Source organism: Ochotona princeps, chromosome 26, assembly GCF_030435755.1.
Source record: "Ochotona princeps isolate mOchPri1 chromosome 26, mOchPri1.hap1, whole genome shotgun sequence".
NCBI classification, from domain to species: domain Eukaryota; kingdom Metazoa; phylum Chordata; class Mammalia; order Lagomorpha; family Ochotonidae; genus Ochotona; species Ochotona princeps.
In genome coordinates, this window is record NC_080857.1 from 6,179,247 (window position 1) to 6,229,981 (window position 50,735).

At 54.2% G+C, this 50,735-nt stretch overlaps 3 protein-coding genes across 3 annotated transcripts in view; 1 reads left to right on the forward strand and 2 right to left on the reverse strand.

The window, feature by feature from the left end:
- The first annotated feature begins 6,200 nt into the window (after nt 1-6,200).
- DDX24 (DEAD-box helicase 24) lies at nt 6,201-19,751 on the forward strand. Its single transcript, XM_058655260.1, has 9 exons — nt 6,201-6,281; nt 7,167-7,868; nt 11,267-11,743; nt 12,629-12,782; nt 13,042-13,557; nt 14,601-14,676; nt 16,455-16,643; nt 18,060-18,189; nt 19,222-19,751. The coding sequence occupies exons 2-9, from the start codon at nt 7,172-7,174 to the stop codon at nt 19,485-19,487; spliced, it is 2,505 nt and encodes an 834-aa protein (XP_058511243.1). The 5' UTR covers nt 6,201-6,281; nt 7,167-7,171; the 3' UTR covers nt 19,488-19,751.
- A 4,428-nt stretch (nt 19,752-24,179) lies between these two features.
- On the reverse strand, nt 24,180-41,057 carry OTUB2 (OTU deubiquitinase, ubiquitin aldehyde binding 2). The gene is made up of 6 exons (XM_004584315.2): nt 40,829-41,057; nt 29,742-29,837; nt 28,875-28,993; nt 26,048-26,132; nt 25,567-25,761; nt 24,180-24,557 (listed from the first exon to the last, which is right to left on the reverse strand). The coding sequence occupies exons 1-6, from the start codon at nt 40,829-40,831 to the stop codon at nt 24,351-24,353; spliced, it is 705 nt and encodes a 234-aa protein (XP_004584372.1). The 5' UTR covers nt 40,832-41,057; the 3' UTR covers nt 24,180-24,350.
- A 6,047-nt stretch (nt 41,058-47,104) lies between these two features.
- Nucleotides 47,105-50,735, reverse strand: part of CCDC197 (coiled-coil domain containing 197) — a 7,350-nt gene continuing 3,719 nt past the window's right edge. The window contains exons 3-6 of the mRNA XM_036496360.2: nt 50,680-50,735; nt 49,933-50,067; nt 48,667-48,783; nt 47,105-47,360 (exon numbers count right to left, since the gene is read on the reverse strand). The exon at nt 50,680-50,735 is cut by the window's right edge and continues 123 nt beyond it. Coding sequence (XP_036352253.2) covers nt 47,157-47,360; nt 48,667-48,783; nt 49,933-50,067; nt 50,680-50,735 — 512 coding nt within the window. The 3' untranslated portion in view covers nt 47,105-47,156. The remainder of the gene's footprint in view (nt 47,361-48,666; nt 48,784-49,932; nt 50,068-50,679) is intronic.

Genomic DNA, 50,735 nt, shown 5'->3' on the forward strand with positions numbered 1-50,735 from the left:
AGACCACTGGGCAGGCACACACTGCACATGCTGCTCACGGAGGTGGCTAACAACTTCATTTCCTGAAGACACATTGCATGGGCTTTACCAAAAAAGACATGTGCAAAGCGATTTCATCACTTATATACCTAACTTATGCTGTGCACTTGTAAACACCTACAATAAAGTCGATGTTTTGAGCAAGGGCTTACTTTGTCCACCCTGTACACAGCGGTCCTAAACTGCCTACGCACAGCAACAGTGACCAAATGAAAGCGTCTTTGAAATGTGAACATTCTGGCCTAGTCCCCCTTCCTTCTCCATTAACCCCGTGGACTAAAATGCTCCCTTTCTCAGAAACTCTCTTTCCTAAGGATCAGAACACAGAATGCACAGTTTAACTTTACTTTAGTCACACACTGGTGACCTCCTTAACATCTACAAAAGACCAGATGCTGTCTAGTCTTTTAGGACTCATCTGTCCTTAATGCATAGTAAAGTAAAACAAAATGCACACCCAGAGGGGAAAACAGCCCGTCTTGCCTCCCCGGAAGCTCACAGGCTTGGAGTTGTTCTCCCTCCTTCCTTCTCTCCCCCAGGCCAGTGCTGAAACAACAGGTGCCACTCAAGCAGCTTGACCTCCTCAGAAAACAGTTCGGATGAATTTTAACACAAATATTACATACACTTGTCATTTCCCTATTTCTAACATATTATCAGCCACGTCAGAACAGGGGGACCAGGTACCCAGCACTGTCACCCACAAAAGTGGCGAGAAATTCAAACACACACACACACTCACACGCGCGCACACACACCAATGGTACGATATGAAGATGCTTTCTGAACATGACCAGCCCGGCCCAAAACTTTCTCTTTTCCTTCAGGGCCTACCTGATTCCTGTAGAGCAGCAAGGTGTGTGTGGCTCCTGTTGTATGTGTGGGGGAGGGGTTTAACCACTCCATTTCAAAGAAGGTCACCTCTAGAAGGCATTCCTTTCCTATGATATTTTTCTAAGTAAATGGGCATTTCTAAGACATGCATTTCTTTTTCTAACACTGCCACATGTTGGCAACCTTCTCACATCTGGAAAGCCTGGCTGTAGCTCACCTCTTTTTAAAAGAGGATAAGGGGGAATTTGACAGCATTTTTTGTATTTTATCTGCAGGTCTTCTATATATGACCATCAAGTCTTCTCAAGTTGGATGCGCCTCCCAGTGGATGCTTCGTCTCCTCCCACATCGCGGTCTGGCGAACTGAGACCAATGGTCAGGGGCCGAAAACAGATGCACAGGTTCTACTGTGGGGGCTCCACTCACTCCCTGGGTCACTGAAGACGCTGGCAGTTAGGTTTGCTCTAACCGGAACCCAGCAGCCACCCCAGGCCCCAGCTCTGCATGGTCCCAAGGCCTATACAGATGACAGGGCTTGGTGGAGAATGTTCTGGGGCCCTTGTGATCCTAAGGGCCTCCTCCATGTTGGGGCAGCCACCATTCTGCTCGCACTGCCACACCCCATGCCACTGCCATCCCTGGCAACACAGCCAATGTCCATGGTCCTTCAGTGAGGGGACTTGGTGCACATTGTTGATAATTACACACGTGGACTGTGACTGATGGTCAACAGCCAAAGTGTATTAAGACCAAAAGATTGAGGGTCACGTGAGCATAAGGAGGCAGGGTCTGTAATAAGATGTGATTTACATGTACACCTGCAAGGGAGCTCAATCAGTGAACAGAGGGCTTTTCTAGCAGGCTACTAATAATTAAACAGCATATGCATGAATACCTCTCTTTGATCTATGATCAAAGCCTGATGATCAGGCAGTTCCTATGCCCATGTTTTCCAGTTTCAGTTGCCTCGGGAGAATTATGCCTAACCCATGCACATTCAGAAAGATGTGCAATTACATTCACAAAAATTGTTCAACATTACCTGTGCCTGATCCATCAGTCATGGCCCAGCATTACAGAGATGTAAATTGCTCAGACTGCCTTAAGCCAAATGGGTACAAACATAGCCAATAGCTGGCCAGGACAGTTGGCCTCTGCTGAAGTTCCAGGAGAGGGCACGCTGAATTTGCCACCCAGGAGGCAACCACAACGGGGGATCTAGAAAAGCCACAGCGCCACCTGTAGGCTCTGGAGCCAAACTGCCTCACATGTCAGGTGCACTGGCATAGTTGGGTGAGAACAGGGTCCTGGCACAGGGCTTTAGCTGCTGCAGAAACAGCACAGGTAAAGTCCTTGTGACCCTTCCACTTTTACATTAAAAAAATATTGGTGGTGGGGAAGCCAGTGTTGTGGTGCAATGGGTTAAGCCTCTATTTGTGACACTAGCATCTCATATCCAAGTACTGGCTGCTCCACTTAGTCCTCCCTGCTAAAGCACCTGTAGTAGTGGAAGATGGCCCAAGTGTTTGGGTCCCTGTCCTTGGCTCCTGGCTTCAGCCTGGCCCAGCCCAGCCCTGTGGCTATGTGTGGAGTGAAAGTAGCAGATGGAAGCTCTCTTTCTTGCTTTCAAATAAACATTTTTAAAGCAAAAAATTTATTCTATAATGTATTTATTCATTTGAATGGGACAGAGAGAGGAGTGGATGGGATAAATCACGATCTCCTATGTCCTGGTTCAACCCTCAAACGTCTGCGACAGCCAAGACCAGCCAGGACTAAGTCAGAAGCTAGGAGCTCCATCTGGGTCTCCCATGTGGAGGGCACTGGGTTGGGGGTGGGTGAGAGTCCGGGTACTGGATCCACCCATTACCTGCCGCCTCCCAGGGTGCTCATGAGCAGGCAGCTGGGAAGGGGAGGACATGGGAGGCGGGCAGCCCAAGCAGCATCTCAACTGCTTTGCCAAAGGCCCCCTCCTCTACACCTCACCTTGGCATTCTCACACAGGGAGTCAGCTTGGCACAATCCAGGTGATTCATACAATTGGTGTAAGAGGCAAGTTGGGGACGATGGTCATTGGCTCTTGGCCCTGGAGAGTTCATGGTGGAGGACGAAACAGCACCAGGGGGGCTCGTTGCCATTACCAGCCCCAGAAAGTAGGTAACTAACTACCCAGGGTTGGCTTGGGCCAGGAGGAGCCACTCCTTATTCCCGCTGGCAGGGCGAGCTCGGAGGCCAGTAATTTGGCAGCGTGTGGTAAGATCCCATTGCTTTTGACTTCCCTCCACCATACTCCGTAGGGGTTGAAGCGACATTGTAGTGCCACTGGCATCTTGTACTGCGATTCTATTTTACTTTTTAAGATTTCTCCCTGTCTCCAACTATGTAAGCTTTAGGTCCTTAAATAACCTGCATCTGCCTCCGGTTACAGCTTTATATATACTAACCTGGGGAACGGTGCATGATGCACTTATTGTTGAGTGAAAAGGCTGCTTGCCAATCATGCAGAGACCCTTGTGGTGTGCTGCTACAGGGTGGCGCTCTAACTTCCGTAGGTGTGAACTTGGAACAAGGATGTGAGCAACACAATGGATGCATTATGGTGTCTCAGTTCAGTATTTTTACCACATGATAAAAGGAAATGCCAAAATGACATAATGCCAAAGACATAATGATATTGTGGGGAAGGGACAAGAATTAGCTGGAAATAAGCATCACGTAATGTTCATACATTACTTATATAAATTTTGACATAAATTATGTGTAGCTAAATAGAATAATTATGTCAAAATTGAAATACTGGGAAGAGAAAAATGATCCTCAGGTCTGCCACCTTAACATAACTACTGGACACCGTATTTCATCGGCAACACATTTTCTCCAAATCCAGCATTTCTTGGATACATATTCTATATAAAATGCACAAAAATGCTGGATAGGAAGTGTGATGGCAGTTACAGGAACTGCTAAGGTCACTCTGGGCTCGTGGCTGGTCAGGCGTGGCAGCAAACATCTCATCACATCTCGCCCAGGGTCATGCTGTTCTCTCAGCACAGAAGCAGCAGCGGATCACTTGGCTGCGTGGCACAGCTAACATCAGCCAAGCGCGTCAGGCAAAGGGGGAGGGGAGGCAAAAAGCCACAGACAGCCTGCGAGCTTACAGGCCTAAGCTTATCATTCACAGGTTGTTCCAGGACATTCTATCCAGCAACATTGTCCTCAGAGGGCCCCAGCGCACCAGGGAGAAAGCAAGCCAGTACCGAGAGGCTGGACTGAGAGGGCAGGGTCCTCGTCTCCCCCTCCTGTGCATCTTGGGGAGCAGGGTATCTACTGCAAGCAGGAAGGGCTCACGGTCCCCGTTCTCCTTCCCAGGCACTCTCCTCACTCAACCTCTCATGGAGAGTTTGAGGACACTGTGACACTCACTTGCCACAAGTTAATAAGTTTTCCTTGGAGCAACTCCCACTTGAGGGCGATTAGCTGCTCAGACCCAGTGAACAGATGCGTGGAGGCGGCTGCCTTACCCATTTCTGGTTTCAATCCAGCCAACTTACCTGCATGTCCTGGCGAGGCAAATCCCTTTGTTTCAGGGAGTTCTTGATGCAAACTCCATGTCCTCTCACACTTTCTCTTTATGGAAATCGCACCTGCCCATTTCTTTATTCATATGTATATACTTAAAATTCATTTATTTTTATTGGAAAGGCAGATTTTTTTTTTACAGAGATACGGACAGCAAGAAAGATCTTCCAACCACTGGTTCACTCCCCAAATGGCCACAACAGCTGGAGCTGAGCTGATCTGAAGTTGGGAGCAGGAGTCTCTTCCCAGTCTCCTACAAGGGTACAGGTTCCCAAGTACTCAGGCCATCCTTTGCTGCTTTTCCAAGCTATAACAGGGAGGTGGATGGTAAGTGGAACAGCAGGGACACGAACCGGTGCCCATATGGAATGTTGGTGCTTGCAGGTAGAGGATTAGCCAATTGAGCCATCACACCAGCCCCTACTCATTGCTAAGCTCAAGCCTTCTAGTCACTGGCAATGGAAGATTATACAGGCACCTCTAGGCAGCTGGGACTCTCCCCTGATTTACTCAATTTTCTCAACTGAGAAAAAGAAAACCTATGTTGTAAAAATGAAATTGTTACATACCTTTATCTAGAAAATCACTATTTTGGGGTTGGTGTAGTGCAGTGGGTTATGCCACTGCCTATGACATCATCGTCCCATACTGGAGTGCCAGTCGAGTGTGCCCTGGCTGCTCTGTGTCCTGTCCAACTCCCTCTTAATGTGCCAGGGAAAGCAGCAGATGGCCTAACTGCTTAGGACCCTGAAACCCATGTGAGAGACCAACCGACATTGGGCCGGCTCGGCCCTGGCTGCTGCGGCCATTTGGGGAGTGAGCTAACATGGAAAATCTCTCTGCATTCCTGTCTCTATTGCTCCACGTTTCAACACATTTTTAAAAAATAGCTATTTTAAATGGAAAATATTAAGAGGAGCGGGGGAAAGTACCTAGCTCCCACTGCTCTAACTAGATCACACACGTATATCCTGCTGGCTGTGCCACTGGAGAACCCCACACAGATGACCGTCCCCCCACCTCCGTCTCCCCCCCCACCAGAGGCCTCCCCGACTCCCACCGACTAAAGCCAGCCCGGCACCTCCCCAGGGAGTAAGACTTAACCCAGACAGCCTTGCTCCTCACACCAGCACAGCCCACGGCTCGACCCTGGTCAACAGACCTCTTCGGGCACCAGTGGGAACAGAATGTGAAGTCTCCCCAGGAACAAGGCAAGCTCTGCACAGGCCGAGGCCAGGGCGGTCCCGTGACCCAAGCCTGCCGCTGTTCTTTGCTCACCCCAAGGTCAGCAGACCCCAAAAAAACGTCTAATTCAGAAGTCTTCCCTAGTGGTCCTGGGGTACCTGTGACACTGATTCCTCCACACCTAACCAAGGAGCCCATGTGGTTCAGTCATTAAATCGGGAGCCTGGAGTCGGGCAGATTCGTGCAACAGGCGAGGCGTCCACCCCTAAAAATGCTTCAGGCGGACACAGGGTCCTCCCTACGTACACAGCTACTGCACTGAAAACAGACCAGCATCTCTGGCAGGCGGCGATCCGTTCACTGCGCGCCCCGACAACCCAGCAGAACACAAGCACCGCCCCCGCTTCCGCGCTGGACTGCCAAGTTCCGCGAGGAGCCAATCGGACTGCGGAATTCACGCCCGGGGGCAGGACTTCCTTCCCGGGACCGGCGTGGAGGCTCCACCCCGGAACTGCGGCGTGCGCTGCAGCTGGGAGGCTGAGAGACGGCGGCGGCGGCGGCTGAGGCGGCTGAGGCGGCTGAGGGGGCTCGGCGGCTGAGAGACGGCGGTGGCTCAGGAGGCGCGGCGTCGCCGACTCCGCTCGGTGAGATCCGGGCCGGGGTCGGGCCCTGGGCCGAGGGGAGGCTGGGTCCCGTCCCGGATCCGACCCAGGCGCCTGTGTCCGGCTGCCCGCGCCCCGCGTCCCGGCTCGGGCGCCCCGGGGTCCTCGGAGGAGCGGAGAGTGCGGGTCGGCCCCGGCGCCTCCAGCACGGAGCCCTGCCGGCCGTGGGCGGTCGCCGCCGGCCTCCTCGCGCCCGCGGTCTGTGGCGGCGGCGGCGCCATGAGGAGTGATTTTTGGCCTGCGTCACTTTTTCTTGGTGGCGTAGCGCGTCGCCGGGGCCCGAACCCACCTTGTCCCGCGTTTGGTGGGGGGACCAGCTGAGCCCCACGGCTCACCGGAGGGCCGGAACCAGCCGATGGCGGGGCCGGGTCGGAACCGAGCTGTCTTGGGGGACTTTTCTCCAAGTGGAGAATGTTCGGGTGTCCCACCCGAACGAGGTGGGCCTACCTGGTCTTTGGGTCGCTGACGGAAGGGTAATGAAAACCCTTTGGCAAAGGCCGGGGGGGACCCTTAAGCCCCCCGACAAAAGAAAATCTCTAGGAAAATATTTGCGTCAAACTTCCAGTCTCCCCGAGTTCCCTCCCCTGCTCTGGTAGAGCACTGAGTGGGGGGCACACCGAGCGCCTCACCCCGAGGGTATCGGATCTGCAGTCCACACCGAGGCCAGCTCCGGTGCCCGCCCCCTCCTGGACCTTTCTGCCTGGTCGGTGGGCGCATTGCTTTCCCTGTTTGACCTCATCCAGGTGGGAATGCCATTCTTTGCACGGACTGGACAGACGGCATGGAGCATCTTTCTCCTCACGGTCTCACCCCTCTCCATCCATGAGCCTCATGGAGCATTTCTCTCCACCTTTTTTTCCTCCCCAGGAACCATGAAGTTGAAAAAGTCGAGCCCGAAGCCCTCTAGCTATATCAAGTTTCAGACAAAGGGGATCAAAGTGGTGGGGAAGTGGAAGCAGGTGAAGATTGACCCCAGCCTCTTTGCCGATGGCCAGATGGACGACTTGGTGTGCTTCGAGGAGCTCACAGATTACCGACTGGTCTCCCCGGCCAGGAACCCCAGCAGTCTCTTCTCAAAGGACGAGCCCAGGAAGAGAAAGGCGCGGGCCGTGTCCCAAGAGGAGGAAGGTGACTCGAGCTCCCCGAAGAAGAAGATCAAGCTGAAGAGGAGTAAGGGTATAGTCCCTGAAGGAGCCAGCGCCCAGCAAGAGCTCCAAGCCCAGGAGGCCGAGCCCGAGGAGGAGTGCCAAGCAGGCGGTGGCGGCCGACCTGAGCCCCAAGCAGAAAGCCTTTCCCACACTCTCCCGAAAAAGAAGACAAAGAAAGGGAGCCCCCAGCTGGCGCCTTCCCAGAGCACTGGCCCCAAGGGACCCAAAAAGGCCAAGACGTGGGTGGCCGAGGCGCACGACCACAAGGCAGACGTGTCAGCATGGAAGGACCTGTTTGTGCCCAAGCCAGTTCTGCGGGCACTCAGCTTTCTCGGCTTCTCTGCACCCACCCCCATCCAAGCGCTGACCCTGGCACCTGCCATCCGCGACAAGCTGGACGTCCTGGGGGCTGCAGAGACAGGTAAGGGCCTCTGGCCGACATAGGCTGCTGCCAGATTGAGCCTGTAGCTGCCGAAAGGCCAGGTGGCCCACTGAGGGTGGAATTGTTGAGTGAAGTGTTTGCGGTCAGGGGCAGGCGTTCTGGTGTGGGCTGTTCCTGAGCTATGGACAGCTCCACAGGAGTGAAGTAGGGCCAAGACGAGCGCTTGTGAGAGGTTGGTGCTCAGCTTGGTCGGTGTAAGGAAGAGATGCAAGTCCTGGAAAGGCTTCGTTGTGAGGAGTCTAGCTGGACTCTGGTGCGAGGTGACTGTTCGTCCCTGGTTTTCCAGCCTTCTGGACAACAGTCAAGGCGTCTACAGTTCTGACACTACTTACACAGGTTACAGGCTCCATCCCACAGGAGTGCCCCCATTTCAGCTGCTGATCCAGAGTCCCAGGCCCTGTGCCTCTGATGGTCTTACCTGCAGATCTGACCAATGTTGCCTCCTAAGGTTAGGCAGTTTGTTATAATGGGGTTAGTGCTGTGGTGTGACACGTAAAGCCACCAACTGCAATACAAGCATCCTATGTGGGGACCGGTTTGTGTCCTGGTGGCTCCGCTTCCAACCCAGCTCCCCATTATAGGCTGAGAAAACCAACAGAAGATCACCCAAATGTTTGGTCCCCTGCCACCCACATGGAAGACCTAGATGAAGCCCTTGGCTTTGGTCTGGCCCCTCCCTGGCTGTCCGGGGAATGAGCAGAGAGTGGAAGGTCTCTGTCTCAGTCTCTCTGTAACGCTTGACTTAAAAAGAAATAGATGAATTTTAAAAAGAAATAGTGATTGTTAATGATGGTTTACTGTTGATGACGTAACTTGGGAACAAAGGGAAGAGACGCACAGGGCAGATACTGGGTGAGGGGAGACATGGTGTGGGGTCTGGACATGTTCACAGCCTGGAAAGTGACCCTCTGGAGGCTCTTTGTGGTGCTCGCACATGTGGGCATGACCGATGGTGATTGAGTCCTTGGCCATCGTTGATGGGGCCAGAATTCCAGCTCTTCTTTCCTCCCTGCAGCTTAGCAGGGAGGCAGAAAATCAAAGTTCCAACCCTCCAGTGAAATGGGTAGTGCTTTAGCAACCAACCAACTAGTTAACATACCAAAAGATAGTTAATACTTGTGAAATTTTAAAGGTTTTTTAAAAATCTGGTATTGGGAACCCAGGACCAGGTTACCTTGTATAATAGATGATGATCTGATCACCCCATCACTCAGGAAGTTACAGAGGTTTCCAGAGCTCTGCCAGGAAGTAGAAGCAAACACCAAATATGTATTCACAGGTACAGGGTGAGCATCCCTGTTAAAAAGGTGAGATCTGGGGCCCGGTGGCGTGGCCTAGCGGCTAAAGTCCTCGCCTTGAACGCCCCGGGATCCCATATGGGCGCCGGTTCTAATCCCGGCAGCTCCACCCAGCTCCCTGCTTGTGGCCTGGGAAAGCAGTCGAGGACAGCCCAAGGCTTTGGGACCCTGCACCTGCGTGGGAGACCTGGAGGAGGTTCCTGGTTCCCGGCATCGGATCGGCGCGTACCGGCCCGTTGCGGCTCACTTGGGGAGTGAAACATCGGATGGAAGGTCTTCCTCTCTGTCTCTCCTCCTCTCTGTATATCTGACTTTGTAATAAAAATAAATCTTAAAAAAAAAAAAAAGGTGAGATCTGAAGTGAGTGCTGATCCTGTGTCAATTCAGTGATTGCTTTGGGTTTAGGAAAGTGCACCAAAATAAACCCTCTCTTTCTCCCTCTCTTGGGAGCTGACAGGCACGGAGAAGGCTTTGTCCCCGAGGTCACGCCCAGGTGCCTACAGGGGCAGGACTGTGGCTCGGAGGCTGCCTTTTGAGGTAATAATGATTTCTCCTCCAGAGGACACCTGTTGCCTTCTGCTGTGACGTTATTACTTTGAAAGTATTTTGTTTGTTTTTTAAGATTTTTTTGTAAAGCAGAGAAAGAGAAAGATCTTTCACCTACTAGTTCATTCCCCAAGTGGCTGCAACAGCCAGGGCTGGCCAAGACCAAAGCCAAGAACTGGAATCGTCTTCCAGGTCTGCCATGTAGCCAGGGACCCAAGCACTTGGGCCATGCTCTGGCATGTTCCCACATTGCCTGGGAGCTGGCTGGAGGTGGAGCAGCGCTGTATAAGCTCTAGGAGACGCCTTAACCTTCCATACCACAGCCCCAGCCCCTGGGACTGTGTTTAAATTCTCAACCCGGATGTCTTGTTATTCTGACTGCCCAGGTGAAGTGAGTTTGGGCTGTCATCTACAGCCTGCAGCCCCCGTCCTTGGCTACCTGAACCAAAGACCTTGTCAGGGGCCCAGCGCCATGGCCTAGCAGCTAAAGTCCTCGCCTTGAAAGCCCCGGGATCCCATATGGGGGCCGGTTTTAATCCCAGCAGCTCCACCTCCCATCCAGCTCCCTGCTTGTGGGCTGGGAAAGCAGTCGAGGACGGCCCAAGGCCTTGGGACCCTGCACCCACGTGGGAGACCCGGAAGAGGTTCCTGGTTCCTGGCTTTGGATTGACACAGTATCAGCCGTTGCGCTCACTTGGGAAGTGAATCATCAGACGAAGATCTTCCTCTCTGTCTCCTCTTCTCTGTATATCTGACTTTGTAATGAAAATAAAAAATAAATCTTTAAAAAAAATAATTATTTTGTTTTTGTTTGAAAGAGTTAGAGAAAGAGAGGGGTCTGAATGCTGGTTTGTTTCCCAAATAGTTGCAACGGCTAGAGCTGAGCCAATCCAAAATCAGGAGCTTTGCCATGTCTCCCACGTGGATGCAGGAGCCCAAAAACTCCCCTGCTTTTCCAGGCTATAAACAGGGAGCCGGGTTGGAAGTGGAGCAGCTAGGATATGAACCATTTCCCATATGGGTAGTCATACCATAGGTGAGGTTTAGCCCACTATGCCATGGTGCCAGCTCCATTTTGTGTGGGGTTTTGTTGTGAAGAAACAATACACAGCAGCTTTTTCCTAGTCTCCCACATGGGTGGCTGGGGCCCAGGTTCTTGACCCATCTTCTGCTGCTTTCCCCAGGCCATTCGCAGGAAGAGGGATCTGTAAAACAGCTGGGACACAGACTGGCTCCCTTATGGGATGCCAGTGTCACAGGGAGTGGGTACTACAGCCCCAACCCCTTGCGTGGAAGTTTACGTTTCATCAACTCGTGTTGCCAGATCTCAATGCCAGTCTCTTGGATTTTTCCTGGGGCTCCTTATTCTAGGTTCTTTCTGTTGCTCTAGGGTAACCTGTGCACAGTGCAGTGGTTCTGGGTTGGCAGAGGTGGTGCTTTGTCATGTAAGGGTCCCTTATTGTGTGCAAAAGAAACAATTTCAGATGAAAGTAATGCACATTTGTGGATTCACACTGCTTGTTTATTTTCCAGGAAGTGGGAAAACTCTTGCCTTTGCCATCCCCATGATTCACGCAGTGTTGCAGTGGCAGAAGGGAAATCCTACCCCCGTTGCAAATAATGGTGGGATGCCACCCAGCGAGACCGGAACCACCATGGAAGCCGAGGCTGGATCCCCAAGCGAGTTGGCAGCTGAGCCTGGGCTGGAGGGAGAAGCCCAGCCTGCTGGGGCTGAGGTGGGAGTCAGGCCCGGATCCAGCGTCTCGGCCCAGACCCCACTGCTCTGTGACGATGACGCTGGGGAAGGGCCTTCATCCTTGATCCAGGAGAAACTGGGCTCCACCCAGAATGAGGATGAGGAGGAGCAGCTTGATGAAGAGCAGAGCGGGAAGTTCCAGCAGGAATGGAAGGCACGTCCAGAGCGCCCCCTGCTTGGCCTGGTTCTGACTCCCACTCGAGAGCTGGCTGTGCAGGTCAAACAGCACATTGATGCCGTGGCCAAGTTCACAGGTGAGGTGTGCTCTGTTGCACAGGCACTGCCTAATTCCTAACTGCCGGAGGTGGTGCCTGTCCTCCCAGGGAGTGCTTGGTGTTGGCTGGTGTAGTGAGCCCTGCAGAAAGTCTCTCAATCTGAGGTATTTCCTCAGTTCCCCCAAGGGTGGTACTTGGCTGGTGCCATTTCAGACATGTGGGAAGTAAGTTAATTTATTGCATCCAGTGGACGTCCAGTGTACCTGTTGCTTCCACACTCTCCCTGCCTGCTGTTGTGTACAAAGGTCCGGTTGAGTACAGCTGGAAGTTGTAGCCGAGATCATCCGGTCCACACGGTCAGGCATGTTTACTAGTGACTCCTAAGGTCTGCAGCGTTAAGGCAGTAGAACTTAATTCTCCTGGGAATTCCTTTTAGGAAAACAGTGGGCATTTTAGTTTTGTAATAAATGCAATATTTCATGAAGTTCTTAGGATGTGCTAGGCACTTTACAGGTATGATCCTGTTGTTCCTGTTCACCCTGGTGCTGTGGGAAGCCTTCCACCACCAGAGCAGCTGAGGAGAGTCAGATGAACTGTGAGGAGGACGGAAAGGCCTTTCTGGGAGAGCATATAACGTCCTTCCCAGCCCTGCTGTCTGCCTCTGCTCAGTTTTCTCAGAGCCTGGGGGCTGAGCTGTGTGGGTGTAGCGGGGAGAGAGGAGAAAGAAATGTGGTTGGAGAAGTGGACAGGGCCCAGATGATGGAATATTTGATAAGCTGTCTAGCCATGGTACCAGTGGTCCAGCCAGGCCTGCCGTGTCAGCATCCCTGTGATTGTGGATATGCTAATCTAGGACTACCTGGATTAACCAAATAAGAAGCAAAATAGCCAGATTCAATGGGAATCCTGTTTTCTTTCCCGTAGGAATTAAAACTGCCATTTTGGTTGGTGGAATGTCCACGCAGAAGCAGCAGAGGATGCTGACCCGCCGGCCAGAGATTGTGGTCGCCACACCAGGCAGGCTGTGGGAGCTGATTAAAGAAAGGCACCCCCATTTAAGCAACCTTCGGCAGCTCAGGTGAGAAATGGTGCCTCTTCCCACCCCCGGTTCTGAAACAAGCCCGGGCTCCTCTTGTGGTGTGTGCAGTTTGTTCTGCTTTCACACAGTACCATGGGCAGTTTTGTTCAGTGCCTGGCCTTAAAGCCAAGTACGCTTGGGGCCCTAGCCATGGGGGTAGGATGCCTACAGGTGTGCTCTTGAGGGTGTGGCTGGGGTGGGGTAGGACGTGTTGCTATTCCTCTGACAGCCATTGCTGTGGGTCTGTGGGGGTCCACAGGTGCCTGGTCGTGGATGAGGCTGACCGAATGGTGGAAAAGGGCCATTTTGCTGAGCTCTCCCAGCTGCTGGAGATGCTGAATGACACGCAGTACAACCCACAGAGACAGACCCTGGTGTTTTCGGCTACATTGACCCTGGTGCATCAGCCACCCGCCCGACTCCTTCATAAGAAGCACACTAAGAAAATAGACAAGACTGCCAAGCTTGACCTCCTCGTGCAGAGGGTTGGCATGAGGGGTAAGCCAAAGGTCATCGACCTCACAAGGAACGAGGGCACGGTGGAGACCCTGACGGAGACAAAGATCCACTGTGAGACTGACGAGAAAGACTTGTACCTCTACTACTTCCTGATGCAGTACCCGGGCCGGAGCCTGGTGTTTGCCAATAGCATCTCCTGCATCAAGCGGCTCTCCGGGCTGCTCAAAGTCCTGGACATCATGCCGCTGACGCTGCACGCCTGCATGCACCAGAAGCAGAGGCTCCGGAACCTGGAGCAGTTCGCCCGTCTGGAAGAGTAAGTCAGGCCTGGCTCCAGAGGCCAAGCCTTTAGCCACGTGTCTGTAAGTGTGTGTGTTGGGAGGCACAAGTTGCCTTCTGTTGTAGGGACTTTACGGTAGATAGCAGGCACCCCTAAACCTCCATTTTCCAGTGTCGCCCTCATTTAGCAGATGTGTTTACTATAATGCCCTACAGAGGCTTCCGTAATATTGAGGAATAGTCACAGTGCCTAATCAGTACCACAAATTTTTGAACTCTTAATAGATTAAGCCTTATGCTGGCACTTTAGAAATACACATTTATTGAGTTCTGCTAACATTGAAATGTAGTTAGAAGGTGATGTCACATTAGTGACATAATTCAGGTACAGAAAGAAAAAGACAGGCACAGTGTATAAGTGCTTCTCACTCTCCTGGAGCCGTATGTAAAGGAACATCACTTGTGTTTATCCTATGCTTATTACGAACTGACGAATATTCTAGGCATTGTTAGCATAAGTGAATAATGCAGAGTCCTTGCTGTTGCAGAGCTTAGCTTCTAGTGGAAGAAAATAATATATTCCAAAGTCTATAACGTATCAGGTGTCATGGAGTGCCATGGAGTAAGCTGAGTAGCAGCCGGGGAAATGAGACTGGGCACATGTGGTTCAGGAGGTTTGCCTGTCAAGGTGGATTGGATCAGAGAGCTGAAGAAGGTCATGGAGGGAGTCATGTGGGAAGATGCTTTAAGACCTGAAGGCTGGGAGGGAAGAGCACGAGAACTCAGGCAGGGCCTCTGTGACCGACCAGAGGGGAGCGCGCGGGAGGGAGCAGTGGAGATCGCTGATCCACAGTGTTTCACCTCACTTAGTCCAGCACAGGGAGGAGTCTTCCGTCACTTCAGAGCATCTCATTTCATGTACATATCTTGGGGAGCTCATCTCTGAGCCTCGGTCTCTACAGACAGAAAGAAGATAATAGGGTTATCTTGTTATCATAGCACTTATAGTGCTCAGCAGCTGGTAAGAGTGATTCATGATAGCTGTTGGAGTTCCTAATGAGATTTCTCTCTTTACTACAGCTGTGTTCTGTTGGCAACAGATGTGGCTGCTCGGGGTCTGGATATTCCTAAGGTCCAGCATGTCATCCATTACCAGGTAGGGAGTTTGCTGGTGTCTTCCTGTGCTGTGTGGGAAATTCTTAAAGCAAGGAAGAGGAGGAATTATTGGTCCCAAATCCCCTGCAGTTAGTATAGTAACTATTTCTTAGGATTCTTACCAGGATAAAATAACATAATCCACACAAAGATTTTAGGAAGCCAGCCAGCACGTTGTGACCATTTATTAAATGTTGTTGTTCATAGTAACAGTAATTTTCATAATATATATACCTAATAAATAGCAGGGTAGAGTTGAGGCTGGGAGGATTATTCCAGAACAAGGCAGCTGAGCTTGAATCACTTATCTGCTGTTTCCTAGATGGTTACTTGGGGCATGTTTGATTTCATTGTCATGGTTTCTTCTTTCCCTCCCTCCTTCCTTCTTTTCTGTTCTTTTATTTGAAAGGCAGACTTCACAGAGAAGTCTTCCATCTGCCAATTCACGCCACAAATGGCTATAATAACCAGGGCTGGGCCCTGCCACAGCCAGGAGTCAGGAGCTACTCCTGGTTCTCCCATAGGGCTGCAGGGACCCAAGCACTTAGACCATCCACTGCTTTCCCAGCCCATTAGCAGGGAGCTGGATGGGAAGTAATAGTATGACCCAATCAGATTATAGTGAGAACTGCACTAGCTGGTGCTGAGGAAGCACCTAGTCCAGTGTTATGTACTCTGTAAATACGGTCCCATTGCCAGGTTTGCAGATCTCTGCTGTTCTTTTTAAAGAAGGGGCTGAGTCACCCTGTGGCAGATGGGAAGGTCCCAAGCAGTACTAAACCTAATCGAGGGGAGAGGATGACCACAGCCATTCTTTAAAGGGGAAGATACTAGAAATTGTTCGTAGTACGGTGGGAGAGAGAGAGGTAACTGCTAGTTTGGGGTGTTGGAAACTGCTTTGTTGGAGATGCCTAGTATTTAGGATGCAGAGGATTTGGATAGGAGATAGAAAAGGGAAGAGGAAAGAATATAGAACGGGCAGTGTCGGGGGCAGGTGACTCGGCGAGAAGAGGGATGTGGGGCAGGAAGGAGAAGGTGGGGGCAGGTCACTGAAAGCCTGGGCATCTGATTGAGAAGGTGGGCCTTCATCCTGTAAGGGAAGGACTGCAAATGGATCGCATTTCAACAACCATGTGAGCAGCTTGTGGTGGCTCCTTGGAATGCTGCACATCTCATTCCTGTCAGAAGGAAGCCAGTGGAGCCGGGCTCGCACGGTTTCTTCAGCAGGACTGTGGCTTTTGTTTCCTGACTTGACTACTTGGTTGGGTACCTGGGGGGAGATGTAACTGTTTCGATTTCCTAGTTTATATGATGTCCTGTTTTTAGTTCCCTAGTCTATAAAATGTGCTTTATCTAAGCATCCATTTCATCTTTGTATTGTGAAGAATAAATGAGAAAATATGTGCAGAATACTTACAGGTGTGTGGCCCAGGACAGTCATTCCATGATGCTTGCTATGGCCACCACTGTCACACCTTGAGTTACTGAGAGCCAGTGGTGTCTATTTAGCTAGACCGGGAAGATGACACTCACTGGCAGCTTTGAGATAAGGCAGGAGGAGTGCAAGGGACTAGTGACCAGGTGAGTGACCACCGCCGTCTAGCTGTGTGGACACAAGGACCTGAGTGGGCGGAGTATGGGATGAGGAACGGGGACTGGTCCTTCAGGATTCCAGGGAGGTTTCTACCTGCCCAGCTAGGAAGGAAGAAGGCCACTTTGGATGTAGCCCTGGGGTAAGAGCGGTGGCGATGTGTTGACCTCTCAGTTCACCCCCGGCAGGTCCCTCGCACCTCGGAGATTTATGTCCACCGAAGTGGTCGAACGGCGCGTGCCGCTAGTGAAGGCCTCAGCCTGATGCTGATAGGGCCTGAGGATGTGACCAACTTTAAGAAGATCTACAAAACTCTCAAGAAAGAGGAAGACATCCCCCTGTTCCCCGTGCAGACCAAGTACATGGATGTGGTCAAGGTGAAAAAAAAAGTTAACACCCATTGCTCATGTGGGGCTTGTGCTGTGAGGCCCAGCAGTGTAACCTGGCACAAGCGAGGGGAAATGAGGAGGTCTGCCCGCGGCTGCACGGGGAGTTACGAAAAGGGGTTGCAAGTACTGCGTGTGGAGAAATGATAAAGGGGGAATGAGTAAAGGTGAGGCGTTTTGTCCCCTGCTGTTTCTTCACCCCCTCCCCATTGGATAGTGCTGTGAGCACAGCTGCCTGGGCCACTGCTCAGAGCTGTGGGCTGAGGGCTCCTGGGTCTCTGAGGTGGGCGCCAAAGGGTTGGCACATCCCTGAAACATGCAGCACCAATTCTGGATTGATTTTCCTTAGCAGCCATTTTCCAAGTGCACAGTGCTTATTGTGAGCCACGATGTGTCAGAGACAGAAGCAGGGACAGGGTGCGTTCTCCCCAGTTCACAGTTTGGGAGCAGGCCACGCTGTGCTAAGTTCAGGCGCAAATGGAGCACTGTGGGACTGGAAGGCCTGCAGTTCCATTGGGAGGAGGTGAACCTTATTCAGTACCTCAGGGGCTGGAGTTACAGGAAGTGAGGGAGGGAAAGCTTGGGATACTTCAAACTGTTGGCTCCTTTGGCTTGAAAAAAACGTGCTAGCTCTGTGGCAAGTGTGGTAGAGGTGCAGGTGCAAAAGGGGCCGGCCTGCCTCGCAGTGGTTCCTTTTCCCACGTCGCAAGGTCTTTCCTGTTTCTTTGAGGCATCCTGTTGCTATATCTAAATGTCCACATCCCATAGCATGGGTGTGGGATGTTTAATCTCGCTTAGAAGTGATAGCCAGCTGTGGCATCTGGGAGAGAGATCACTGTGGACATCTGATACTCAAACCAGGGCAGCTATAGGAAAATTCACTTTTTCTTTCTTTCTTTTTTTTTTTTAAATAAGATTTTATTTTTATTGGAAAGGCAGATTTTCCAGAGAGAAGGAGAGAGAGATCTCCCATCCACTAATTTACTCCCCACATGGCTACAGTGGTTGGAGCTAAGCTGATCCGAAGCCAGGAACTTCTTCCAGATCCCCACGTGGGTGCAGGGTCCCAAGGCTTTGGGCTATCCTCTACTACTTTCCCAGGCCACAAGCTAGGGGCTGATGGGAAGTGGAGCAGCTGGCACATGAACCAGTGCCCATATGGGGTTCCAGTGCTTGGAGGTATAATATTAGCCTGTTGACCTGTAGCACCGGGCCCAAACTCTGGTTCTTGCGACCACATGTGTGCTCACACCCGTTTTGACTGCTGCCGGACTTTCATTTTCTAATGAAAGCCAGATGCTGCCCCATGGTTGCTGAGCTGTGTTTGGTGACCGTTTATTAAGTGCGGCTTTAGTGAGCCTGCCTTAAAGAGGCCTAAACACTCCGTGAGACTGTTTCTTTCCCCAGGAGCGGATTCGTCTAGCTAGACAGATTGAGAAAGCTGAATACCGGAACTTCCAGGCTTGTCTGCACAACTCGTGGATTGAACAGGCAGCGGCTGCCCTGGAGATTGAGCTGGAAGAAGACATGTATAAGGGTAAGCCTTGGGCTGGTGGGGACTGAGGGAGGCTCAGTGTCCATATCTGTCAAGCACAGATAATCACCTCCCTGCTCATGGGCCTGCTGTGAAGATGCGTTCAGAAGCCCAAAGTGCTTATAGCTGCACCTGGCTCACATCAAGGTATTTGTAACCATGGTTACTACAGTACCTGCTTTCCATATTGTCCTCTCATTCAGTCTTCTGCAGCTCTCACGTTTGGGAACTAGGGATTCATGGACAGAAGGTCTGTAGGAAAAGAGCTTTGCTGCCAGCATTTCCTGAGCTCCTACAGTGGGCAAGGGTCAGCAGCTACGGAATCAGCAGTGGATGTGCATGGCCCCTGTGTGGGAAAGGTCCTGAGTGTAAGGGCTAGAACCAGCAACAAACAGCACAGGGAGGTCCAGGCCATCTCCCACCCCACCAAGTGTGCAGCTTGGCCCTGCTGCTGCCAGAATCAGAGGCAGACGGTGTCTGCTTGGCATGGAAGCCAGGAGGCAGACCAGCAGACAGGTCCTACTGGTAGTTCAAAGATGGGGTGCGCCAGCGTCCCTTCCCCATGCAGACAGAGGCCGCGCCCTCAGCTGAACCCACCTCTGCTCATCATGCAGTCACAGCACAGTTGGTGAGGGATAGGGAGAGCCAGGCCAGGGAGCAGCACTGCATGTCTGCAGCAGTAAAAGCCTATCAGAACCCAAAGGGATGATGGGAGTGGGTGCCTGCTGCAGCAGGGAGACCCACAGTCTGATGGGTTTGACAGCTGGTTAGTCCTGTGGCCTTAGGCAGACCTGAGTTGGCTTGCCTGTAAAATGACACTCTATCATGTGTCTAAGGGGCTTTGTGAGGAATAAATGAGAGTGGTCCTGTGTGTCCCCTCTAGTTGATTAGAACCCCCATTAGCTTCCACAGAGAGCCTCTGAACCTGCCTCCGTGCCTGCTGCAATTCTAGAATAGTTTTGTGTTATCCATTGAGGGAAGCAAAACATTTCTATGGCACAGAGCAAATGTGGTCTCTGTGTATTGTGCCTCAAGGAGGAAAGGCTGACCAGCAAGAAGAGCGGCGGCGGCAAAAGCAGATGAAGGTCCTCAAGAGGGAGCTGCGCCACCTGCTCTCGCAGCCCCTGTTCAAGGAGGAGCTGAAGACCAAGTACCCCACACAGTCCGGCAGGCTGCCCCTCTTCGTGTCTGCCCCCAAGTGTGGGGAGTCTGCGTTGAGTTGCCTCTCCAAACAGAAGAGGAAGAAGAAGGCGCACAAGCAGCAGCCGGAGCAGCCGCAGCCCAGCACGAGTGCACAGTAGTGGCCCGGTCAGCGTGTTGGCGTCCACTCTCTGCTTGTGTGTGTGAAAGTCTTTCTCCCTTGCTTTCCAGTCCACCACCTGCTACAGATAGAAAATCTCCCATTCTTCCACACCAGCTTGAACAGGAGAGACCGCCTGCAGATTTGTGTTGTTTGGGGGTAAGCATTCAGTGCAGCAGCTTAATATTCCTGCATTCCAGTGTTGACAGGCTTCTTGTGTGTTCATTGCCATCATCTGAATTAAAACCAATGGGCAAAACCAAAATGGCATCCTGTTTTTGGTTTTGCTTTGTTTTCCATCTCAAGATGGTGATCCAGTGTGTTTCATCATTAACCTGGTGATTCCCCTAGGTCAGCACAGTAGTAGGCCCTTGGTAAGGTGGGCAGGAACTGTGTCTTGAGGCCCCTGCTCCAGGCTGGTCCTGCGGTGTGATTGGGGCAGCAGAGCTGAGGGTCACTGTAGCGCATTGCTGCCACTCTCTCAATACATGGCCTACCCTTCCCAAGCAGTGCTTTAACACCATCTGGGCTGTCGTCTGCTTGCCCCAAGTTATCCACCTGAGGATGGACAAGAGCTTGCTGAGCTCGGCTTCCCTCGGATCCCTGAGCTGACAAAGCCTGCTGAGTGTCAGGGAAGGCCTCCAAGACCTGGCCTTGCTTCAGCCCCACTTCGCTCATCTGTGGAGCTTGGTCGGCTGCCACCCACGCGGTGCCATGGATGCCCCTGGCCTTCTCCATCCTGGGACACGGCTACATGTCCTCTGCTCTTGCTGTGGGGGCAGAGGCTGCATGGGCTGAAAGGGAGCCTGTGGGGACTGAGGGACGAGTGACCTCCTGGTGCCACCCCAGTGTCCTGAGTCAGTTGGGGCCTGCCACAGACATGGGGGCACCACAGATTTCTGTGCTGCTCAGCTAAGCTTGGCAGATATCTGTTCACTGGACCCAGTCGTGCTGCTTGTATTCAGGGGGTTCTGTGGAGTTGAAGGGGGTGTGCTTGTGGACCTAGGTACTCTTAAGTAATGCGGCTGCCCCGCAGCCTCACAGTTGCAGGGATGGAAGGATGGCAGAATTCCCTGAGCCCCTTTGGGCATAGGCGCCAGGTCCACCTGTGCCCACACTGTGAGCCAGATGCCCACACTGTGAAACAGCTCCAGTCCTTCAGTCTTCAAGACCAAGCTATAAATCTCACTATCCGTTTTGGTGAATAAGGAAGCAAACCAAGTGGCTAAGACTTGTTCCAGGTCACACAGCAGCCATAGAGCACAGCTGAGATGAGAAGTCAGGTGTCTTCTGGAAAGCCTAAGGCAAATTCAGAAAACTCTTGTTTTTGAAGATAGCAGTATCACCAAAGAATGTTCTCTACCCTGCAGTGTCCACAGTGACCTGGACAAGAAGAAAGCCAGAAGCAAGTGCTTTCTGTGGTCTGAGAGCTCCTGGCACACAGCTATTAGAGTATGCTGTGAGGCTTCTTCGGTTGCTAAATGTAGTGGACTCCAGCAGCCAGGTCCTGCAGCCCCTGGGCCATGGGAGGTCTGAAGGCCCTCATCACAGTGGGACATATGCCTTCTGCTGCACACCGATCAGGAAGTCAGAATGGGGACTGGTGGCGTGGCTCCATGGGTTAGCTGCAGCCTGTGATGCTGGCATCCTATACCACAGTGCTACTGATTAGAGCCCCAGCTGCTCCACCTCAGACCCAGCTTCCCATTGATGTGTCCAGAAATGCCTCGGGAAGTGACCCGAGTGCTTGAGCCCCTGCCGCCTATGTAGGAGACTAGGATGGGGCTCTTGGCTATTTTCAGTATGGCCCAGACCCAACGATTGTAGCCATTTGGGAAGAAAGTGGGTAGATTTTAAGATGTGCTATTTCTTTTTATTGGAAAAGCAGAGAAAAGGAAAGACAGATTTCCATCTGCTGATTCACTCCCCAACTGGCCACAAAAGCTGTAGCTGAACCAATCTAAAGCCAAGAGCCAGGAGTTACTTCCAGGTCTCACACATGTGCAGTGTCCCAAGGCCTTGAGCCATCCTCTGCTGCGTTCCTAGGCCATATCGCAGGGAGCTGGATGGGAAGTGGAGCAGCTGGGACACAAACCAGGGCTCATATGGGATCCTGGCAGATGCAAGGTGAGGATTTAGCTAGAGCCACTGCATCAAGTCCTACTTGTCACTTTCTTGCTCTGCCCTTCAAATACATAAACATTAAAAACAAAAACAAAACAGTTGTTACAGAAACCATTTTAATGCTAGGAAAGTCACCCAGCTGCACAGGGAAGCTACAGGGCTCAGCCCACAACCCACAAGCCCAGCTCCCAGCATCCCTGTTCTGCTCAAGGTGGTAGTGTGTTTGCCGAGTGGCTTGCCAGGCATTCCCACTGTTGGGGAAGCCACAGTCACTGCTGGTGTGGCCTGCTAACCATCATGAGAGTGGGGTGGGAAACATCCCATTTGTAGAGCACTTGGTATATCAGGCATATGTCTCACACATGTACTCTTTAATCAGCTTGAATCAGTGATCCTTAGGTGTGGATACTGTCTCCATTTCACAGATGTGGCACTGGGAACTTAGAGAGGTGACATGACAGGCAAGGTCACACAGCTAGTACATGTTAAGGCTTGAGATTTGAACCTGGGCAGTGTGACCCCAAAACCCATTCTGTGTGCTTAAACTAGGAACCCTGGTCTAAAGCAAAGGCAATGCTCTTCATTGTTAGAGTCCCACTGACAGTTTTCCTCCAGAAAAAGTTATAAATACAAGCCCCTACAGGAACCAGGCTCCCAGCTTTTGGCTCAGAGGGTGAGGACAGAGAGCCATCAAGAGTCAGAGTGGCGGTGGGTGACAACACAGGTGGCTGCTACAAGTCCCCGGGTTCAGTCCTCTCCCTACCCAGTGCTTTTCTTGGAGATTAAACGGAGCGAATATGTTAGGGAGGAGGGCAAAGGGTCTGAAAAAGGAAAGCAGACCATGCCAGGGCCTGGACATTCTGGCCCTAAACTGGTAAGATTCTCTCCTAGCTCTGGAGCAGTCCCTTATGTGCTTGGGCGCACAGCCAAGAAGACCCAGAGGAAGTGGGTTGGGCTGGTCGGCTGGAGAGCGGGCTGTGTTTCCGAGAGACCTGTCCAGCCTTGCAAGACTGAGAAGCAGCAGGTAGTAGGGCTGCTTCTTCAGGGATGACCCAGAACCCATCTGCAATCCCTCGGTAGAGCCTGGGACCTCAATTGGGCACCTGCATGTCCACACACTTCCAGCCTGAGACTGGTCTGGCAGGGACACGGAACGTGGGTTCCTCATCCTTCCAGTGTGCTTGTTACAGACCACAGAGCAGTGTAGGACACTGGCAGATTCAGACATGGGGTTGGGCACACGTTCCTGTGGGAAATAGGACAGTGATTTAGCTTGAACCCTTGGGCGCAAGTTCCAGTCAAGAGCAGTGTGGGACCAGGGTCTTGCCTGGAACTTGGGCACCCTGACGATCTAGGTGCTGCTGGCTTCTCAGGAAGACTGGAGTGACAGAAGCCTGATATCTGAATCAACGGCTCTGCTACCCTGTCCTCCTCCACAGTCTGCTTGCCAGCAGCCTCACAGTAGCACCAATAGAGTAAGAAATGCCTGCAGAACGGAACCTGTGAGAAGGTGGCCAAGTAAGGGAAGGACCCCAAAGACAGCTGCACACCCTGTACTTGTGCGGGCAGAGGGAGCGATTGCTAACTACCTGTACCTGGCCATAGTGTATGTGTGTGTACCCCTGGGGCCATGTCACCTGCCAGCCCAGGAGGGAGACCTGAGGCAGCAAGCTGAGGAAGTGACTGAGGGACATGGCCAATGGAAGAATGAGGATGCTGCCGGCCAGGGCCCCAGTGAGGGGGTGGGAGGAACCACAACAGAGCTCCCGTATGGGAGTGTCTTTCTCTGCACATGCCCAAGGTTTGTCGGCTGTCTAAACTCTTGCCAGTCCATGAAAGCAACAGAAGGGGAAAGAAACCCAGACAGCCAGCTTTGCCACCCTCTGCTCAGCTCAGTTCAGCTCAGCTGAGTCAGTGGCTACAGGTGCCTGGACCCAGCCGAGTACCCGGACTCCACTGTTAAGATCTGTAGGTTAACCACAGTTCCCGATCTTCAGCTTATTCAAGCCTTTATCCAGGTGGGGTTGACAGCAGAACCCCCAAATGTCAGTTCCAGCCCTGAGAAAGGTGGAGGAGGCCCCAACAATGAGAACTTCAAGCTGGAAGGCTAGAGGCCCCTCTCAGCTTTGGCCTAGAACTCTCCTTTTTCCTCCTAAAATAAGGGGTGGGAAGACATGTCCAAGAGCAGTGTCTTCAGTCACACTGCAGCTCTCACCCGGAAGCTGACCTCAACAGGCTGACATTTCCGTCAGCCACTCACCACAGCTAGCCCAGCAGTTCTCCTGTCCACCTGGTGATATCGGGCTGGAGACAGCTGCCCCTGAGCCTTGTCTCCCCTAAGAGGAGAAAACTCAGTTGCCCCAGAAAGGGGAAACCAAAGGTCCTTGGTTTTATCCACTAGAATGGCAAGAGTCTCCTCCTGAGGAACAAGCAGGTGCAAACAGGGCTGGTGATCTGGCCGGGTCTCCCAGGAGGCTGGGGGTGTGCAGGGGGGGGCCCTGGCTTCCTGGCCCACAGTTAGAAGGCATTTGACCCTCCATCAAAATAAATACTAAGGAGACCACCAAGCACCATTGTCCGCAGCAGGTAGGGTCTCAGTCCCAGTGGCTTTGCCCAAAGGCCGTGGATGTTCTTGTTACAGTCTAAATCGCTTTTAAAAAAAAAAAAATGGAAAAGCCGGAATGTTCCACACAGGATACAGTCCCTTTAGGTGACAGGTTCCACTGCATGGCCTAAATAATCAGTGTTTATCGGCTGCATAAAGGATGTTGTAGTGGGATGTTTTATAGAGCAGGTAGACAGAAGGGACGGCGGCCTCGGGGAACACGTGGTGGTTGAGGGCAGTGTCCATCTCATCCACGTACTCCACCTGCAGGGCGATGTTCAGAGCCTGGGACAGGGCTGTGATCTGGATGTGGTCACATTCCATGGCCATGGGCTCCACCTCCTGCAAGGCCAAAGTGAGCAAGTGAGGTCAGCCCTGGCTCTGCTCTGGGAAGTCATCACACCCAGGAGGCAGTGTGTCACCCTCACAGCAGAAACGGCTAGAAATCACTAGAGATGCAAGAATTAGGCTGGATTTGTTTTCTCTTAATTCCAGAGAGAAGCTCTAGTTGCACTTGAGAAGGAGTCACTGCCTTGGAGGAATTTGTAAAAGGGGCCGGAAATTTTCACAAGAAGCTTAGGGTTAAAGACACCCTGTTGTGAAGAGATTTCAACCTCACCTGCTTTGAGAAGCTGGGCCAGTGAGTAAGGGGATAGGTGAGTGGGTGGGTGGGTGGAGTACACCTGGTCCAGATGCTGAAGACTGAGTTGAGAGAGGCAGGGATGGCAGGCTGGGTTCCATGTGCACCCCAACAGGAGGGCAACTGCTCCTTAGTACTGGTTGATGTTGCCCCTCCCCAGTCCCAGCCCTTGGGATTTTTCAAGAGAATTCCAGATTCATGTATGAAAAACCTACCCCACTTTCAAATACTGGCAACTCATTCAATTAAAATCATTAAACCAAGGGTGGCAAACCTTTCTGCAAAGGGCCACCTGGATATTTATAACATCACTCGGGGAGCCAGGAAAATCATCAACCTAAAAATTAGTGAGCTACAGGTCACTGAGGTTTGAATCCAGCCTGCAGGTGCCTTGGCAGGGTCAGACCAGATGATTTTGCAAGCCTGGTAAATGGCCTGTGAGGCAGACCGACCCCACCTCTGCTAAGCACAAACACATCCTGAGCGGTTTTGAAAACCAGTCCAGTAAAGGCCGGTCCACACCCTCAGGATGCAGACTCGTAGACTTGCCCCAAGCGAGTCATATCGGGTATGATGTGTCTGCAGCCTGCTGATCTAGTGGAGTTCGAACCACAGACGGGACACCCACATTCCTGGCTAGGAATGTGAATGATGGAGAGACACACAGGAGCAGGAGCCGGGGCCAGGGGCTGCTGTGACCTGAGGACCTACGTGAGTGCAGAAGTCTTTGATGTCCATCTCCTCATCAATGAAGTGTCGGAAGAAGTCGGCCCGGTTCCTGATGAAGGCAGAGGTGAGCAGGCGCAGGAACTGCACGATGCGGTCGGAGGAGCTCTGGTCGTTGAACACCTTCAGCAGGCTGGACACGGAGCCGTCCTTCTCCACCAGCTCCACCACGCTGTGAAACTGCCCGCCTCCTGTCAACCAGGGGGGAGGCGAGCCAGGGCCCGCCCCGGCCCCCAAGGGCCCAGGCACCTCCCAACCTCCTACCCCCACCCCTCCACTGGCTGCCGAGATTCTCAAGTTTAATCAACCTGACACTTGGCTGAGCAACCAGTTCAGGACCACAGCCCAGAGGCATGACTGGGCTCCATCACTGCCCGGGTCAATATAGGGTGGAGGCACCTGCTCCCACCACATATCCCCACAGCAGGGCGGGGGGCTGTAACCAGTGGGATCCTGGGGGACTCACGGCATTGAAGAAGTTCCGGAACTTGTGTTCCTCAAAGCCAGCAGCCAGAAGGTCATTTGGGGTCTGCAGGACGCGCTCCTTGAACCTAGAGGACAGGAGCTTGGATGCTTACAGGGAAGCCACAGTGCATCGCCAGCAGGAGAGGGACTGGTCCATCTCTCCAAGAGACGTCAGCTTCAGCCCCCGTGGCCATGCCCCTGCCACCTGCACCTCCCGCACCCTCTGCCTGCTCTCCTCGGGCGTGCCTGCCGGTACTGCTGGGTCCACTCAGGGAGCCCAATAACTGTGACAAATTGAAGAATTTCGCCTGCCATGTGTTAATACAGTCATCATTAAAACAATGAAAACTTAATGATGGCATTAAGTATAAGTCCAGGGAAGATAGAGAGCCCACGCCCATTGTTCCCTAACAATGCACTATACTGGTTACTTATGCTCTTGAGGTTCCAGGGACTACTGAGCGTGCAAGGTGCAAACATTGCATGGCCACCATGAATGATGGCTTGCTTCCCTTCCCAACTTCTAGTGGTGATGTCATAGTGGAAGTCGATCAGGACCATGCACCCGGCTCAGACCCCTTCAGACCCCTGGCTCCAGCTGGCTGCAGGGGTGGGGATTTCCACATCTGGGACCTACCCGCAAGAGCTGGGCCTGCACATCAGTCTCCTTCTTCGTGCTGCCCCTGGCCACCCCTGCTCAGTGGCTCCTGGACAGTTCAGACTCAACATGACCACAGTGGGGCACTTTCATAGCCCTCCCGGTCTTCCCTCACAGCAAAGGTCTGCTCCTGGCTGTGGATTCACTGGCCACACACCTGCCAGTTGTGCCTGGCCCTCTTTGCTTACAGGCCAAGTGGGTCTGAGCCATCCCCAACTCTCTTCTCACCACATTCCCACATGGACCTACCCACACCCCTGGCATCTCTCCTTGGGGGACACTCCCTGGCTGAGCCACATGCACAAAGCAGCCACAGCCATCCCCACCGCATGCGGGCTGCCAGCCAAGGTCCTAAGGAAGACCCAGGAAGCCAACTCCTGTGGCCCTCAACGGCAGCCCCTGCTTAGAGCCACAGGCCCCTGACTTGCTTCCTTTCAGGCACACGTGACCAGCCAACACAACAGGCTGGGCCCTGTGTCCTGTTCCCTTCCTCCCATGGGAAAAGTGAGTAGGAGAGTGATGTCTGAGTCCAGGGCCGCTGTATAGGCACAGAGTGGTGGGGAAGGTGGGGCTGGGGCCAGGCTCCTCCTCTGGGTGGCCTGGACAGGTGCAGGGCTCTGAGGCGGCAGGATAGAGGGTGGTTTGAGATCACAGACCCTTTGCAAAGGGCCCTGTCCATCATTTGGGCACATGCAAAGCAAGAAGCGGGTGGTTTCTAGTCTACGGGCGAGATGGCCTTCATGTGGTAGTCATCACTGGGGTTGAGCTTCTCCCAGAAGACACCTCGCCAGGCAGCATCTGGAGATGCTTTCAGTTGCGGAGGATGTGGGAGAGGTGGGGCCTACTGGGATCTGGTGGACAGGGCAGAGGCTGGGGATGCAGCCGAGAGAGCTGCACTGCACAGGGCAGTCCCGGGGGAGAAGGACCAGCCCGCAGCGTCGGTGGTGCCACTGTCCAGGGGCCTGCAGCAGCCAGTGTCTGACGCCAAGGGCCACCCTCGGCCTGCAGCACTCATCTGTGTTTTCTGCTGTGCATGCCCTTGGCCAAGTCCTGCAAGGCTGTGAGACCTCCAAGAGGAGTGGAGAAAGGCTTGGCTCTTTGTTCCCCAAATATGGCCCGAGTCCCAGCCCCACTGGCCTCTCCTGAGAACGCAGACTCTCAGCCCCACCCCAGGTCTCTGAACAGGAAGCTTCATGCTACAAGCCCATAGCTGGTTGGTGCTGCAGTGCAGGGTTTAAACTACTGCTGAGACACTGGCATCCCATGTCAGAGCATTGGTTCAAGTCCCAGCTGCTCCATTTGCAATCCAGCTCCCTGATAATGTGTGTGGGAGAGCAACTGAAGATGGCCTAGGATCTGGGTCTGTGTCACCCACGTGGGAGACTCCCGTGGTTCCTGACTCCTGCGTTGGCCTGGCTCAACCCCAGCTGTTGCAGCCACCTGGGGAGTGAACCAGCAGATAGAACCTCTTTCTCTGGTTTCAAATAAATCATATTCATATATATTTAAAAAAACAACAACCCGGGCCCGGCACGATAGCGTAGTGGTTAAAGTCCTCGCCTTGCACGTGCCGGGATCCCATATGGTCACCAGTTCTAATCCCGGCGGCCCCGCTTCCCATCCAGCTCCCTGCTTGTGGGCTGGGAAAGCAGTCGAGAATGGCCCAAAGCCTTGGGAGACTGCACCCGCGTGGGAGACCTGGAAGAGCTTCTGGCTCCTGGCTTCGGATAGGCCAGCCCCAGCCGTTGCGGTCACTTTGGGAGTGAACCATTGGACGAAAGATCTTCCTCTCTGTCTCTCCTCCTCTCTGTATATCCGCCTTTCCAATAAAAATAAATAAATCTTTAAAAAAAAAAAAAAAACAACCCACAATTTCCTCTAGGGGTCAGTGACTCCACACAGATGCACCTTCTGTGTCCTGACCAGGTTCCACTCCGCAGGCCCAGGCTGAGCAAGAGTTCCTCAGCACGCCAGGACCAAGCTTGCTTGTTTGTTGCAGTGGGGTGTGTGACAAGGGCCTGCCCAGAGCGGCAACCTCACCTGGGCCGACACAGACCCCCGAGTAAAGCCGAGGACTTGGGAGGTCAGACTTCGCTCCCAGCTCCACCGTTTCAGCAACCCCAAACATGTCCCCCAGGGAGCCCTTGCAGAACCTTCCTGCCCCACTCACTTGAGGATCTCTCTGCCCTTGCCCAGCAGGGACTCCAGGTAGGAGTAGCCCAAGGCACGGTAGAAGCAGTTGCCGTCCCCTTTGGTCTTCCGGATCGCCGTGAACCTTCTGCTGAGCTCCTGCAGGAGACAAGGACACGTGCGCGCTGCAGCATTCAAGCAGACGCAGCTGGAAACAGCTCTGGCCTCATCATCGTTCCCTAGCAACGCGGGCATCTGCACAGCCAGGCTGGGTGTCACATGTCACCCCAGCACGTGCAGGTACACAATTTCCCATACTGCACTGTTTCTCATCAGAGACAGGGCAAGCCCTGGACATGCATTCTTGCGGCAAGTGGATCTCAGGGACAGCTGTCCATGAAGCACACTGCTCCTCAGCAGCCATGGTCTAGGGAACCTTATAGTTGGCAGGGGTGGGGAGAGGGAATGGGCATGGCTAGTAGAGGACAGGTGGACTGCAGAGTTGGGCACATGGGCACATGGGCAGGGCCCCCAAAGCCTTTGCAAGAGGCCTGACCTCCCTTCGCTGCCCCCCACCCCACCAGCAGTGGCCCAGAGTCCCTTCCTGCCCGTGGGGCTCCAGAAAGAATTTGGACAGCACAGCCTCATGAGAGGTTCAGAGCTGGCGTGGGCCCATGGGAAGCTGGGGGGCTACTCCCCAGGAACCCTTGGCCTTAGCTCCAGGGTCGCAGGGCACTGCAGAGCCAGCAGGCACCATTGGGCCTCAGAGCTTTGGGCAAGACCCGCAGGGGTCCCCAGAGCTCAGTGCTGTGTGTCTGGGAGGGCTGGGGCCACATCACCTGACAGTGCTGCTTAACCCCGGGTGCTCCAACTGCGTTAGGGCCTCTTCTCCCCCACTCCGCCTCACCTGGATTTTCCGCTGGTAAATCCTGTTTTCAGGATGGTCCCGGAGGATTGAGAGGATATCACATTTCTCAGATATTAGGCTGTACGATGTCTCACTCTGAAATACAGGGGCAGGTGAAATGCTGTGAGGTGCTCTAAAGCAGCTCGCGGGATGTACCGGGCGGACAGCCTCTGATGGCCCCATGGCAGTAAATGACACCTGCCCACACAGACTCACGCCACTGTGGCACGGGCACTGCCTGGCTGGGTCTGTCGCACGTCCAGGACAGGGACAGTCAGGAATGGCACCTTCCCACAGGTATCCGTGGTCACAGGGAAACTCATCTGACAACTTACAAATGGCTTCATGGAACGTAATGGAGTATCATGGAATGTCTCAAACCTAACCCATCTTCACACTGGAAGCAAGACAAGCCCCTGCATTTCCCCTGTCCTTCCCGTCCATCTGGGCACCCTTTCATCCATCCTTTTCACCTGTCCATGCATCTGTCATCCGTCCATCCATCTACCCTTTAATTTACTCAACAGTTTCTGGCCCACACCAAGCATGATGTCACCCACTGGGAAAACAGAAGTAGTTAAGAACCAGTAGCTCCCTCCACCCAGCCAGGCTCACAGTCCAGAGGAAACACAATCCCACAAGATGGTGAGGCCACCAGAAGAGGACACACTATATGGCACCGATACAGACAGATCTGAGGGTGCCAGGCAGGTCTGAGTTCAGAGACCATAGGGGCCTGCGTCCCATACACCATCTAGTGGGTGTTTCGGCTCTGACTTAAGGCCAATTCCAACCCTCAGGTGAGCCTCCCAGAGTCAGGTAGGAGAAGTCACCTGGCTGGGAGGGGGCAGAGGCCAGAGGAAACTTCCAGGCCAGTGAGACTGCCAGAGCCATGACTGGGGACCCTTGCCTCAGGGCATCTGGTCCTGCTGTCTGTATCCCTATTTCACCTGTCCGACTCCCCAGGGCTCATCCTGGAGAGGGCCTGGCCCACAGGAGGGAATGAGATGTTAAATGACTGAATGAAAGTCCATCAAACCTCTCTGGCCTCCCTGTAATGACCTGAGTCAGACTTGGCCACTCCCTTGAGCTCGCATTTTTACACCCTTTTCTCCCTTTCTGGAGGCCACAGTTGTGCCCTCCTTCAGATACGTTGGGGAGAAGAGAAGAGAGTAATTTCTTATAGGAAAAGTAACACAGAAGGAAGGCCCTATTTCTTTCTCCTTGCCTGTAATGCAGATGCAATGTCACTTTACATCAGCCATCCAGTGACAATGAAGTTGAAGGCCAACATGGAGGATGTGGAGGATGGTCCAAAGATTTGTGGCTACCATCAGCCCAACAGGGCTAACACGGTAACAGACGCCATCCCTGCGTGCCAGCTGCATGTCAGGCTCTGAGACCAGAGCTTTCCTCACTGTCTCAACTAGTTCCCCCAACAACCTTATGCAGCAAGGCATTATTATCCCATTCTGCAGCCAGGCCCCTCATGCTGGGAAGTGAGTGAGTACAGATCAAGGTGACGCTGAAGCCCCAGGACTGGGCAGAGTCCAGAGTGCAGAGCCAGGACACAGCACCCAGACACGGCACCCGGAATACTTACGCGGGGCATGGGGGCCCCTGCCCTCCCTGACCGGGGGACTACACAGTCCTCCCAGCCCATCCTAGAGGCTCACCTAGAGTGTGCGTAGTGCCAGTCACAACCAAAACGCCAGGGCCAGCCTGCCCGTGCTGCCCACACACAGCCTAGCTTCTGCCTCTGCAGGAAAGGTCACGGTCTTACCCTTTCCTCTGCCTCATGCCCTCTAACCACGGGGCGGAGGAAGCAGGCTCAGAGCAAGTTCCGGACCTATTTCTGTTTGTGCCTGGTGGGATGTCACTGCAGGACTCCTCCCCGGCCTCACAGAGGATCAGTGTGCCCCTTGTAGGAGCCAAGGCGCAAAAGCAAAGCGACGCCAGCATCTTTCAGAACCACAGGCTAGAGAGCAGAACAGCCGCCTGTGTCGACCGGGCACTCCCGAGAGTTCATGGTGGAGAAACGGACTTTGTGAAACCCACATGATGCTTTTTTGGTAGCACGAATGGCCCATGAACTCTGAAGACCCCACTTCTGCTTGTGCTTTGGCTGCCTCCAAACCAAACCAAAAAGCCAAACCATGATGCCAGAGCCCAGGAGGTGGGAGCTGTGTTTGCCCTAAGTGGCTTCTGCGTGGATAGGAAGGAGCCTTAAGAACTCACCACACAGGTGCCCACCCATATCCCTGCCGGTGACAGCAGGACAGGTGCCAGACATGGGTCAGGAGATGAGGGAGGCAGCTCCTGCCAGGAGGCCAGTCTGGGTTTCCAGCTGCCTTTTTAGCTTTCCTGACAGACTGACTTTAGAGATAGAATATCAAAAGCAATTCTGAACCCTCGCAGCTGCTGCCTCCAAGAGCGGAGCCTGCCACACCCTGGGTTCCAGGGATGTCTGGCCAGCAGCAGCCTCAGGACAGAGTCCTACCCTACACCCCACGCCTGCTCCTCCCCGCTGTGCCCTAGGCTCTGCAGGCGGTCTCTATGTTGTGAAGATCTTCTCAATTACTGTGGAGTAATATACACAAGAGGCACTGTAGCAGCCATCGGTCAGTGTGCAAGCAGGTGGCACCTGGTACCACAGCCTGCACAAGGTCTCCAACACTCCCTCATCCTCTCCAGCAGGAATGCCACCCTGGCCCTTCCCCCTAGACCCTGGCCTCACCACCCAACTTCTCCATCTCCAGGAATCTCTCTGTTCTAGCTCCCTCATACAGATGTAGCGGTCCTTTATTTTTCTGGATTTGTGAATTAATTCATTTAAAAGATGACATGACAGGTGTCGAGGAGAGAGATCTTCCATCCACTGGTTCCCTCCATGGCCAAAGCTAGGAACCCTACATCTGGGTCTCCCACTTTGGCTGCCTTCCCAGGCACACTAGTGGGGAGCTGGATTAGAAGTGAAGCAGCTGGGACTCGAACCAGTGTTCATATGGGAAGCTGGCCTCAGTGACAGCTTACCTCAATATCTGTGCATGGGCCAGTGGTTTAAATCTTCACACATGTCACCCTAGAGACATGGGGGGGGGCCCTGTCCTTCCGCCGTACTCCTTAGGATTCACCCCTGCTGATGAACGCTCCTGGGGTTGATGCCTCGGGCTAACTCCACCCTCCCTGCTAGTCCCAGATGTGCTGGATCAGGGCACCTGGCAGGGTGAGCAAGTTTGCACACTGGCCACTCAGGAGCCTGTCAGGACACCTCCACGATGATCTGCCTGCACGAGGAGTCCTGGCCCTGGGCAGTGAGACTAGATTTGACCCCTCCTTCACTCACCTGCTTCTGTCCAAGGTGTCTCCTAAGAGTCCCCAGCCCGGCATGACAGACAGGGGCTGATCTTCAGAGGGACGCTTGTGGCAGGTCTTTCCACCCCTGGAGGCGTTTCCCCAGGAAGTCAGTTGGCTCTCCTGGGACTCTGAGTGAGTAGGGTCTTGCCTCCTTGGCAAATCCCTCTGATACCAAGGTTCTCTTTCTCATATGTGCTCCTGCCACTGGGATGTCACCTGTCTTGAGGTCCTCCCAGAGCCAGCTGAGTGGACACCACACCCCAAACCTCCAGCCCTCTGAGCCATATGCCTGTCATGTCTATTACATGAGCCAGCCACCAGGTATTTTGTTACAGCCCTGGAAAGCAGACAAATCCTTGAACCCGCAGAGCAGGTACAACACTCTGGGTTTGACCTTGGCTGATAGTGCCTGGGGTCTGCAGATGTCCAGGGTGTAATGGAGAATGAACAGACGGGCAGGCTGTGCCTGACTAGCCTGTCTGACCTCATTAGCCTCCTTAATGGCCAGTTTGCAAATAGACACTAATTAATGAAGTTGGACAGCCGGCACCTTGGCCCGGAAGCAATTTTTGGCAGATCAAGGCAAGAACACGTTTCCCATAGACGGGCCTGAGACTCATGCCCCTGCTTGTGAGGTCTCCATTCACATTGCCTTGTCCAGGGCCTCTGCAGACACCTGCAGCTCAGGTTCCCGGGCACTGAGGGGGCCTGCCAGATGTGCCTCCTTTGAGGCTGCCCTGGCATGCCTGATGCAGGCTGGGAGGCAGCCTCACTTGCCAGGCCCAGCTCCAGGAGCCACAGCCCCACTCTAGTTAAGGCTACCAGTCCTGCCCAAAGATAGCTCACTTGCCAGCAGCACCAGGGTCAGTGCCCAGCCACACTCCCTTCTCAGAAAGATCCAGTTGCTTCAAAAGGTTCGCCAGCCTTACCCATCTGGGGTTGGCATCTCAGCGTGGGCTATGACGGCAGCTGGTGGCCTGTTACATCTGCCTTAGGGGTGGTTGGTGTTGTGGCATAGCATGTTAAGCCACTACCTATAATGCCAGTATCCCTTACAGGTGCCAGTTTGAGTCCTGGCTACTTCAGTTCCAATCCAACTCCACGCCTATGGCTTGAGAAAGCAGAAGAGGGTGGCTCAGCTCAATCTTTTGGTCCCTGCACCCACTCTGGAGACCCATATAAAGCTCTTGGATTCTGGCTGCAGCCTGGTCCAACCCTGGTCATTGTCACCATCTGGGGAGTGAATCAGCAGGTGGAAGATTTCTCTGTGGCTCTCCTTCTCTCTGTAACTCTGCCTTCCCAATAAATAAGTCAAACTTTAACACAAATTCTGCCTTGGAGTGTGATGTACAATAAGCACATGGAATGTGTCAGGTAACACACATATGGAGTATGACATGTAAAGCTGGTATGACACATGTCACACATATGGCACATGACACTGACGGACAGACGGACTACGACCGGACTACAGCGCACGTAGAGAAGGACTGTAGTACATGTGTTGGCTACTGCATGTAACACAAGCATGGTGTGGGGTGTGTGATAAATATATGGCGTGTGACATGTGATACACAGTAGCACACCCTGGATCCAGGGGAAACCTGTCACCCCGTATGGGTCTCCCACAGCTGCTGTTACAGATCAGTGCACATGTCTATTCTCTCGTGCCAGAGACCAGGAGTCGAAAACGGGGCTTGCACGGCTGAGTCAAGATGGACATAAGCCATGTACCCCCTGGCTTCTGGCCCCCTGCTGGCACCCATGACACTGACTGCTGTACCTCACACACACCCACGTGGACTGCTCAGGGTAATCTCTAATCCTTTGCAAAATCCCTCTCACCATGGTAACAGGCTGTGGACATCGTGGTGGGAGTTGGCCAGCCGACTCACACACCTCTTTTCTTTTCCTAGCTAGAAAATCAGAGGAGACCTCAGCTCTGGTCCCCCACAGCCTGATCACTGTAGGTGGTAGGCTTCACAGAGACCCTGAGCCTGGGTGCTGGCCCGCTCCTTCAATGTCTGGACTCCCACAACTTCCTGCCAGAGGACCCTTGGGGCTCCAGCTCTGGCCCCGATCTCTCTCTGGAGCTCTGGCCCCTGTATTAACCAAGCAGCATCCCTGAGCATTCCCTCACTGCACCCTAGCCCATTCCCTCCTGGGCTCCCTGAAATGTCCCCTCCTGCCAGCCAGAGCTCACCCCCCAAGGCCTGGGAACCTCGCTCTACATTTGCCTTTGTCAGGTCCAATCTGAGCCACTATCCTCTTCACTCCCAAGACGCAGCAACAACATCAGACTGACCTTCTGGCTTCCACTCCCACCTCCATCCTGATCCATTCTCCAAAGGCACACCCTTTCTTAACTAACCTCTGCTATGGACGGAGTACCTGTACCCTCCCAACCTCGCGACAACATGGCCAGCGTAGCTGTATTAAAAGTCAGGGGCGTCAGCAGATGTTCGGGGTGCAACTCAGCCCCGATGAATGCTCCTATGCCAGAACCATGGGAATGGGCTCGCTCTCCCTGTCTTCTGCTCTCCCTCTCATGAGATGCTTTCTTTTCTTGTTATTCAAAATGTATTTGGCCATGGCTCAGTGGCTGAATCCTCACCTTGCAAGCACCAGCATCCCATATGGGCATCAGTTCATGTGCAAGTGCTCTACTTTCCTTCCAGCTCCCTGCTTGTGGCCTGGGAAGCAGTGGAGGACGACCCAAAGCCTTGGGACCCTGCACCCATGTGGGAGACCTGGAAGAAGCTCCTGGCCTCTGGCTTCAGATCAATTCAGCTCTGGTTGTTGTGGCCGCTTGGGGAGTGAACCAGCAAATGGAATCTTTCTCTCTGTCTCTCCTTCTCTTCATAAATCTGATCTGCCTTTCCAATAAAAATAAATAAATCTTGAAATAAAATTGTATTAATTTGATATGTAGAACTGCAGAGGGAGAAAGAGGGATGGAGAGAGGCCTTCCTATTCTGTCTCCCAGGGACCCAAACACTTGGACCATCTTTCGCTGCTTTCCCAGGCACATTAGCAGGGAGCTGGGTTGGAAATGGAGCAGCTGGGACTCAAACCAGTGCTCATATGGCATGTGGTGCTACAGGTGGCAGAGCTTAGTCTGATATGCCGTGGTGCCGACCCCACATGATGATGCCTTTTTTTTTTTTTTGGTTTATTTTTTTTTAATTATTTATTATTTAACTTCATTAATTACATTGTATTATGTGACACAGTTACATAGATACTTGGGTTCTCCCACCCCTCCCCAAACCCTCCCACCATGGTGGATTCCTCCACCTTGTTGCATAACCACAGCTCAAGTTCAGTTGAGATTCCCCCATTGCAAGCGTATACCAAACATAGAGTCCAGCATCTTATTGTCCAGTCAAGTTCAAAGGCTTCTTAGGTATACCCTCTCTGGTCGATGATGCCTTTTATCATGGTGGGATGCAGCAAGAAGCCCTCTGCATCTACCAGCTCCATTATGTTGGGCCTTGCAGCTTCCAAACACCTTCCTGTTTACCATAAACTTCCCAGTCTGCAGCACTCTGTCACAGAAGCACAGCCAGGCTAAGACATAAACCTGGTCCCAGCAGTGGGTGCTGCTTAGCAGTGCCTAAGACTGCAGAAGCAGTCATCGGGTTTGCCATCGAGTGACAGCAGAGGCCGGAGGAGGCCTAGGTTGCTGCTGGGGGTGGCACCGTCCAGGTGCTTCTCCCTAGAGGAAATACTGATAGAAATGGGCCATAATGGCCAGGCTGATGAGCTGGGACAGAAAGTTCTTCCATTTCACTTGCTGAGTTTTAAAAGGTTTACTTACTAGACCTGGTGGTTCGGTCAGCTAATCCTTCCCTTATAAGTGCCAGCATCTCATATAGGTGCTGGTTCATGTCCCAGCTACTCTACTTCCCATCCAGTTCCCTGATTATTGCCTAAGAAAGCAATGGAGGAAGGCCCAAAGACTTGAGCCCCTGCACCTGCATGCGAGACCCAAAAGTTCCTGACTCCTGGCTTCAGCACTGGCCATTGCAACTCTTCAGGAAGTGAACCAGTAGATTGATACTTTTTTCTCCCCTTCTCTTTCTGTAAATCTAACAAAAATAAAAATAAATCTAAAGAAGAAGAGGAAGAAAAAGAAAGCTCCTGCTTTCACCCCTGCCATCATGGTGGAAGTGCACCCACCCTGTGCCCTCCCCCACTCTCTGCTGAGTGACCTTCCCACTATGGTATGATGTGGCAAGAACCCCTCAGCCAGCGCAGTGCCCCAGGACTGGGCTTCCTTCCTGGGCTCCAGACCCACATGCTAGGGGGTTTCATGTAAAGCTCTGGTCTGTGGTATTCGGGGGGCAGCAGTGTAGGACAGACTAAGACGGCCTCAAATGGCTTCCTCAGACTGGGTGAGGACATAACCACAGATGACCTGCAGGGCTAGCCCCTTGGGTCCCCTTAGCTCCAGCCACCTCAGCCCTCTCCTTGTCCCTCCCTCAAGACACACCCGCGTACAGTTCAGAGCCTTTGTACATGCTGCTCCTGCAAGCTGGACTGCCCCTGCCTCTCCACCTGCCTCAGGTGACATCACCTCCTCAGAGATGCCCTCCCAGCTGCCCTCTCCTCTTTCCCCATCCCCTGACCAGGGCCTGACCTGATGGGAGGGTCCCCTGTTTCTGCTCTGTCCTCCTCTGGAAGGCTGTCAGCCCCACGTGGGCAGTGACTTGGCCTCTCCCCAGGTCCTGGCACGGCAGTCATCCTCCAGAAATGTGCTCAGACAGGCCAGTGTTGTGACCCAGCGAGTTAAACTGCTAATTGTGAGGCCAGCATGCCATTCAAACGCCAGTTCACATCCCGGCTGCTCTGCTTCTGACTTTGTCCCTTCTGCTGCACCTGGGAAAGCAGCAGGGGATGGCCCACAGGCTGGGGCCCCTGTACCCATAAAGCCCTACATGGGGTTCCAGGCTCCTGGCTTTGGCCGGGCTCAGCCCTGGCAGTTGAGGCCAATATAGGGAGTAAACCAGCGGATGGGAGATCTATCTCTTACTCTCTCTCTGTATCACTATGCCTTTCAATTAAAACACATCTTCAAAAAATCAAGCATGTGTGCTGAGTGCCATGGGGCGAGCTGTGTCCTCAGACTGCATGAGTTGAAGCCTTCACTGCATAATTCCGAACAGAATCTGATTCGAGAACAGGGTCATTGTGGCTGTCCTGGCTGGGGTGGGCTCCCAATCCCACAGGACCTGTGGCATCCTTACCAGAAGGGGACAGTGGTACACAGCAGGAGAGCAGCCGAGAGAACCCAGGACACGTCCCTCCCCAGCACCTTCATGGGCAGCACAGCCTTGCCCAGCCTTGACCTTGGTTTTCTGAAGTTCTCTGTCTGCTGCTCTGTGGCCCCTGCAGACCAGCATAGCGAGTGACAAAGGGACGAGCAGGTCTTCCCCTCCAGCGCTGTGTCCACTGCTGGAGGGACAGTCCGTGCTAGTCACGTCTGATTGGTCAAAGACAGGCCGTGGCTCCTAGGCCCCTGCGGAACCTTAGGCTTCAGCAACAGCGCGCCAAGCCCTTCCCTCAACTCTCGCCTCCCTGCTTCTCTCCGCTCCTGAGGAACTGACATCTTTCTCAGAACACCCCACGCCTGACCTGTGACCCCTTGTCCCCCTGCCCAGAAAACTCTACTCCTCCAATCCTTCCAGAACACTCTTGGGCATCCTTCTATACCCAAGCCTTCCCGGACACTCCCCGCCCCTCAGAGGACGCTGACTTCCTGTTGGGCTCCTCATAGGCCATGACCCATAGCCAGAGGGCTCCTGTGCCCAGCCATGAGCTGGCCAGCAGTTGTGCAGAACTCCTGGACGGGACAGAGCACACACCTGGTCTCTCTGAGCCCTGTCCAGCTCAGCCCGATGGGGTACCAGCGGGGCTTATCTGACAAGCGACAGAACACAGCAGGACAGGACCATTCTGCCAGTCAGGTCCGACCCTGGTGATCAGTCACCAAATGTCAACCACACTTGGAGGAAGCACAGACCCTTCCCCGTCAGCAGCCCCCGCCAGTGGCAGTCCCATGTCTCCTGTCCGTCCCTGACCTTGGCTTGTAGCTGAGATCCACCCTTAAGCTTAGGCCAGGGCATCTGAGATAGGAGAGTGAAGAAAATGCTTCCCAGCGACATGTTCACCTGTCCCCACCCCGACACTCACCACTACCACACCACACAGGCTTCACAAGCTGAAAAGGCCACCGCGTGGTCCATGGTGCCTTGTGAGCCCAAGAGAGCCTTCACGTGTCTGCCTGCTCCTCATGGCTCTCAGCAGGTGCCCTGTTTGGTTGCCAGGCACTGTACCCGTCCTGGAGACTCCCAGGTCCCCACAAGGGGTGAAGGCTTGGTGCGCTGGGCCCATCTGACCTCTAACTTGGGAGGGTCCAGCAGGTGTGAGGCAACTGGCAGTGGCATCCCAGGGTAGAGGGGAGTCCCAGGCCCTTACTCAGGCTGGTCCTAGGGCATGCCAACTTTCAGTTCCTGTCCCAGTGGGTGATGCAACACAACCAGGTAAGCCCTTGGGCCCCCCGGTAGAAGCAGGAAACTGGGCACTGCCCAGATGCCCAGAGGCCTGCGGCCACGCCCCAGTAGCAGATTGGACTGCCCTGGATAGCCCAGCTCAAGTGCCCCGGCCACCCCACCATGCTCAGAACTTGCGAGGGTGAGCCCAGGCTCCGACCCGTGCCCCAGCCCCACAGCATCCTGCACTGGTTTCCCAGTGAGGGGAAGGAGGAAGCCCAGCCCGAAGGCCCAGGCACCTGTACCTACCCGCGTCCATCGAGTGGCCGTCGCAGGAGAGCTTGGGAGCAAAATAGACCCAGCACAACCTCTAGCATCCCAAGCTGAGGTGAGATGGTTGATTCAGAGCTGAGGGATCCCAAGCCACACTGCCTGCTCCAACACTCCAGCCCCTTGGGAGCCTCCCACCCAGCGCTGAAGGACCTGGAGAGCTACCCACACCCAGCTCCCCAGGGGCAACCTGGGACTTGGGTTGATTCAACACAGAAAGTTCTAGTCTTGGAGTTAAAGTTCAAGTCCAAGAACCCTTCCCTGACTGGTCTGTTTCCCAGCCTGGCTCAGAGGATCTCCCTGGGTTCTCTCCTTCACAGGAGTCTGGCTCAGCAGTTTCTGGGATCCCCAATTCATATCCGTCACTGCCTGTGGATGTTAAAGACGTGGAGACACCTAAGACCGAGTGGGTCTGCTGCAGCACACAGGGACAGGCGACCTGGCCAACCAAGTAGCCTCTGGGGTCACTCACCCAGCTGACCAGAGCTGTGCGGGAAGTTAGAGGCTGAGTAAGGTGGTCTTCTAGTAACAGCGGACCTCGGATGGGTGGGCCGGGAGCTACCTATTAGGGGCGCTTAACAAAGAGGGGGCCACCCGCAGCCCTGGAACCTCCCAGTCCCCGCTCCAGCCCAACGCGCCTACCTGGGGAGGTTGCGGGCCGGGGCAGCAAGCTGACCTGAATCTCCCTAGTGGGCCGCGCGGAGGACGGTGGAAAGCACCCCGGGGACGCCACACTCGCAGGGATAGGAAAACCACAGGGACTGTATCTGGGGTGGAATCCAGCGCCCGAACCCCCGCCGGCCCGCCAGTGCACATGCGCCCTGGCGGCGACCCCGCCCACGGTAGCCCCGGTAGCCCCTTCCCACTGCCCCCCCCTCATGGCGTTCCCCCCCCACGACCACTGACCATAGTGACCGGAGCCGCTGGGCCAGGTTCCGCTCCGGAGAGGAGCGATCCGGTGCCGGAGGAAGCCTCGGGAGGTGCTGGCCGGCTCCGCCGTTGGGTCGGGCGGCGGGGACCTCGAGGGCGTGGGGGGCGAGTGGGGAATACACCCGACCGCTCCGCAAACCAAAGGTTAGCCCTCCACTGTGTCCCAGCAAGACACACGCCCCCGCGATCGACGTCGCAAGCAGGCAATCAAAAGCCGGGGCACTGGACGTCACAGAAAGTGGGTGGGACTTTACAAGGTGTCAGCCTGTGCTTTAGGGCCCAGATGACAGGGTACCGCCCCCCTTTTAAAGCCACAGAAAGCTTTTAACTAGCTAAGGAGTTAGCCCAACCCAAAGAGTCGGATCCGCGTTTGTAAAGGCTTCCGACCCAAGCTGGAAACTGAAGTCTACTGGCCGGCTAGTTGGCCTTCATTAATCCACGAACAAGGTCACCAGGAGTACAGTTTGCTCCAGATCGGAGGGCGGGCACTTAGGGAACACGTGTGCGGTGACTTAAAGTTACCCGGGTGGCTTCCAAATAATATTCTATCACAGTCCAACTCGGGCATCAGCAGTCATCACGCCCCCCAATTAAAGCTTGTCGCGGGAATGCACGTCCGGGGTAGCCGACGCTGTGGCAGCCCGGCTGTCCTTGAGGTACACACTTGGAAGCAGGTGCGGGTGAGTCACTGCGTGCAAGCTCATTACCCCAACCCCAAGCAGGGGCACGCTGGCCATCCTCCAGAGGCTGTCGGGGCGGGGGAGAGGGGCTCGCTTGGGGTCGGGCGGCATCGCCCTCGCGGACTGGATTCCTTCCCGGTTCTGCCCAGGCGTTCCAGCTGTGGGGGGTAGGAAATCGGCGTGCGCCAGAGCCCCAGTCCCAGGCTCCAGATTTGGATGGATGGGTCATTATGTGCGGGAGTGTGGGCTCAGGCGATCTTGGGGTGCACACGGTCAGTGCTGCGTCGGGGCGAGGGCGTTCTGCAGGGTGCCTGGGAGTGCGGTTTTGACTTAGCAGGTTTCCGCCCTGCTCAGTTTACCCGGCACCCATTGCCTGGGGCAGGTCCTGCTGTTACTACCCCTTTAGTGGTACTGAGAAAACCCAAGGCACGGAAACATTAGCTCACCTGCCCCAATCCCCCCCAACACCCTCGCGGAGTTCCCTAAGTCAGTCCCAGGCAGCTGGGATCCAGAGCTGGTGTTTATTGTTTTTTGTTTGTTTGCTTGTTCGTTTGTTTGTTTTTGAGAGGCAGAGCGCTCTCCAAATGCTGGGAGATGAAACTGGGAACGCCACCCAGGTATCCCAGGAGGGCACAGGAACCCAGCCTTCCTTAGGTCTGCATTAGCCGGAAACTGAGCCCTCCAGGGTCTGCATTAGCCGGAAACTGAGCCAACAGCCAGTGCCAAGGACTGAGCCCAGCACTAGCAGGATCCTACTCGCCATCTGAACATTAAGCCCAGTCCCCAGTCCCAGAGTCTCGGGTATACTCCGCCTGATTGTGGTCGCATTGAGGCTAAAGTCCTGCTCTCTCCTCACTGGGGAGGCAGGAGTAGAGGGTACAGTTTCTGCTCTTGTTTTTGTAACCAAGGGAGCCAGAGAAGCTGCCCAGGGCTGCTAAGAGGTGGCCCAGCAGGACTGGAGATTATAGAAAGAGGGAGAACTTTCTATAATTCCAGCGGCTGGAAGCAGGTGGCCGGCCAGAGACACTCCTTACTGGCACTGAGCCTGACCTGCCGGACCCTGGGAGAAAGGCAGCAAGTACCACCCAAGGGAACAACCGGCTCTGACCTTGCCGAGGCCTCTTTCTCCCTCCCTTCAAACCACTGTATGTGTAGGCAGGGGGTGAACAAGACCAAAGACAGGTACCTGGGACAGCAACCGAGGCTTCATCTACAGCCCAGTGGCGGTGCTAACAGCTGCTGCCCCCTGGAGGGGTGGGATGGGGGAGGTGCCTGCAGTCACTGTGGGGAGTGAGCCGCCCAGAGCCACACAGCACACAGGGGTCCCTGGAAGGACCAGGAGGAAGCTCCTCCTCCACTCGCCGCCCTGCCCATGCATGGGATTTTATTTCCCAGCCCACCAGGCTGGGAACACTGCAATGTTTCTCCTTCTCCTTCCCTTGGAGCTTTCCTAATGGGAGGAGGTGTGAAAATCTGCCCAGGACGGGTCTCAAGGGAATCCCTAGGCAGGCACCTGGTGGGTCCAGTCTCCAGCCTGTCACCCAGTTGTGGGCTCCAAAACTTCACCTTGCCAGGGTTCAAGCAGCCAGAACTCAAGCCTGGCACAGCCTGCCCTGGGGCCAGATGGGTGACCATGACAGGAAAGGTGTTTGGTGAGTCCCCACACCGACCTTCAGGAGAGACCAGGGTCCTGGCCACCCACGTTGGAGGACCCTGAACTGCCGGACCTCGCCGAGGCTAAGCACTCACAGGACCCCTGACTGCTGCTCTCTGAGCCAACTTGTTAGGTGACATAAATTTTTAGAACGGTTTCTTCCTTACTCTTGGTGCAGGTGCTTAGCGGGGTTAAAGACACAGCTCTTGGCGACTGTATGAACTGAGCCGGGCGCTGTGGCCACTTCCGCAGAGTGAACCTGCATCACGTAAGTCAGTGTTTAACTGTGGTCTGTGGCACATGCTGGGAAGGAAGGGGGCGGCATATGTGTGTCGGGGAGCAGAGACTGGGTAAGTGAGGGTGGGGAAAGGGCCAGCTCTTTCTCTTAATCAAAGTAGAGACGCAGCACAGCGGCCGAGGGGAATGAGCTTTCCATCTCAGAGCAGGGCTTCTGGGCGGCGTGCTGAAGGAGCCAGGGGTCTGTGATTGACACGTCCGTCTCATCCCTGCCCCACCCCGTAGCCTAGCTTAGCACGTGGTGATGCCTGAGCTATTAGGTATCACATGGACCATGACTACTATTGGACAGTAAGCCTAGGAGGCTGAGGACTAGGGCTGTGCAGTACACCCAGTACCTAGCACACCACTGAGGATGGAGTACAAGGGGCTGGCACTGTGGTGCAGCAAGTTAAGCTGCCACCTGCCATGATGGCACACCTGCAAGCACCAGTTCTAGTCCTGCTGCTCCATTTCCAATCCAGCTCCCTGCTGATGCACCTGGGACAGCAGTGGAACAAGGCCAAGTGCTTGGGCCCCTGTACCCGCGTGGGAGACCTGGATGGAGTATGTGGCTCCTGGCCTTAGCCTGGCTCAGCTCAAGCTGTATCAGCTTTTTGGGTGTGAACAAGTGGATGGAAAATCTCTCCCCTCTCTCTACAACATTACTGTTCAAATCAACAAAACTACTAAATTGTTTTAAAAGAACACACTGGATGAATGAGTAGAAGAAAACATTGGAGATGGGGTGGGAATAGCAGGGGGATAGTGTTGGGAGGATTGGCCAGAGGATCCAAGTAGATTCTAGAAGTAGGACAGGTCAGTCTGACTGGAGATCAGGAGAGAGGCCCTCCGTATGAGCGTGGAGAGGTGACCAGGGCCAGGGGCAAAGGGCTACAATTTAAGGGCAACAGGGAGCCACGGAAGGCACAAGAGCGAAGGTAGATGTGGCTGATGTTGCTTTTCTGAGAGAAGGCAGTGGCTGCTGGGGACAGAATGGATTGGAGGACACAAGAGTGAGAGCAGAAGGCCAGACAAGAGGCTGTCGGGGACTAGCCAGGACCAGAGCGGGGCAGAGTCCAAGAGCAGGAGGGGGCGTGCAGGAGACGTGGTGGGGGGGCTGCAGGTAGAGTCAAAGGAAGCCAGGGAGCGGGATCCCATCTGTTCAACAGATGAGGGATGCAGCCAACAACAGACAGCTCAAAGTGACCCTCGGCCACTGTCTGTGACCCTGGACACAAAGACAGACGCTCAGCCTGGCGTGGCTGGTGCAAGCTTCCTGAGCCCTGAGGTCAAGGTGCCCCTGAGACTGTCCCCCTGAGCACTACCAGGCAGAACAGGAAGTGCAGCTTCAAAACGAGGCCTTTGTCCTAGCGCAGGGCGCCCCAAACAGGATGTCACGTCACTGACAGAATTCTCTGCCAGAACACGAAACCACCAAGAAACACTGGACCTGCGTCAGGCTCCCAGGCCCCAACTTCCACTATCTTGTGCCCTAAAAAGGGCTGGGGATGAATTAGCAAAGCTGTGACTCAGCAAAGCACCCTGGGTTTCAGGCCAGCCAGACCCTGCAGCAGCAACCCAGACGAGCACCAATGGAGTCCCAGTTGCTCCGCTTCTGATCTGGCTCCCTGCAGATGGCCTGGGAAAATGAGTGGGAGATCGCCCCAAATCCTTGAGCCTGTGCCACCCGTGTGGGAGACCCGGATGGAGGCCTTGGCAAGGAAACCTCTTCCAAGGCTTTCCCACAGACCCTGTCTGGCCTATGTGAGTGACACCTGCATCTTGGGGATGCCAAGAATTGATTCCCATTTTTTTCTGATTATAAAAGTCCAACCGGTACATCACACACACACTGTAGAACCACCATGGTGGGCAGGGCGCAGGGCTCCCCGCCACTCACCCCAACCCCACCCCTGCACATCCCTGAGGGATGGTTCACACTTATCAAGTGAGGCTGTTACCCAGCCAGAGCAATTCTTGGGGCCAGGACAGTGTGGAGGTTGAACAAGTGTGTGGTAAAGCTAGACAGCTGTTGAGTGTGACAGCCTCCACCTGCCGCTGGCTTGCAGCCACAAGTGTTTACTTCTCTCATGTGGGCCTGAAGGTTTGGCTGAGGACTGGATAAGCTGGTGCATCCCAGCTGCAGGATGGGTTGCATGTATTCATAGCCAGGTTCATGGTCATGATCAGTGGGAACAGCCCTACCTGATGGTGTTTCAGGCCTCTACTGAGGTCATAATCTGGTGACCTCTTATTGGTCAAAGTGAGTCATATGGCTAAAGCCAAGACTGGGGGCACCGTAAGTCAAGAGGAGGCATCTGTGATGGAGCCTGGAGCTTGATAACACACTTTACTACACAGGAGGGTCCTACCCTGAGCTGCTCCTTCTCCCCAGGGTCTTGATCCCCCCACTTAGAAGTGTGGCTTAGTGTCCTATTGGCTCCCATCTGTGTGAGCAGGGAAGGGTGGCTGGTCCAGCGGGTCAGACACCCACATCCCATGTGTGAGTCCTGGATTCAGCCCCCAGCTCTGGTTTTTGACTGCAGCTTTCTGTTAATGCTGTGCCCCGGGTGGGGGGGCAACAGGATGGCCCAAGCAGCCGAGTCCTTGACTGTCAGGAGGGACCTTAATCGAGTTTCTGGCTCCCTGGCTCAGCTTTTGCGGACACCTGAGGAACAGACCAGCAGATGGGCACACTTGGGCACCTGTCCTTCTCTGTTGCTGCTTCTCAAATTAAGAAATTGCATTTGTATTAAATATGCACAGACCCCTTTTTTTCTTGCTACTGTTTCCTAAAGAATGTGGTCGGGCAGTTGTTCACACAACACGTAGAGTGTGTTAGCTAACAGAAGTCATCGAGGCTTGATCTGAGAGTCTGGGAGGCTGGCCAGGCTTGGGCCACATGCTGCTGCCTTCTCTGTGAGGGCCTGGGGCCACACGGGGTTTGGCATCCATGGGAGGAGCCAGGTGTTTCATTAGAGTCTCCTACATGGGTGGTAGCACCCAGACACCTGGGCCAGCCTCCCCCGCTTTCCCAGGCACATCATCAAGGAGCTGGATCAAACATGATGTCAGCACCACAGGTGACGGTTTTAGCTGCTGTGCCATAGCACCAGCCCTATACTCAGCCCACCGTGTTCTTACCATTAAACCTTTACCTGAATTGACTGCAATGGCTGACTTCAAGGCTATTAGTTATTGCCAGCTGATTTTGTCGAAGCAACACCAAAGAGCCAGGCCAGTGGCTTTTCCCATGTTGGTGTGTGAACATCCGACTAGAAGGTGGCACTCCCTCAAACATGCTGACTGCCAGTGTCTGCAGCCAGGCCACCTCTGTGCATGCCAGGACCTGGGTGGCTCCTTGTGAAGTTGCTGACTCATGCATGTCCCACAGCTCACTCGGCGGTTCCAGCAGGCACTACGATGATAAATGCAGACCCCTACCAGCTCCCAGGTTCAGTCTCCCTGGGGACCCAGGAACTTCCCCTCCATGCTAGATCCCACCTTGATCCCGGCCACTACCCTGGTGTGGCGGAGTAAGACCCATCTGAATTCCAGCTGGCCCTAGCACCCTACCCACCCTCTCGCTCTGTCCCACCCTCCCCACCCCCCAGGATGAAGGTGGCACGACAAGCAGGCTGAGATGGGGGGGAAGGGTCATGATGCTGCAGGGTCAGGAGGCTGTGGTGGCTCAGGACAAGCTGGAGCACTCGGAAGTCCTAGCACTGGGAAAGGGGGTCCTGGGTGTGGGGGCCTGTCTCCCCGGGCTCCTCCCCAAGGATCCCAGGTAGCTTCTGGGCCTCTGGTTCTTGCGGCTGTCCCCTGAGCAGCACTTGCTGGGTTCCGTGAGCAGCGAGATCATTTTCACCGTCTCCATTTTGTCCAACATAAATTCCTGGGAGGGAAAAAGAAATCAGTTTCAGTCCCCCACAAGGCTCTGGGCACTGGGCACCACTCCTGAGGAACTGGGACCCGTCAAAGGTCACTGGGCCTCAAAGGACATGGCGTCATTGTCCTCTTGGGGCAAATGGACAAGCTGAGGCTCAGAGAGCTTGAGTGATTTGCCCAGAGCTGCACAGCTGCACGTGGTGGAACTGGATGGTGAGGAGTGTAAATCCTTACTGAATGTGACTTCCTCCAGGAAGCTCCCTCTGACTGCCCTACAAGGTCATTATTTCCCACGTTAGAACGGTCTGGCGGTTCCTCGGAACGTGAAACGCAGCAATGCGTCCGTTCCACTCCCAGGTGTATGGCCACAAAGACTGAGAACATACGTAAGCGAACAGCTGGCACACACATGTTCATTGCAGCTTTACTTATAACTGCCCCAAAATGTTTGCAGCCTAAGTGTCCATCAGCTGGATGACCGAAAGGTAGTACGGTCCACACCACAAAACCCCATTTAGCCGTCAGAAAGAAGGGAACACGGATGTGCTCAAGCACACAGATAAATCCTGGAAACATGTTAAGTGAGAGAAGCTCCAGGAAAGCAACTCAACATGGTTGAAGTACTTGGGTCCCTGAGCCCATGTAGGAGGCCCAGAGTTCTAGGCTCCTGGCTTTGGCCCCCCACCCTAGGCTGCTGGGGCTATGTGGAGAGTGAATCAGAAGATGGAAGCTCTCTCTCTCTCTCTTTCTGCCTCCCTCCCTCTCTCCCTTTCAAATAAGATAAACAGATCTTAAAAGTTATGCATAGATTTCAAAATGTTTTTGGCATCAAACAACTTATTTTCAAATTTTTATTTCTTTTAAAATGCGTTTGTTCTAGAGGCAGAGATGGCAGGGGCAGAGCGTGGCTGGGGACAGACACAGCCACCTTCTGTCTGTTGGCTGGTGGGAACGGCTGGGACTGGATTGTGGGCAAAGCCAGGCACTAGAAACACCATCCAGCTCTCCCACAGAGCTGGCTGAAACTCTGCTACTTCAGCCATCACCTGCCACCTCCCAGAGGTGATGTTGGTACAGGGAGTCCCGTGTGAGTGTGCATCGTGTATGTGGGTGTGGGGACTGTGCCAGGGTGGGGCAGAAGCTCCTCAGTGCACCTGCTGCTAGGATGCTTTTACTCATGGTTGGGACTCCCAGAGGCCCCAAGTAGCTATGGAGGAGGAGCTTGGTCGGGGCACCTTGAGCTGAGACCTAGGGCTGGTTGAGACTGGCTTGGGGTGGTGGGGGGCTCTGGGGCTCCACCCGCCTGTGCTCACCTTGATCAGATTAAGCTGGGAGAAGAGCCCCAGGGTGCTGAACTCACGCCGGGTACCAGAGCAGCACTGCTGGGCCATGTTGTTGATGAGCAACGTCACTGAGCTGAGCTGCTGACTCTGCAGGACGAGGGGCGGTAGCTGAACCCCTCTTCCTGCAGCCCCGGGAGTCCATGTCCCACACAGGCTGCAGAACTGTCATGGGGCTTTGGTGAAGGAGACAGGGCTAAATGGTTTGGAAGGGTGGTCGTGGCTGGAGAGCCCCATGGTCCATCCAGTCCTGGTGGGTATGGAGAAGTCATGATCCTCACTCAAGTAGCTCTGGGTCCTGGAGTTCAGGCCTCCAGGGTCATGGGAAGCTAAGGCAGCCTTGAGCCTCTCCTTAGAAAGAGCTGGAAGGGACTCTATTGTCATGGCCAGGTCAGCTCCGCTCTCAGGGTGAAGCACAGGCGGGGCCTTGGATCTCCCGGGCCATGCCACAGTCCAGGAGGCCAGAAGAGTGCAGACTCTGCCTCTAATTAAGATAAGAACAGGGATGGGCGGGAGAAGGGGGCAGCAGACCAGGGTACCAGGGCAGGATGGGGCAGTGTGACCTGGATGCCCAGCCCCATCCGTAGAATGGCTGTGGGTACAGCCAGCAGGATCACCCTGTGCTGGGCACGGAGGGAAGCCATGACAGTCATGAAGATGCTGGGACAGTACACCAGCACACAGGTCCTCCAAGGCCTGGCTAGCCTCCGGCCATGCTGGTCCAGGCCGGTCCTGGAGATCCCGGCTCTGGCCTTGACTGCAAGGCATGGGTTTTCCCATCTGTAAAGGCACAGCTGCCCTTCTGAGAGCCTTTGGAGAGCCAACCATGCAGAGAAGAGCTGAGGGGTGAGTGTGTGTGTCAGCATGTGGCACCGTGCGTCTTTGTGCATGTGTGTGCATGTGTGTGTGTGTGTGTCTGGCCTCATGCGCGTCTGGCTTTCCATCTGTATGTGTCTGTATTGTATCCACGTGTATGTTTCTATGTGTTCATGTGTGTCCACATGCCTGTTGTATGTATGTCTCTGTATGCCTGTGTGTCTTTCTTTACGTGTATGCCTGTCTGTATTGTGTCCCTGTGTGTCTGTGTCTTCAAGTGGGTGTCCATGTGTCTGTTTATGTGTGTGTTTCTGTGTTCATGCGTGTCTGTGTCTTTCTCTGTGTGTCTCTCGGTGTGTATCAGTGTCTTGAGGAGGCAGCAGTCCCAGTTCACACCCTGCCCCAGCCAGCAGGGGGACTCACGTGACTGCTGCTGGTCTGTGGCTCGGGGTCAGAGTCAGCGTTGTCCTCAGAGGCAACACCATGTGCTAGCTGCCTCCACTGCTCATGCTTGCGGTGGCACCTCTTCTGTAGCTGGCAAAGCCGGCCCTTGAGGCTCTGCGGGGAGAATGATCTGGGGGAGCATCGCCCTGGGCCACCGCCCATGGTGGCTCAACGCCCCGGGAGAGGTGGAAGTGACACGTCCTGGCCCACCGGCTCCTTGGGTTAGGTGCGGGTGCAGGGCTGGGCTGGACTTGAGTTTCCAGAAAGGAGTCGGGTGGTGTAGATGTACAGTGCCGCCACTAGGGGGTAGACACTCTCCAATCCTTGGCAGGGACCAGAAACTAGCCAATTCCTCTCTTCTCCCTGCCCAGGTCTGCATGGCAGCCCCCTGCCCACCTCTCCTGGAGGATGTTGTCTGATATCAGAGGGAGGCTCTGACATCTTGGGGCCCGCTCGTTTGGGGTAGGTTAGCCTGGTGTTTGGTGGAATCCCAGCAGCTTCCATTTGATAAACAAAAGGCAGGGTGATAGGGGGTCGCTGAGCTGGGGTCTGAACCCCAAAATGTTGGGAGTCAGGACTCGGGGCTCTTACCACACACAAGCCGAGCCTCAGGAAAGACTAAGGCGCAGCACCCCCAAACCTGGACTCTTGCAGTGACGCCCTGCCCGGTTGGGGGGGAGGGTACAGAGGAGACAGCCAGTCCCCAGCCTCCCAAGCAGCGGTTACCGGCACAAGAGCCCTGTGGCTGTCTTCCAGGGACTGCAGCCTCTGGTGCGCGGCCT

Coding starts and splice junctions, on each gene's coding strand:
- DDX24 (XM_058655260.1), top strand. CDS start 7,172: ATGAAGTTGAAAAAGTCGAGCCCGAAGCCCTCTAGCTATATCAAGTTT. Junction 7,869..11,266: donor CCTGGGGGCTGCAGAGACAG/GTAAGGGCCTCT, acceptor TTTATTTTCCAG/GAAGTGGGAAAACTCTTGCC. Junction 18,190..19,221: donor GGAAGAAGACATGTATAAGG/GTAAGCCTTGGG, acceptor TTGTGCCTCAAG/GAGGAAAGGCTGACCAGCAA.
- OTUB2 (XM_004584315.2), bottom strand. Junction 28,994..29,741: donor TTTACCAGCGGAAAATCCAG/GTGAGGCGGAGT, acceptor TGTCTCCTGCAG/GAGCTCAGCAGAAGGTTCAC. Junction 25,762..26,047: donor TCCGGAACTTCTTCAATGCC/GTGAGTCCCCCA, acceptor GGAGGCGGGCAG/TTTCACAGCGTGGTGGAGCT.